At 49.7% G+C, this 60,948-nt stretch overlaps 2 protein-coding genes across 3 annotated transcripts; both read right to left on the bottom strand.

Annotated features, from left to right (window-relative positions):
• Positions 1 to 274: 274 nt before the first annotated feature.
• Positions 275 to 31,903, bottom strand: LEMD1 (LEM domain containing 1). Of its 2 annotated transcripts, none has more exons than XM_054690096.1 (6): positions 31,821 to 31,901; positions 30,312 to 30,427; positions 29,584 to 29,706; positions 26,147 to 26,217; positions 1,548 to 1,624; positions 275 to 696 (listed from the first exon to the last, which is right to left on the bottom strand). In XM_054690096.1, exons 2-6 carry the CDS (start codon positions 30,391 to 30,393, stop codon positions 489 to 491), a joined length of 561 nt encoding a protein of 186 aa, XP_054546071.1. In that variant the 5' UTR covers positions 30,394 to 30,427; positions 31,821 to 31,901; the 3' UTR covers positions 275 to 488. The 2 variants fall into 2 exon arrangements, with proteins under 2 accessions (XP_054546071.1, XP_054546072.1); XM_054690097.1 differs by lacking the exon at positions 275 to 696 and adding an exon at positions 703 to 827 and having other exon boundaries at positions 31,821 to 31,903.
• Positions 31,904 to 49,594: 17,691 nt separating this feature from the next.
• BLACAT1 (BLACAT1 overlapping LEMD1 locus) lies at positions 49,595 to 59,287 on the bottom strand. The gene is made up of 2 exons (XM_054690284.1): positions 59,266 to 59,287; positions 49,595 to 50,593 (listed from the first exon to the last, which is right to left on the bottom strand). The coding sequence occupies exon 2, from the start codon at positions 50,556 to 50,558 to the stop codon at positions 50,457 to 50,459; it is 102 nt and encodes a 33-aa protein (XP_054546259.1). The 5' UTR covers positions 50,559 to 50,593; positions 59,266 to 59,287; the 3' UTR covers positions 49,595 to 50,456.
• Positions 59,288 to 60,948: the final 1,661 nt, after the last annotated feature.

Raw genomic sequence — 60,948 nt, 5'->3', positions numbered from 1 at the left:
CAGCTCCCTGGCCGGGGATTGAACTCAGCCATGCCAGTGGATTTTGCAGTTGGAGAGCTGAGACTTAACAAGGCCACCAGGGAGGCCCCAGACAGATTTTTTCTTTCTTTTGTGAATTATCTATTATGGTCTTTCCCATGATTGATACGATAAATAAAATTTAAAAATGTAAAATATGTTTACGAATACAAAATGTCATATTCAAAAATAAAATGTGATCTATGGTGTATCACCATAGTTAATGAAAAGACAGCTTCCACTTTAGAAGCCCGCTTAGATGTGAAAGCACCTTTAATGATTATTGACACGACTCGGGGTGTCCCCTCCCATCAAGCGTGTGGCCACGGCGCCTGTCCCTCTGCCTGAGCTGGAGCATGACAACAGTACAGCCCGGGGGCCAGCTGGCGACGACAGGGACTCCCCTGCGGAGCAGCCGGGCCCTGAGCCGGCGCTTGGAGCAATCCTGAGGTACACACATCGCTCTGTTCCTAAAGCACCCAACCGAAGAGTGGCTTCCTTTCCACAGTTATGTAGACAAATATCACAATGATGAAGATCCCGAACACAGCGAGTCTGAAGCCCACTGGAAACAGCTCGAGCTTCGTGCTGTCGACACTCCTGGTTGGTGCGCAGTAGTCCTCGTCTGGGGTTATGCTTCTTCCTCTGCTTCCGGGGAGTGACGACCTTGCAGCACACCTGAGAAGACGTCAGCAGCGCTTAGGGATCTGTCCAGGTACTATCCGACCACCCGCTGAAAGTGGGTGGGCCTTGTGGCGGGAGGGGCGCCATGGCCCGGCTCTAGTGCCCGGCTCTGTATCAGCTGCAACCTATGTAGTGTCATCAGGGGACAGTAACAGATGTCAGGAGGTCTGGAGGTCTCTAAGACCCCGCTAGTGCAGTAGCTTTCAGTGATGGCAGGAGACTGATTCAGGAAGGGGAGGCATCAGTACTCGACCCCTCTCTCTCACCCCTCCAAAGGAATAATCATTGCCTTTCAGGGGGAGGTGGGAAGAGCTTTTGAAATCTGCTTATTTTTTGCTTAAAAGGGTGAGAGGGTACTTTCTGAAATCTTATAGTGAGAGCCTCATGTTCTTACCAGTCTCTTGCAAAATATGCCAAAGTTTCTTCAGAGATGATAAAAAGCTTTCCAGAAGCTGTTACTTTCTGCCCAATACAATGGCCCATGGAACTTTTATTTCACCTACCTACCTACCTACTTTCCTCACTATCTTTCCCTGTTTTTCAACACACAAATAGGAAAACACATGTCACATGACAGGGGATGAAGAAACATGGGCTCTGCGCTCAGTTCATGGTGAGTTGGGATCCCTCTCAAGCTCTCTGGCCTCTTCCCTTATCTCTAAACAAAAGCGGTGAACAGGAGCTTATGTGAGGCCCCTCAGCTTTGAAATGACAGGATACTATACATTTTTCTTCTTCTTAACAGATTCTTTGCAGACACAAAACCCTTCACAGGAATCTGAATGACAAATTTTCCCAGGAGTTACGGAAAATACTATTGCCTCATATGCTAGGAAGAGCATTACCTTACTCCCCAAGAATGCTTCTGAACCAGGCAGGAGATATCCAGAGAGTTTGGTTTAGTGGTGGAAGCCTGGAGGGTCTGATGAACAGAAAGGAAACATCAAGAGGAATTAATTGTCACCAATGTCTTGTACGTAAGGCCTATTTTTTATTCTAAAAATGGACTTATTTGAGGCCTCCCTGGTGGCGCAAGGGGTTAAGCACCACACTGTGAAGCAATCCGCAGCCTCTGCAACACGAGTTTGATCCCTGGCTGGCCAGGGAACAACCCACATGGCGAGGCAGACCTCTCCTGTCTCGCCCGCTGCTCCCCTCAGCAGTGTATTTCAGAGAGTCTGCCTGTTCTGTTCCCCACTCTGTCTCTGGTGGGTCCTCTCACCCCCCACATCTCTGGCCTGTACCTCAGCTCTTGTATGCATAAATAAATAAATCTTTTAAAAAAATAAAAAAGTCATATTCTCTGAGAACCAATAAAATGTTTTGGTACATGCGGTAGCTTAATACTTCAGAACACACATCCTTTGCCTTTATTCATTAATTAGCAAAAGCATCCAAGTCCCATGGGGAGACATTTCATGTCAGTGACTCACACATGAACGAGAGACATGGCCTTGCTGAGGGCCACACCAAAAGAGGGCAGCATCCTGTCCTTAAATATTAGCTCTTTGTTTTGCTTTTTTATCGATGCTCTTCAATTGCTTGCAGCTTTTTTTTTTTTTTATGAGCAAGCATCATTTATATGGGAAAAATAAAGTTAGTTTAAAAAACAAGTTCAGGGCCTCCCTAGTGGCACAAGGGATTAAGCACTGCACTATGAAGCAATCCGCAGCCTCTGCAGCACAAGTTTGATCCCTGGCCGGCCAGGGAGCAACCCACATGGTGAAGCAGACCTCTCTCCTGTCATCCCTGCTACTCCCCTCAGCAGTGTGTTTCAGTCAGTCTGCCTGTTCTGTTCCCCACTCTGTCTCTGGTGAATCCTCTCACCCCCCCTCCCCAGCACCTCTGGCCTACACCCCAGTTCTTTTTTTTTTTTTTAAAGATTTATTTATTTATACAAGAACCAGGGTAGAGGCCAGATGTGCGGGAGGGTGAGAGGATTCACCAGAGACAGAGCAGGGAACAAAACAGGCAGACAGACGAAGTACACTGCTGAGGGGAGCAGTGGGCGAGACAGGAGAGGTCTGCCGCACCATGTGGGATTCTCACCGGCCGGCAGGGATCGAACCGGCACTGCAGAGGCTGCACACAGCTTCACAGCACTGCGCTCAACCGCCTGCACGACCAGGGAGGCCCCACCCCAGTTCTTGTATGCATAAATAAAATAAATATTAAAAAAAAACCAAGTTCACCATGAACAAGGACTAGAAAATAATTTAGGAAAATGAAAATGTTATTCTGTAAAAAGGGTAGGAGGGATAATCATGACTTCTTTTTCTAAAAATTTGATTTTTGTAATAAAGTAAGAAGACTATGTCTCTGTCTCCTCCCTGTGAACTAGAGCAGCAAAGATTAAGTGACTTAATATATGCAAAGTGATTAAAACATCTGGAACATAGTAAGTATTCAGTAGATGTTAGTAATAATGATTATGAGGATAATTATTATTAATTTCATATTTGTTTTTCCTACTCTGTCTGGCTTTCCTTGATTGATATTTAATATTCAGGCCTTATCCTCTGATGTCTGATCATCCAGATTGAGGAGCCCGAGGAATGTAAAGATGCAGTGTCAGATGGCTTTGCTATCCACCCTTTACCGAGGGACAGGCCCCACAAAGACAGTAAGACTCACTGAGTTCCCCTAGGCCTCATCTAGTAGGCAACTGTGTGGCTCCATTTTGGAGGTGATGATCTGAGGTGCAGAAACTTTAAATAATTTGCCTGAGGCCACACAGTATTACAGTGGAGCTCTGTGCTAGAGCCCCCTGCCCCCCACTCCTCTCTGCTCCTCAGTTTCTAAAATAATTTCCCGGGCCTCCCCTGGTGGCACAGTGCTTGAGCGCTGGGTTGCGAGGCTGCCCGCCGCCTCTGCAGCGCCAGTCAATCCCCGGCCACCAGTGAGGGTCCCACAAAAAAATAAATAAATAAATAAAAATAATTTCCCTCTGGGCCTCCCTAGTGGTGCAAGAGGCTGGGTTAAGTCTCAGCACTATGAAGCTATCCGCAGCCACTGCAGCACGAGTTCGATCCTTGGCCAGGAAGGTGACACACATGGTGAAGCAGACCTTTCCTACCTTACCTGCTGCTCCCCTCAGCAGTGTATTTCAGTAGATCCGCCTGTTCTGTTCCCCACTCTGCCTCTGGTGAATCCTCTAACCTCTGGCCTACACCCCAGCTCTTGTATGCATAAATAAATAAAATAAATTTTTTAAAAAATTAAAGATAAAGATAATTTCCCTCTGGTAGGAAGTCAACTCTGATCTCTCGTCTTTATCTCTGGTCTATGTACATGTCCGTACATTCCTTTATGGACCTGAAGCTTGATTTATTCATTCAACATTTATTGTGCACTGCTGAGTGCCAGGTTCCACGCTGGCTGTGAGGATTTCTGCGTCTCCACTCAACCATTCCTGCCCTCAACAGCTCACTGCTGAGACTAGTTATTCTGTCAGTACTCTACGCTCATCAGACCACCCGCGTACCTCATGAAGCTGTGTTCCATTTCTTCATAATCAAGCCACAATACCCACCAGTTGGGTTCGCTGATAATTCAGTGTCTGCCCCCATCCCAGGAGCTCAGGACCCCTGAACTGAAGAGCCTCTGGTCCCTCTCATGCTGCAGCTGCTGAAGGGCTCACCCTGTAGCAGGCTGCAGGCCAGGGAGGCAGGAACTGGAGAATTCCCAAACCATAGTGGGGAGAGGGAATTACTGGACACCCTGCCAGCAGGACAGAGCAAGAGCCAGAGGAGGAAAGTCAGAAGACATCTGCCAGAGGAACTGGGCAGACTGGACTAGGGCAGGGTGGAGGGTGGGGCAGTGTAAAAGGGGGGCCCCCAGGGAAAGAGGAGGTTCCAGTTCCCTGCCCCACCCGAGGAAGGTTGGAGCTCAGCAGGGAGGAGGAGAAGCTGGAGAGGAGACTGGGAGGAGGAAAGAGGTAGGAAGGGGATCAAGAAGGAGACGTGGAGGAGGCACAAGGAGCAGAAGCTGCGCTTGCAATGGCAGCTTTATCTTGATTTTGATTTTGCTCTTTCCCTCTCTCCCTTCTGCCCCTTTCCTATGGGTCCCCACCAGGAGGTGCCTTAGATTTGTAACAAGCTTTGGGGCCTCAGTAACCCTGCTTTGGACCAACCCTGTTTGGCTAGGCATTTACCCACGAGGGGACGGGAGACTTTGGGTGTTTCCTGTGGAAACTATTTTATCTTTTTTTTCCTTCTCTTAATCACCCACTAACTATGTTAAAGTTCTTTTCCATTAAAGGTCTTATGAACTAGAGTACGTTTTGTCTTGATGTGGTGGGTGGCAGAACCCATTTAAATCAGGCAGGGTTTGGAGGTCCCAGGGTTACCCCTCACCCTGCCTGGTAACAGCAGAAGGGGGGCACATGGGCACTTGTGTGACTCACAGTTACCAGGGAAAAGGATAACCCTGGTTTTGGCAAGCGTGTTATTAAGACACCCCAACAGAGCATGTCACTATCCTCTTTCTGGCTCAACACACTCCAGGTGGGGAGGCCTGGCCTGCTGTAATCATTTGCTACTACCCATCCCCTACCCATACAATTGGTCTTGCAATTGTGTGTGGGGGTGAGAACCCACTACAGTGACCTGTTCCCCACTTTGGTCATTGCTCTTAGCACTGTTAGAGCACTCTTTAGAGTCTTTCACTGCCTCCTCCTCCTCAATTCCTTGTCCCATTGTTTTGTTTTGTTTTTTTAAAGATTTATTTTATTTATGCATCCAAGAACTGGAGTGTAGGCCACAGGTGTGTGTGTGGGAGGGGTGGTGGTGGTTAGAGGATTCACCAGAGACAGAGTGGGGAACAGAGCAGGCAGACTGACTGAAATACACTGCTGAGGGGAGCAGCGGGCGAGACAAGAGAGGTCTGCTGCGCCATGTGTGTAGCTCCCGGGGATCGAACTGTGCTGCAGTGGCTGCCAGTAGCTTCATAATGCTGAGACTTAACCCCTTGCGCCACCAGGGAGGCCCTGCCCCAATGTTTCACAGGTGATGTTTTCAGCAGGTTTAGTGGATACCCAGCAGGGCCTCTGGATGGCAGGAAGCTATGCTTTGCCCAGGAGCAGCCTGTCCCAAGGGCGCTGTTTGGAGATGTATAGACTGCCAGAGTTTCCTAAGAGGGAGTGTAGACACTTACCAATGTGCCACTGGGCTGGCAGTGGCCTGCTCACTGAGAGATTGCAAACTATTTCTAAGAATGTTGGGAAAAAATCTTTGACAAGCAAATTCTTTTTTAAAACCTTTTGAATTACAGAAAATTTTAAACACATACAAAAATAGACAACAGTATAATGAACCTCTACATCCCCATCATATGCAACTTCTTTTTAATTCTCTTAAACTTAAAAATAGAATTGTTAAATAAAGCATTTGGGGTACAGTCTGTTGCAAAATCAAATTATAGGATTTCACAGTTCTTAGGAATCAAATCCTCCCTCCCTTCTTTCCCCTACTGCCTTAGGAGGTTTAGATCTTTGATTTCCTTTTCTTTTATAACATATTTCCTTTGCTATCATTTATCTGTAGTCTCCTACCATATGTAAAAGGTGGACATTTTGATTTTCCAAAAAGGAGTAATTGTGGTCTGGCAATTGAACCGTGCAGGCATCAATAGTAATCATTATTACAAACACTGTATAACAGGGAAGGGTTACTGATTAATCTTCAACATAGTAAACAAAGTATAAAATTATATGCCCATGGCAATGGCAATGCAAATATAAACTGTATGTGCACATTCGCAAAATCTGAGGGAAATTAAATGAAATCAGTTTTTGGGTCAGGTGCTATGTTTGTAGTTGATTTATTTTTCGTCTTTAAAAAAGTCCTTTAATGCTATTATACTGTGGCTTTCACTTTAAACATCATTTACAATGGAACTAAAAAATATTGGTGTTCATTAAAGCAATGGCTTAGTAAGGGTAAATGGCACCCACAGGGAAATAAAATACTTTTGCTACTTTCTCCCTGTGCCCAGAGCTAGAATCTACAAAGAAAGCTGTTTCTGCAGTGTTCCCCGCTGAGGCCAGGGGCCTCCTCTGCTTCTCTAACCTTTTTACTCCACCCCAGCATAGGAGTCAGAAAATGACAGCCATCCATGTGATGCTGCTTACTGCTTTGCTTACAAATGTAGAAACTGAGGGCCTCCCTGGTGGTGCAAGGGGTTAAGAAGCAACTATGAAGCTATCCACAGCCACTGCAGCATGAGTTCGAGCCCTGGCCAGGGAGCTACCCACATGGCGCAGCAGACCTCTCCTGACTCACCCACTGCTCCCCTCAGCAGTGTACTTCAGTCAATCTGCCTGTTCTGTTCCCCACTCTGTCTCTGGTGAATCCTCTCACCCCCCCCCACCTCGGGCCTGTACCCCAGCTCTTGTATGCATAAATAAATAAATCTTTTTAAAAAAATGTAGAAACTGAGCCACAAAGACACGGTCAGCCATGACTGTCTCCTTATAATACCATCTGATGCAGAGGTGGCATCTCGCTAAGTATAACAGGGTGATCCCCAGGAGAGATGAGGTTCCAGGTTCTATTCCCCACCCTAAGGAAAGATGGAGCCAGATAGGGAAGAGAAGCCAGAGGAGACAAGGGGAAGGGAAGAAGGGGATCCAGAAGGAGGCCTGGAGGAGGCACATGGAGCAGGGACATGTGAAAAAGCTGTACTTGCTTCTCGGCCTTTGACATGTATCCAGGACTTGGGGGACATGGAAGGAGATACTTAAAAGGGACAGAGACCATGGGGGATGGTGACAATGGCAGTCTTTATCTTGACTTGGGTTTTGATTTTATTCTTTTCCTTCCAGACTTGCCTGCCCCCTTCTCCTCTTTCTTATGGCTCCCCCACCAGAAGGTGCCTGAGACATGTGACAAGCTTTCACGCCTCAGTGGTCCTGCTTTGGGCCAAGTCTGATTGGCTGGGCACTTACCCACAAGGGGATGGGTAACCTTGGGTGTTTGATTTGGAAACTTTATTCTTTCTCTTCTCTTCTCTCCATCACCCTCTAATTGTATTAAAATTCTTTTCTATTGAAGGTCTCATGCACTAGAATATGTTTTTTTTTTTTTTTTTTAAAGATTTATATATTTATTTATACAAGCACTGGGTACAGTCAGAAGCGCGGGAGCGTGAGAGAATTCACCAGAGCCAGAGCAGGGAGCAGAGCAGGCAGAAGGACCGAAGCACACTGCTGAGGGGAGCAGCGGGCGGCAGGAGAGGTCTGCGCGCCATGTGGGACCCTCCTCCAGTGGCCGGGGAGCAGCCGGGGATCGAGCCGGTGCTGCAGAGGCTGCGGGCAGCTTCGCAACCCAGCGCTCAACCACTGCGCCACCGCGGAGGCCCCACTAGAATATGTTTTGTCTTGATGCAGTGGGTGGCAGAATCCAAGTAGAGAGGGAAGGTTTGGGGGTCCTGGTGTGCCCCCCTTTCTGCCTGATAACATAAGTACTCCACATAAATAAAGTTTTAATATTCTCAGTAATACGCTATTAGGAAGGTACTTTTATTATATCCATTTTACAGATGAGAAAACTGAGGTGGAGAGCTTAAGTAGTGTGCCATGGTCATTCAGCTGGTAAGGAGGTGGCACCAGGAATTAACATAGACAACGTAGCCTGAGTCTCTGCTGCACCCACCACACTCACTGCAGGATGACAGCGCTGCTTTCCTAGAAGGGAATTAGAAATGTCATGTTCTGAACATCTATTATCTTGGGCATTCAACATGCCTCAAATCATTTAATCTTTCTAAAAATTCTAGGAGGTTATTATAGTCAGTGTTTTATAGATGAGAGAAGAGCGGCTTACAGAGTGGAACTATGTCCCTAGGTACATGTTTAGTAAAAAGCATAATGTAAACACAGATATTCTGGCTCCAACATCAATGTTTTTTTGTTTTGCCATATTCCTATTGAGAAAATTTATCACTAAAAAATATCAATACACATTTCTAAAATGGATTTGGTTTTCATTAATAAATTATCAGGGCCTCCCTGGTGGCGCAAGAGGTTAAGCACAGCAGTATGAAGCAATCCGCAGCTACTGCAGCACGAGTTCTATCCCCAGCCAGCCAGGGAGCTGACCCATGTGGCGCAGCAGACCTCTCCTGTTTCACCCGCTGCTCCCCTCAGCAGTGGATTTCAGTTAGTCTGCCTGTTCTGTTGCCCAATCTGTCTTTGGTGACTCCTCTGACTCCTTATACCTCTGGCCTGTACCCCAGTTCTTGTACACATAAATAAATCAATCTTTAAAAAAAAAGAAAGTTGCTCTACTTGGACTGAGACCATTAATGTTTGTCCATAAAGAAGTACTGGTGGTTTGCATTTCACAGGACATACACCTTGTAGTGTACACCCAAGCCTAGTCAGAATGTCATAGGCTGACACCTATAGTTACAGGCAATCAAAGAAGGGGTGCCAAGGGTTACACCTCTTACCCCTCCTTTATCTTATTCTCCCAGGATTTCCTACTGTTGGACTTTGGGGAGTTAGGAGGCAGCGACAGTCTTAAGATTCTCCCCTAACTGAAATATGTTACAGTTTCCAATCACTTCATTTCATTGATGCAATTTTTCTTTTAAAAAGTCCTATGTATAGATCCAGACATTTTTACAAATGACTTGGAGTAATTGTGACCTGCTTACAGGTAGATAAAAGTTTTTCGATTTAAGGTTTTCTAAAATCAAATTAATCCCAAATCCATTTGTTGACTAAAAATGATTAAGTTAATGAAAGATCTTAACAATAATCCAGACTTTTACTTCATTGTTTTCACCTCAATCTTAATTTAATAAAATTGTCATTTAAAAAACACTATGCTCTTTCAACTGAAGTATGTTACAGGGCAGGGGGAGGGGCACCCCAGAACACCCAAACCTGCCTGCTAAATGGGTTCTGCTATTTGCTGCATCAAGGCAGAGCATACTTTCGTACATGCAACGTTCAATGGAAAGGAACTTAAATATATCTCGTGGGCCTCCCTGGTGGCGCAAGGGGTTAAGCACCGCACTATGAAGCAATCCACAGCCTCTGCAGCACGAGTTCAATCCCCAGCCAGCCAGGGAAAAACCTATATGGCGAGGCAGACCTCTCCTGTCTCACCTACTTCTCCCCTCAGCAGTGTATTTCAGTCAGTCTGCCTGTTCTGTTCCCCGCCCTGTCTCTGGTGGATCCTCTCACCCCCACACCTCTGGCCTGTACCCCAGCTCTTGCATTCATAAATAAATAAATCTGAAAAAAATAAATAAATAAAAATAAAAATTAATACAACTCATGTGGGATAGGGAGAAGAGATGGGAAATATTATAGTTTCCAAAAGTAGGTAAATGCCAAGCCAAACAGGGTTGGCCCAAAACAGGACTGCTGGGGCCCAAAAGCCTGCTGCAAGTCTCAGGCACCTTCTGATGGGGACCCGTAACAAAGGGGCAGAAGGGGCCAGGTGAGAAGGAAAGGAGCAACATCAAAATACAAGTGAAGATAAAGGCTGCCATAGTCAGCCTCCCCACTGGTCTCTCGCTCACGTCTCTGTCTTTTTCAAGGGTCTCCTCCACATCCCCCAGGTCCCTGGTACAAGTCCAAGGCTGAGAAGCAAGCACAGCTTCTTCACATGTCTCTGTTCACAGACCTCCTCCAGGTCTCCCTGATCCTCTTCCTTCCCTCCCCTCCTGGGGCTTCTCTTCCCTGCCCAGCAACATCCTTCCTTAGGGTGGGGCAGGGAACCTGGCACCTCCTCTCCCTGGGGACTACCTTGTTACAAACAAATTAAGTGTTTTAAAAAAAATAATCTGCACCAGATTTACAAAGAAAAGCTGAAAACCTCCAGTATTAAAAAAAAATCTTCTAGCAAACCAGGAACAGAATATCTTTAATTTGATAAAAGGTATCTTCCAATACCTATATGAAAAATCATACTCAAAGGTCATGTTTTGGGCATAACCTTTAAAATTAGAACCTAGGAAAGAATTCCTACTATTATTATTATTTATTGTTGTCAGGAAGAGGTCTAGCCAGCAGAGGAAAACAAAAAAATAAAGGTACAGAAACTAGACTCGGAAGTATCTGCAAAAAATTTGATTGCAAGTCCTCCCTGGTGGTGCTTGGGGTTAAGCACAGCACTGTGAAGCTATCCACAGCCTCTGCAGCCAGGGAGCTACCCACATGGCACAGCAGACCTCTTCTATCTCGCATGCTGCTCCCCTCAGCAGTGTATTTCAATCAACCTGCCTGTTCTGCTCCCCACTGTGTCTCTGGTGAATCCTCTCACCCCCTCAACACACACACCTCTGGCCTGTACCCCAGTTCTTGTATGCATAAATAAATAAATCTTTAAAATTTTTTAAAAAATCAATTGCATTTCTGTTGGAGTAAGGAACAAACTCTGAGCCTGTGACTACACATGTGGGCTTGGCCTCTCTTGCTTTTCCAGTTCAGCTTGCACCGAAAGACCAGGAGGAGACATGTGGAGTGACAGTGGAGACTCTTGGAAGAGACACATGGGGAGAGCCATTGTCCTGACTTCATGGTGGACTGCTCGGTCCATTTCCAGTTCTGAATTTCTCCTTGGGTGACAGCTCTGAGACCTGCCTAGCCTTTTCTTGTTCCCCGCCAGAGGGTACCTTAGACTGTGGCAGAATTTTGGGCTCAGTGTCCCCGCTTTGGACAGACCCTGTTTAACTGGATATTTGTCCATTATGGGATGGATAATTTGAGGAGGTTTATTGGGAAACTGCAACAGGGTGGTCCCCAGAAAAAGGGGAGGTTCAGGTTCCCTGCCCCACCCAAGGGAGGGTGGAGCTCAGCCAGGTGGAGAAGAAGCTAGATAGGAGACTGGGGAAGGAAGGAAGCAGGATGGAGAGCCAGAAGGAGACCTGGAGGAGGCACATGGAGCAGAGATGTGTGAAGAAGCTGCATTTCCTTCTTGGTCCTGGACTAGTTGAAACAGATGTGGGAGTAGTTTGATTTGGAATCTGAAAGGAGGAGGTTCCAGGTTCCCCGCCACATCTAGTGGAGGGTGCAGCTGAGCGGGGAGGAGAAGCTGAAGGAGGCTTGAAGAAGACTGGGAAGAGACCTAGACAAGGGGCTTGGAAGAGACACATGGAGCAGAGAGACATGTGGAGCGTGTGATGGGGTTGGGGTTGGAGAAGATCAGATAAGACACCACGCAAGGTATAATAGGAAATCTGCACATACACACATCATTTATGGCCTGTCTGCTCTGAGTTAATTTTCCAGCCAGGACACGTCTGAAGGAGTGTGGGGAGCCAGCGCTATCTGAAGATCAGCCTCAGCCAGCAGGTCGCCCCTGAGCAGGTGTCAAGGAGGGTGATAAGGCGCTCAGGGCTGGAAGTCACAAGCTCCTGGCAGGCTGAAGGCCTGCTTCCTGCTGACCTGTCTTTGTTCAGCTCACTATAAAAAGCCAGTGGATGTGAAATGTTAAGCTGGTTTCTTTAGGGTGTTAACGCCCCGTCCCCTCCCATCTTCCAGATTGCTTGCTGTCTGATTAAGTTGCCTTTAAAGATTGAATTCCTGAGCCTCTCTGGTGGTGCAAGGGGTTAAGTCGCAGCACTATGAAGCTATCCACAGCCTCTGCAGCACTAGTTCCATCCCCGGCCAGGGAGGTGACCCACATGGCGCAGCAGACCTCTCCTGACTTGCCCACTGCTCCCCTCAGCAGTGTATTTCAGTCAGCCTGCCTGTTCTGCTCCCCACTCTGTCTCTGGTGAATCCTCTGACTCCCTATACCTCTGGCCTGTACCCCAGTTCTTGTATGCATAAATAAATCTTAAAAAAAAAAAAAGATTAAATTTCTGTGTCTACTCTATTGGCATTCCATAGAGAGCAGTGGCCCAAACTCCAGTCTTCCAGTTACAGTTGTACTTGCTTTTTGGCTCTAGACTTGTACCAGGGACTTGAGGGACAAGGAAGGAGGCAGGTGGGTTTGAGACAAGTAGAGACACTTGGAAGAGACATGGGTGAGAGACACTTGGGGACGCTGACAACGGCAGCCTTTACCTTAATTTATATTTTGATTTTGCTCTTTTCCTTCCAGACTGGCCTGGCGCCTTCTACCCCTTTCCTATGGTTCCCCATCAGAAGGTGCCTTAGATTTGCAGCAAGCTTTTGGGGCTCAGTGGCCCCACTTTGGGCCAACCCTGTTTGACTGGACATTTACCCATGAAGTGGTAAGTTTAGGTGTTTGATTGGAAAACTGTTATCCTTTCTTCTTTTCTCTCTCTATGCATACCATCCTGTTAAAGTTCTTTCACACTAAGAATATGCTTTGTCTTTATGCAGTGGGTGGCAGAACCCATTTAGAGTGTGCAGGTTTGGGGGCCTCGGGTATCCCCTCCAGTCTGCTTGCTAACAAATCTGTGGAAAGAACATAGTCTTGATTTCGGATTTTTAACTTTTGCTTTTTTTTTTAATTTTTGTGAGTTTTCTTTGTTTTTTGGTTTTTTGTTTATGGGCCTGTGATTTACTGTGCTATATACTGACAATAACACATTTAAAATATCATTTTTTAAAGATATGGTTCTCAAAAGCAACAAAACTTAAAAGTCTACCTACTACTAATAAAGCTAATAAATGATGAACATGACCTTTCTTGAGAAAATGATAAAGTCTTACTGAAGAACTTTAAAGAAAATTTCAATAAATATAAAGATGTAATAGTCTCATGAACATGGGCCTCCCTGGTGGCGCAGGGTTAAAGTCTCAGCGCTATCAAGCTATGCCAGCCACTGTGGCATGAATTCCGTCGTTGGCAAAGGAGCTGACCCACATGGCACAGTAGACTTCTCCTGAGTCACCCGCTGCTCCCCTCAGCAGTGTATTTCAGTCAGTCTGCCTGTTCTGTTCCCTACTCTGTCTCTGGTGGTTCCTCTCACCCCCCCATACCTCTGGCCTACACTCCAGTTCTTGTATGCATAAATAAATAAAATATATCTTTTTTTAAAAAAAGTCTTATGAACAGGAAAACTCAACAAAATATTCAGCTATTTCCAAATTAATTTATAAGGTCAATAAAAAATGTCAACCTATATTTTTACAGGAACATGATAGTTACTCTAAACTTTATGTGAAAGAACAAAGGGATGAGGGCCTCCCCAGTGGTGCAGCGGTTGAGCACTGGGCTGCAAAGCTGCCCACAGCCTCTGCAGTGCCGGTTCGATCCCTGGCCACCGGCGAGGGTCCCACATGGCGCGCAGACCTCTCCTGCCGCGCCTGCTGCTCCCCTCAGCAGTGTACTGCATCAGTCTGCCTGTTCTGCTCCCCGCTCTGGCTCTGGTGAATTCTCTCACCCTCCTGTGCTTCTGACTATACCCAGTGCTTGTATAAATAAATACATCTTTAAAAAAAAAAGAACAAAGGGATGAGCAAAATAAGGACACTATTTGAAAACAACCAGGTGCAGTAGGGCTTGCCATGGCAATCAAGATCTCATATCAGCACAGGTTAGACAAATCCATTAGAATAGAGACCCCATCACATTAATCACGGTTTTTATTTTCTCAGACTACCTCTCCCAGGCTGACTAATTTCTATACAGGAAACATGCTGTGAGCAGTCCTTTCGTACACAAACCAACCAGTCCAAAACCCATACTCCCCAAAGCCTCCTTTATCTAACTCTCATGTACCTTTCCAAGATTTCCTCCGCTCTGAGCCAACTCAGGTTCAGATATGAGACATCCAGGAACAGCCCCATCACCTAGAGCCTGCTGGAATTACTCAAACAGTTCATCCTAAAACCTTTACCTTGTTTGGTCCATTCCATCCTGCAAAAAACACAGTAAAGCTTGTGCCTACACTCCCTCCACTCCTGTGTCCTGACTGGTCCTGGCACACACTGCCCATGTGGCCCTGCAGTGCGCCCCTTGCTCCGGGATTGGAAATAAACTCTTCTACCAAAGCCAGTTCTTTCTGATCTGTCAATTTACTATTCCTGATTAAAACAAATCCTGGGGACTTTTTATTTTTTTAAAGATTTGTTTTTATTTATTTATGCATAGAAGAACTAGAGTGTAGGCCATTGGTGGGGGTGCTGGGGGAGGGGTAAGAGGATTCAACAGAGACAGAGTGGGGAGCAGAACAGGCAAATCTACTGAATTACACTGCTGAGGGGAGCAGCAGGCGAAGCAGGAGAGGTCTGCTGTGCCATATGGGTCAGTTCCCTGGCCGGGGATTGAACTCAGGCCACAGTGACTGGTAATAGCTTGATAGTGCTGAGACATAACCCCTGCACCACCAGGGAGGCCCCAGAGAAAAGAATTCTTGCATATGTCCACCATGGATCATGTACTGAAATATTCGTAGCAGCACAGCTTGTATTAGAAAAACCTGGAGATAATCCAAATGTCTGATAAGTAAGGAATAGATAAATATATCTTTACAATAGCTCTACAGAACAGTGGAGGTGAATAAACTGGAGCTATAAATACTATGTTGGGCAAAGCCCACAACAGAGTGCTGAAGGATAAAGAGAAGTTACAGAAGAATCCTTGCTGTTTATGATTTAAATAATCATAAGAAATTAGTGTTTGTGGGTATAAAGACAAGAAAGGGTGACGAGTAAGAACTTCAGGATAGAGGTTATTTGGGGAAAGGAAATGACAAGGGGGGTTGCATTGGGGTCTTCAGCTGAAGATTTACTTTTTAATCTCTGGACTCTTACTGTTGATTATATAATTCTTTATACCTTTTTTTTAATGGTCAAAAAAAAATTAGAATTAGCTCCACTTGGTTTCGATGCCGTCTTTGTTGGCAACGTCCAGAGCTTGGCGACGGGAGCCCATGAGGCGCGAGCTTCCTTCTCTCCATCAGGTCTGATGGGGCATCGACCTGTGTCACACAGTGTCACACAGTGCCACAGATCTTCACACCTGTCGGGTCTGGTGCTCTGGCCTTGGATTCTGCCACGAACACACGTTGTGTTCTTCTCCATGGCTGCCGAACGCCCAGGGGAGCTTGATGTTGTTTGGCTGCCTTTGGAGCAGCAGGACTTGGACCCTGGAAGCTCAGCGAGCGAGTGAGCAAGCGAGCGAGTGAGCAAGTGAGCGAGTGAGCAAGTGAGTGCGTGAGTGTCTGGGGCCACCATTCATCACCGCTTTCTTGACTTTCAACCCCTTAGTTTTGGCCTTGCTTTTTAGGACAGGCAGGGACTTCCTTCTTGCTTTTGATGCCATCTTTGTGAAAAGGTCTTTATACCTTTTTAGATACATACAATATGTTATTATAAAATGTCCCCAAAAAGGTTTTCAGGCTGGAATTATTTTTCTGTCCACTTGAGCAAATTCAGGCCCTCTCCCCACCCCTCGCCTCCCACCCCCGCACAAATGTCACCCGGTGACTGTCCTGACTTCGGTCCCGTGGATTTAATGTGTGACTGGAGTCACCAGAATGTGCCCCCTTTGGATTCTCATTACAAATCGGTGTCAGGAAGCATCTGCCTCCGGGTAACAGGTGTCCCGGGGACCTGCTGTGAACCATGGAGAGCGACACTGGGGGGAGCTATTTCACCACTCAGGTGTTGGCTGTTTTTCCTCCGTCTGGCACCTTCGTGCAAAGAAAAGGGCAACTGAATAGAAATTAGGAGACTGGAATCCCGTTTCCAAGTTTTCTGTTAACTCATGTGGTCTTGGGCAAGTCTTAGACCCTCACTGACTGTTTTCTCATCTATAAAATGGACCATTTAACCTCATTCCAAGAAGCCTTTCAGTAGAAGTTCCATGATCAATAATAAATAAATATATAATAAATCAGGCCTGGACTCATGAATTGTGATGAATAGTGCCTTGTACTCAGGAAACCCTAAAAAGTCCCAAGAGATTAAAATAATTCAGGGGTGTTCATGTGGAAAGTAAAACAGGAAACTCTGCTCCCTAAAATGGTTACAAATATTTATACTCCGGAAGCAAATTCTAAATTAGCTAAAGTCAATATGGTAATAATCTTAGGTGAAAGAGAGAAAAACTCAGTTTTCTAAACAAACTTATTTTTCCTAGAGAAAAAGAATATTACTGTCCATAATTCAGTTTTATGAAAATAAGTTAAGTGTACCTTATTACCATCTTACAATCACTGTCATCAGTTTAATTTAACTATCTCTTGCCACTGCTCTTGTATTTCAACACCAGGGTTCTAGTACACAGAATCAACATGTAATCAATAAGATAAAGAGATGCTGATAATTATGCACATTTAAGCATATCTACCAGGAGGTCAATATTTTTTTTTAAAGGAAACTTTTTATTTATTTATTTATTTTTAAGATTTATTTATTTATTTATGCAAGCACTGGGGTACAGTCAGAGGTGTGGGAGGGTGAGAGAATTCACCAGAGCCAGAGCAGAGAGTAGAGCAGGCAGAGTGATGAAGTACACTGCTGAGGGGAGCAGCAGGCTGCAGGAGAGGTCTGCACGCCATGTGAGACCCTCGCCCGGCGGCTGGGGATTGAACCAGCGCTGCAGAGGCTGCGGGCAGCTTCGCAACCCAACGCTCAACCGCTGTGCCACCGGGGAGGCCCAGGAGGTCAATATTTTAACAGGAAAAAATGTTCAATTACATTCCTTGTAAAGATGGCATTTAGCTCCCATTAACTCAAGTCAAAGGTAAGAAGAAAGAGCTTATTAAGTAGTTATAGAATATGTAATTTACTTTCGCTTTGCCCCAACTGAAATATACAACTACTATTGGGAATAGTGATGTTTTTCAATTAATTAAGAAACTACTAGAGGGCCTCCATGGTGGTGCAGGGGTTAAAGACACAGCCAGCCACTGCAGCATGAGTTCTATCCCAGATCCCCGATCCTAGCTGGCCAGGGAGCTGACCCATATGGCACAGCAGACCTCTCGTGTCTCACCCGCTGCTCCCCTCAGCAGCGTTATATTTCCATGGATCTGCCTGTTTCTGCTCCCCACTCTGTCTCCAGTGAATCATCTCACCTCCTTCCCTCCACCCTGTACAACCCCAGTTCTTGTATACATAAATAAATAAAAATAAATCTTAAAAAAAAAGAAACTATGGGGCCTCTCTGGTGGTGCAAGGGGTTAAGACGCAACCTATGAAGCTACCCACAGCCACTGCAGCATGAGTTCAAGTCCCAGCCAGGGAAGTAACCAAATGGCGCAGCAGACCTCTCCTGTCTTGCCCGCTGCTCCCCTCAGCAGTGTGTTTCAGTGGATCTGCCTGTTCTGTTCCTCACTCTGTCTCTGGTGAATCCTCTTACCTCCCATACCTCTGGCCTGTACCCCAGTTCTTATATGCAAAAATAAATAAATCTTTAAAAAAGAAAAAAATTAACTACTAGAGATGTTTCACATCACAACCCCTAGAACCTTGACATGAAATTCAAACCGCACAACCAACGGTGCTCATTTAGTACACATTCCCTTGGTATTGGACCTTCTGAGGGGCACATTTGGGATAGGCACCAAATGCTAACAGGGGCCTATAAAATATCTGATCAGCAACAATAACAACTGAGCACAGAGAGTAAAAATCCTATTAAAGTTTTGGCACAAAGACCTAAGAATTGGAAGCAGAGACTTGACATTTTTCTTCCTTCCTTCTTCCCTCCCTAGGATGCTAATGTGCCCTGAACTGGAAACATGGCACAGGGACTATGGGGGCAGTGTCCGCATGCCTGGAGGCCAAAGAAATGGACAGAGGAACCGTGTATATGAAGAGTAATATTGGGGTCCCTAGAGCTTGAAGAATGGGAGCACTTGGAGAGGAGAGCAAGAGTGTGCCCTGTGTCCAAGGAAGAGAAGCTGTGACCTGCTTTTTTCCAGTCTGCCTCAGTTAATGCTTACAGAGAACAATCTTTAATTAAATTGTATATTTAATTATACAAATATACTTAGAGGCACTCTGATAAATCACATTATGCAATATTTAGGAGTTCAATACTAAGGCCCCACTTTCCATTATATTATTTTCACTAAACATGTTGCTTTGTTTTGCAGATAATTAAATATTTTATATAATATTAATGATAATATTGTAATTATTTGTACTTATTTGCTTGCATTATATGTGATTATTACTATTTTACATACTTAACTCAACCCTCCCAACATTTATGAAGTTGAGACTATTATTAACGATGAGAAAACTAAGTCAGAGAGGGTCAAGGGTCTTCTTGAGTTGGTGGCAAATCTGGAATTTGAACCCAGGCAGTCTCATTTTAGAGTCCATGTTTTCAGGCATATGGTCTGTTTCCAGAGTTGGTTTTATTTCTTTTTTTTAAGATTTATTTATTTGTACATACAAGAACTGAGGTATGGGGGGTGACAGAGACAGAATGAGGAGCAGGCAGATCTACTGATATACACCACTGAGGGGAGCAGCAGGCGAGACTGAAGAGGTCTGCTGAGCCATGTGGGTAGCTCCCTGGCCAGGGATCGAACTCGTGCTGCAGTGGCTGCGGACAGCTTCTTAGGTTGCGTCTTAACCCCTTGCGCCACCAGGGAGGCCCAGAGTTGGTTTTAAAGTGTCTTCAGGACACTAAGAATTATGCCTCCTTCTGTACCTATTCTTCCTCAACAAGGTCTAGGACAATGCCCTGTAGATAATAAATAGTCCTTAGCTCACAGGCTGGGAACCAGGGTGGGCATCTGTTGCAAACATCCCCTGGACAGTCATCAATCCACTATTACCTAAGAATTCTTTCTCAAGAAAATGCATTAAAATGTCTAAGAGACAAAATAGATGGTGGGTGGGGAGTAGAAAGTGGACGAGAGCTGCAGCAGCACAGGACAAAGGCTTCTTTCAGTTCAGAAAACTGAACTGTCCCCCACCCCATCCCCCCAAATGCCTGGCGTTGAATGAAATACAGAGGATCCAAGACATAGTTCTTTGCCCTCAAAGTTTTACAACCTAGAGCAAAAGTTCTTTTGGGCCGAAGGTAGAAGTAGGGTTTAGTGGAAAAGGCATTTCCTAGGGCCAGCCCCACTGAATACATTTTTTTTTTTTTTTTTTAAGATTGGGCCTCCCTGGTGGCGCAAGGGGTTAAGACGCAGCACTATGAAGCTATCTCCAGCCACTGCAACATGAGTTAGATCCCTGGCCAGGGAGCTGACCCACATGGCTCAGCAGACCTCTCCTGTCTTGCCCGCTGCTCCCCTCAGCAGTGTATTTCAGTCAATCCACCTATTCTGTTCCCCACCCTGTTTCTGGTGAATCCTCTTACCCACCCCCACCCCCCACATCTCTGGCCTGAACCCCAGCTCTTGTATGCATACATAAATAAATCTTTTTATTTTTTTTATTTTTTTTTAAAGATTTATTTATTTGTTTGTTTGTTTATACAAGCACTGGGTACAGTCAGAAGCGCAGGAGGGTGAGAGAATTCACCAGAGCCAGAGCGGGGAGCAGAGCAGGCAGGAGGACCGATGTACACCGCTGAGGGGAGCAGAGGGCTGCAGGAAAGTTCTGCGCGCCATGTGGGACCCTCCTCCGGTGGCCGGGGAGCAGCTGGGGATCAAACCGCCGCTGCAGAGGCTGGGGCAGGTTCGCAACCCAGCACTCAACCGCTGCGCCACCGGGGAGGCCCCATAAATAAATCTTTTTAAAAAAAGATTAAAAAAAGGAAAAGATAAAGATTTATTTATGTATGCATACAAGAACTGGGGTGTGGGCCACAGGTGTGGGTGGGTGAGAGGATTCACCAGAGACAGAGTGGGGAGCAGAACAGGTAGATGGACCGAAAGCACTGCTGAGAGGAGCAGCGGGCGAGGAAGGAGAGGTCTGCAGCACCATGTAGGTATCTCCCTGGCGGACTAGGAATAGAACTTGTGCTGCAGTGGCTGGTGACAGCCTGACAGCGCTGTGCCTTTAACTCCTGTGTGAACACATTTGAGAAATGCTGGCAGAATGCATAGGGTAGGTGCAGGCGAGGAGGGAGAATTCCAGGCCAGGAGAAGGGACAGAACACACTGAGGTTCGAGCACAGGCCCCCTCCCCCAGGGCCAGGTGCTCAGCAGCCCTCGGTAGATGGGTTTGACCTTCAGAAGTGCCCCCAAACCTGGGGTGACCACATATCCGGGGTGACCACATACCCAGGGTACTCAGAACAGCGGTTTTACTCTCGTTATTCCTGCCTCCCTCTGGTCATTCTCAAAAGCATCCTATTGGGGATGATACATTATATGTCACCCTACTCAAACCCCACTTTATGCAGCTTGACATGGCAGATTATTCTGCCTCCCCCAATGCCCTTCCCATTTTCCCTTCTTTGGCAGAAGGGGAGTCAAGCCTGCCTTGCACCTGTTGGTGTAGCCCCACTCCAGCTGCAGAGGCGTGAGCTGCATGTAGAGTCGTGAGCTGCATGTAGAGTCTACCCGATGAGAAAACCCAATTAAAAAAATGATCCATCAGGTTTTCTGAGTGGTCGTAGGACGGAATCGAATGGACCACTTATGCAATTTGATAAAACACACGGTGTTAAAAAGTGTCTGGAAATAGACCTAGTTCAAATCTCAAAAAGGTTTGTAGTCCACTGGATGTAAAATATATATAAATAAAAAATAAATAAAATTAAAAAAAATAGAAACCTGGGCCTTCCCGGTGGCACAGCGGTTGAGCGCTGGGCTACAAAGCTGCCCGCAACCTCTGCAAAGCCAGTTTAATCCCCAGCCCCCGGTGAGGGTCCCACATGGCACGCAGACCTCTCCTGCTGTGCCCATTGCTCCCCTCAGCAGTGTACTTCGTCAGTCTGCCTGTTCTGCTCCCCGCTCTGGCTCTGGTGAATTCTCTCACCCTCCCATGCTTCTGACTGTACCCAGTGCTTGTATAAATAAATAAATAAATAAATCTTTATTAAAAAGATAGAAACCTATTAAATGGAGAAGAAAATATGTGTTCATCGGTGTTTCAAAGAAATACAAATACTGACTGGCCTGGTACCCAGAGAGGCAGACCACTGCCCTTAGGTAATCAGACCCACAGCATCTCGAGGAACATGTCCCACCACCTCTACGTGGAAATGTAAATGTCTATTTACATTTACTTGTGGATTTAAAATGAACATATGTGGGGCCTCCCTGGTGGCCTAGGGGCTAAGGCTCAGCGCTATCACCTCTATGGCCTGAGTTCAATCCCCCGCCAGGGAACTGACCCACATGTGCAGCATACCTCTCCTGTCTCGCCTGCTGCTCCCCTCAGCAGTGTATTTCAGTAGATCCACCTGTTCTGCTCCCCACTCTGTCTCTGGTGAATCCTCTCACCCACCCCCAACCCCCGCATCTCTGGCCTACACCCCAGTTCTTGTATGCATAAATAAATAGATAAAAAATAAATAAATAAAAATAAATCTTTAAAAAATAATAATAAAATAAAGTGAACAGATGTCTTTAAGACCCATCTGAGACTCAAAACAGCTTATATAAATCCTTCAGATCAAAACATTTTTACCATCACAAACTTTCTATTTAATTCTATGACCAATTCAAAATATTGATGTGGTTTCATTCCAGGTTTAAGTAAAGCAGACTGGAGGGCACTGGTCCCAGCTGATGCATCGTCAATACTTGAGTTGCTTTTTCTCCTGTAAATGCTTTTGCAGCAACTGTATGAAAGAGTTTTCTGTGGAGGGGTCTCCCTGGTGGCGCAAGGGATTAAGATGCAGTCCACAGCCACAGCAGCACAAGTTCGATCCCCAGCCAGGGAGCTACCCACATGGCACAGCAGACCCCTCCTGACTCACCTGCTGCTCCCCTCAGCAGTGTATTTCAGTAGATCTGCCTGTTCTGCTCCCCACTCTGTCTCTGGTGAACCCTCTCACTGTACCCCAGTTCTTGTATGCATAAATAAATAAATCTTAAAAAAATTTTTTTCTGTGGATGTGAGGTTTACTAAACGGAAAGGATTCCTTTAATTTGGCAGATTTTAAAAATCATCTTAGAACATTTGATATCAGAATTACTTCATCAAGTTTGAATTGTGTTTAAGTGGGAAGCTAAAGTGACATTATGGGGCCTCCCCGGTGGCACAGTGGTTGAGCGCTGGGTTGCGAAGCTGCCTGCAGCCTCTGCAGCACTGGTTCGATCCCCGGCTGCTCCCCGGCCACCAGAGGAGGGTCCCGCATGGCGCACAGACCTCTCCTGCCACCCGCTGCTCCCCTCAGCAGTGTACTTCGGTCCTTCTGCCTGCTCTGCTCCCCGCTCTGGCTCTGGTGAATTCTCTCACCCTCCCGCGCTTCTGACTGTACCCAGTGCTTGTATAAATAAATAAATAAACCTTAAAAAATAAATAAACAAATCTTTAAAAAAAATAAAGTGACATTATGCTGTAGGCACATTTACTTGGGATTTTCTTTTCATTTCTTTAAACTCAGCAAGTATTTTACATACTTGACTATATTTGCAAACTAACCTATTTGCCCCCAGAGCTGTTAGGTGGACTCAGTGACCTCTGCACCCCTGCCATGTGTCAGAGCCGGGGAAGGGACAAGAGGCAGTCTTAGAGGGATACCAGGAGTGGCCTCAGAGACAGACCTTCAACCACCACAGGATTTTAATAGGGAAAAAAATGGGATAGAGTAGGAAGGATGAAAAGAATTCCAGGCGTAAAGAACTGTTGAGGCAAAGGCAGATGGGAAAAGTGAGAGGAGTAGAAAGAAGGGAAGTATCGGTGGGCTGGAAGATGAGGGAGATAGAGTCACAAGAGACAGTGGATCAGCATGGGGTACAGTTAAGTTTGAATCTTTTTTTTTAAAGATTTATTTATTTATGCATACAAGAGCTGGGGTACAGGCCAGAGATGTGGGGTGAGGGGGGTCAGAGGATCCACCAGAGACAGAGCGGGGAACAGAACAGGCAGACTGACTGAAGTATACTGCTGAGGGGAGCAGTGGGCGAGACAGGAGAGGTCTGCTGCATCATGTGGGTAGCTCCCTGGCTGGCCTGGGATGGAACTCATGCTGCAGAGGCTGCGGATTGCTTCATAGTGCGTTGCTTAATCCCTTGCACTACCAGGGAGGCCCCAAATGAATATATTTATATGTACAGGTGCAAGTTAGGATGGAAGCAGTGGAACCAGGAAGAAGGGGTAGAGTTTTGAAGCTCATAATTCAAACTCATAAGACTTGTCAACCGCTTAATAAATGAGGAGCTTGGCGAGCAGGTGTTCTAAGACAACTCTGAGGCTTTGAGCCTGGACGGCAGGAAATAACAGAGGCCACAGATGCAAGGTGGGGTGAGTGAAAATGAGCTTAGTCCTGGCCATCCTGAGTGTGGGGCGCTGGAAAGGAACCCCAGGAGAGTACAGACACATCCATGTAACTCAGGACCCTCGTGTGCTTGTAAACAGCCATTTGTTGGGTGAATGCAGGAAGGGAGGGAAGGCAAGAGAGTGGAAGAAGGAAGAGAATGAGGAAAAAGGAAAAAGAAGGAAGCAGTTGGATATATAGGGTGAGGGCACTGAGCCCCGTTCTTGGCCCACGTGAGCGCAGACAGCAGTCCTGTGTGAAGGTTTGCAGGAGGAGTTAGGCCCTGGAGGAGGTGACTGAAGGGAACGGCCAGGAGAAATGACTCAGGGCAGGAGGAAATGGGGCCTGAGGGCAAGATCTCAGGCACCAGGCATATTTTTTTTAAGATTTATTTATTTATTTATACAAGCACTGGGTACAGTCAGAAGCGCGGGAGGGTAAGAGAATTCACCAGAGCCAGAGCTGAGAACAGAGTAGGCAGAGTGACGAAGTACACTGCTGAGGGGAGCAGCGGGCACAGCAGGAGAGGTCTGCGTGCCATTTGGGACACTCGCCGGTGGCCAGGGATCTAACCGGCGCTGTGGAGGCTGCGGGCAGCTTCGCAACCCAGCGCTCAACCACTGCGTCACCAGGGGAGGCCCAGGCACCAGGCATATTTAGGAGCAAAAGACAGAACAGAAAGAGTTGGAGGGACAGAACCAAGAACTGAGAGGGCAGAGCTGCTGAAACCCAAGGAGACGGTGTCTAAGTGAAATGGGACAGAGGTCAGGGAGGTGGCCTTGAGTTCTACCTGGGGGCTAAGTGGGGGTCTGATCTGTCCTGAGATCTGGGCCTGCCTTTCGCCTCACATGGGCCTCGGAGTAGGTGCAGCTCTTAAAGGGCACCAGGAGGGTCAGAACTGTTACTTGACTTTCCTAAGGTCGCACATCCAGCAAATGGAAGAATCGAGTGGATTCAAGTGGCAAGGCCTGGCCCCATACCCACCGCTCTCAGGCATGCATGTGGCTTGTGCTGGGGAGGGCAGTGCATGTGGAGGGCAGAACTCAGCATCAGAGAGATGGAAGGGAAGAGAACTCACATTCATTCGCTGCTCACTAGAACTAGCCACATGTGAATGCAGCCTGTGGCAGAGAGAGGGGGAGCCCAGCAGAGAGGGAAAGCAGGGTGGTAGCTATTTCCAGCAGGGGCAGGAGGACCTTCTGGGACTGTGCTAGAATTTGAAAATTGTTTCCCCATATTGCAGCACTATTTACAATAGGAAAGATATGGAAACAACCCAAATGTCCAAAAACAGATGAGCAGATCAAAAAGATGTGGTATATACACAATGGAATACTACTCAGCAATCAAAAAAGATAAACTCATGCCATTTGCAGCAACATGGATGGAGCTGGAAGGGATCATGCTCAGTGAAATAAGCCAGAAGGGAGAAAAAAATATCAGATGATTTCACTTATAGGAGGAATACAGGGGAACCAAATAAAGAATCAGGAAATAAATAAATAAATAAATATGTACATAAATAAATAAATAAAAAGTAAATAAATAAAACAAAATTAACAGGCAACTACAAACCAGAGACATTCTGCAGGGGAGGGGGAGAGAGAGGGGTCACACAGGGAAGTGGGGCCTCCCTTGTGGCGCAAAGGGTTAAGTTTCAGCACTATGAAGCTATCCTTAACCACTGCAGCAGGAGTTGGAGCCCCAGCCAGGGAGCTACCCACATGGTGCAGCAGACCTCTCCTGTCTCACCCGCTGCTCCCCTCAGCAGTGTAATTCAATCTGCCTGTTCTGCTCCTCACTCTGTCTCTGGTGAATCCTCTCACCCCTCATACATCTGGCCTGTACCCCAGCTCTTCTATGCATAAATTAATAAAATAAATCTTAAAAATAAAAAGCAGGGGCAGGAATTGCCCAAGGGACTATGGTAATGGTGCACGAGTGAATCGGTGATGGGAATTTTACGGGGACTACACCTGAAAGGAGAAAGCACACATTGTACAAAAATGAACAGTGATGCAAAATATATAAAAATTAATTAATTAAAAAAAAAAGAAAATTGTTTCCCCAAACAAACCTGCATCAAAATAGCTTATTTAAACCAGGACTTGTCCACTATAACCGAATGTGTTGACTATCTCCTTTCTTAATACATATGAAACACTCTATTTCCTATTTTTAATATTTGTGTAAAAGTATTCATGCATTAGAGTTGTACATACTTTTTTGAGTCCCTTGTTTTTTTCTGTTGAGAATATGATATTTCCTTTCAAACTGATAGTGGCATTAAGCTCTGGATCATGGGAAACAAAAGGAAAATAGGCCATGAGAACGAACAAGTTCGCAAAGGGAACAAACACCCATCACCGGGTGAATTTTCTCAATCACAGATTTCTGTGAGGAGAAGAAAATTCATTGGTCACTTCAGAGGGAAAGGAGCATTTCTGGGCTGCAGCAGCCTTGGAAACCACAGCTGGGCTTGCCCTGGGCCTCGGGGGGACCTCTGACCAGGCCTCTGAGAGAAACACAATGTGAGTCTGTGGGCTGCTCAGCTGGGCTGTTTTCACTCTAGCCATGGCCTACCCCCAGCAGCTGTAAGCCTCATGTCTTCCTGAATGTCAAGGAAGGGCAAAAGGACTTTTTCCTTCTGTATCCCAAAAGGCTCCCAGGAGAGGGAAAGCCAGATGTGTGCTAAAAGGCTTTAAAATCAGGGGAAGCACAGGGGCAGGAAAGATGGCTGTGAATGGCCCCTTGGCTTCCGCCTGAGGGGAGCCTTTTGATTAGCTTGGAACAATCGTGAGTTACACATTCTGCAGCAGAAGGAGCCAGAAACACTTGGGAAGTTTGAAAAGAGGATAGATCATTAAAGCTACGTTCACCTGGTGTCAAAACAGTGAGTGCAAATGTGAGCAGTCAGAGCCACCCACTCTTTGGGTGATGCTTAGTCCTGGAACTGCTCCCCTCCCGCTTCCCAGCACAGCTCCACCCCCTTGTGAGGAACACCCAAGGCTGAACCTCCACAGGACCCCATCATTTCCTTCTCACTGCTCCATTTTAAGGGCACCTGGGTCTACAAGGCTTCTCCCACAAACAAATTCAAATGTCTGATTCTGACTTGACCTGGACTGGGGGGTTCCGCTTGTCTCAGCCAAGGCCATCACATTACCAAAGTAGGACAGAACTGAGCTTCTGCTTTTGGCCTTGCTGCCTGTGGTTGGCTAACATCAGGTGCATGTCCAGTCTAAAGCAAAGACAACACTTAAGAGCTAAAAAACTGGGCTTCCCTGGTGGCATAGGGGTTAAGTCTCATCGCTATATCACTGCTAAGGCCTGAGTTCCTGAGTTCGATCCCCAGTCAGGAACTGACCCACATGGCGCAGCAGCCCTCTCCTGCCTTGCCCGCTGCTCCCCTCAGCAGTGTATTTCAGTCAATCCGCCTGTTCTGCTTCCCAATCTGTCTCTGGTGAATCCTCTTACCCCCGGCACCCCTGGCCTGTACCCCAGTTCGTCTATGTATAAATAAATAAATTAATTAAAAAAAAAAAAGAGCTAAAGACTGATTTCCTCCCAGCCCAGACAGCTTGACTTTGCAGATTTTTTTTTAGAGGATTTATTTTATTCATTTATGCATACAAACAAGAACTGGGGTGTAGGCCAGAAGTGGGAGGTGGGAGTGATAGGATTCACCAGAGACAGAGTGGGGAACAGAACAGGAAGATCTACTGGAATACACTGCTGAGGGGAGCAGTGGGGGGACAGGAGAGGTCTGCTGAACCATGTGGGTCAACTCCCTGCCCGGGGATCAAACTTGTGCTGCAGTGGCTTTATAGCACTGAGACTTTAACCCCTGCGCCGTCAGGGAGGCCCTGACTTTGCAGCTCCAACCTGCAGTCCTGGACAGTGGTGAGCAGTGAGTGCAAAGCCTTTCTCTTCCTCTCTGGAATCTTCCAGCCTGGAAATTTCATTAGAGGCTGGTCTAGTCCCTTCAGCTGCTTTCCAAGTCAGGAAACAGAGACAGCCCAGGCCCAGGGCAGGACTCTGAACATGCCCCTCATCCAGGAAAGGTCTGGGGGAGCCATATGCTCTCAGGTATCCCACTGCTAACTCTTCTTTCTGCCCAGGGACCAGTGGGGTCCATCCCTAAACCCTTTTGCCCTCTCCAAATGAGGCCAGCTGTGTCAGACCCTTGGGGAAAGTGCTCAGACCTGTACCACCTCCAAAACCAGGCACTATAGAGAAATTTCCATACATACCTACTTGTTGAACCATTAATTTGAACTCTAAGAAATTATAATTTTTTAATAGAATCAGTCACGGTAAAAAAAATGTAATATATTCATCTTCACAATAGAAATTGTGAGAAGAAAAGTATAAGGTATGAAAGGGTCTGAGAGCCAGGTTTGGGTTCAAATCTCATACCTTGTTGTTACTTTCCTTCAACAAACATATCCTAGAATTCCTGCCTTATGCCTGGTACTGTTCCAGAAGCTAAATAGATAGGTGGGCCCCATTTTCCTGTCACAACCCAGTGGGTGCTGCTCTTCTGCGGCCTCTTCCTAATTAGGTGGCATTGTGCCAATCACTGGACTCTCTGGATTTCAGCTGAACCCTGTGATGGTTAAATGAGACAATGGGGCCACCCTGGTGGAGCAAGGGGTTAAGCACTGCACCGTGAAGCTGCCCGCAGCCTCTGCAACACAAGTTCAATCCCTGGCTGGCCAGGGAGCTACCCGCATGGCACAGTGGACCTCTCCTGTCTCGCCCACTGCTCCCCACAGCAGTGTATTTTATTCAGTCTGCCTGTTCTATTCCCCACTCTGTCTCTGGTGAATCCTCTCACCCCTCACCCCCTGCACCTCTGGCCTACATTCCAGTTCTTATATGCATAAATAAATCTTAAAAAAAAAAACAAATGAGACAATGACCCCAAGGCCAGGAATGTGCCGGAGGCCTCTGGTAATGGTAGCTGCTGGTATTTTACTGTGGCTCGGAGGGTCCTCCTAACAAATACTGAGTGACTGAAGAGCTTGGCAGTGAGACCATTCAACCCACCCTCTCATAGTGCAACCCAGGTGCCTCCGTAGGACAGGGCGTGCTGGGCAGGACCGCCAAAAGCAAAGCTCATGCGTGCTAGAGACCACTGCTCCCCACCCACCCTGAGACCAGGAGAGATCAGCTGTGGCCAGGTCCCAGTGAGTCACGAGAACAGGGAGGGATGGAGGGGTCAGGGGTGCATAGGAGGAGGTGCAATGGGGTTCGACTTTTTTAATGGACAAGAAATCATTTAATCCAAAGAAAATAAGGGTCAAATGAATTGATTGAGGTAAAACAGGGACCTCAAAGGAAACCCAGAAAGGAACTGCAGGAGCTTCTAGTCTTAGCAATCAGAGATTTGGCTCTGGTGAGGAAGAGGTAGTGCAAGTGAATCCCTCCTTCTTGCACTTCCCACCCACTGGAGTCACTGGCGTGAAGTGGAGATTCCTCTTGCAGCCCAGGGACCTGATTTCCAGGCTCTTGAGTGCAAACAGGCCCAGTGGATATTTCACAGGCCACCCTGCACACCACTGTGACTGCCCACTCACGCACACTCAATCCCACTCAGGCCAGACAGGGTATCAGCAAGTGTGAGCCATTGTCTAGCAGCAGGCAGCTCAGGTACCTCCGCTGACGTTACAGTCCTCAGTTCTGTCCCGCTCTGGGGGTTCCTCCAGCACAGGAGATGCACAGGGAGTTGAGACCAACAATTGCACTAACTTTTTTTCATACAGTCTTCTGGTGGAAGCTGAGGAAGAAGGGAGAACGGGCGAAATTGCTTGTGGTTCAAGATATTTTACAACCCAGATGCCTTATTCATGTACCTCACATTATTGGTTATTATAGGTTTTAAAATGCATGGACCCCACAGTTATTGAACTAACTCCTTTTCTTCCACAAATACTCAAGGTGAATACAGGCCACACATCCATAGTGGGGTACTAGAGATGAAAAATTGGGGGTGATAGAACCAAGAGCAACTGGCTTTTTGCTGCTGGAAAAAACTAACCCTTTATCTCTGGCACCCTAATCTCTAGGTAGGATCTGGGTATATTTATCCCCACTTCCCTCTTCGCAGTTTTCTGGATTTTTGTTTTCTTCCTTATTTCTACTTGAATGGTTTTCATTACATAGACTCCTACTGTAGAATTAAAATTATTGGGGGTGGGCCTCCCCTGGTGGCGCAGCGGTTGAGCGCTGGGCTGCGAGGCTGCCTGCAGCCTCTGTGGCGCCGGTTTGTTCCCCGGCCATCAGCGAGGGTCCCACAAAAAAAAAAAAATAATAAAATAAGATAAAATTATTGGGGGTGCTTTATAATAAATGACTAGTCTTTAATATTGTCTGTATACATACGTAGTATTGGGCCTGGGGAAAATCCAAGCTTATCAAGTTCATACTGTAATTTGTAGTCACTCAGACACTTCACATCCACCATGGTGATAGTCTGGTCTCTTTTCTGGCAGTGGATTCTTTGAAACAGTAAAACAATAAATTCGTTAAGGTCATCTTACAAATTAGAACCAAAACTTAACTAGCCCACAAGAGTCTTCACCACCCCATCTCCCCAGTAGAGGCCCAGAGGCAATGAAGCAAGATCACCACTGCTGCTGTCTACTGCTGTATTTCTCTCCCAGGTTTAATGCCTCACTGCAAAACTTTGGGTGGGGATCGCTATCCCCAATGTTCTTGGGGTTCAATGATTTCTAACTTTTCTACTCAACTAATGTGAGAAAAACCTTCTGCACAAAATGAACAAATATTTCCATTACTGCTTAGGAGCTCTGAGTAAGACTCAAGCTCTGAGAAGATAAAATGTTAATTAAATATGAAAGAGCTGAGAGAGATTTTTTAGTGAGTTAAATAAAAGTTATTTATCCCTGCCCTCCTTTTGATGAGAGGACAGAGAATTTGGAGCATTCAGTTATTGCAAACAGTAGTAGTTTTCACACTTGTAATTTAACTCTGAACATCACAAGATGGTAGTTTTTAATTAACCACCAGCCGACTTCATAATCGCTGAATTGGCATTTGAAAAAAGTCAGCTATTCATTCCCGGGCACGCAAATTGATTTATATAGATTTACACAAGTCTTAATGTAGCTTTCCAAGCCCACACAGCCTCAAGTTCAACCAGTGTTCTTCATTTGACCCCTCTATCCCCTCAAACTGACCTGTCCATCTACTTAACAAAAACCTGAAAATGACAGACCCATTTGTCAAATCTTCTAGCAGAGCTTTTTAATTTAGGAGTTTATTGTACCTCATTTCTATCATGTTTCCAGACTTTTTTAATATCACAGAGAAAACAAATGCAAGACAATTACTCAGCATAGGAAGATCTGGCCCAATTTTAAGTAATGACTTTGCCTTTAGTGGTGATCAATCACTGTCCAATTAGCAAGAACATTGCATACAAGCTAAAAAGCTGTGAATTGTCAAGTATAGCAGGGTGGTTTGAGAGCACCTGGCCTAACAGTTCTCCACCTTGAAGCTCCATTTTGACCAGGTCATGTGTTGGCACATTGTAGGTGCTTCGTAAATGTAAGTTTCCTTCTTTCCTGTGTGTTTGGGAAGGTAAGTTAAAGCTTTCAGGCTTCTGCTAAACAACCCAACATTAGTAAGGAAAAGTACAATATACCTCAGAACTTTTTATTTTTTATTTTTTTACTGGAGGTTAGCTTAGGCAGATCCTGTGACATTTGTTCTGGGGAACAGCTGTCTGTTGTTTCACCACTGTCCCAAAAATAACCTCCAAAAGAGCCCTCATCCATTTCAAGTGACACTAGACAATTGCCTAGAGGGAAAACACATATGGAAGAAAAATATTCAAATGGAATCCAACCAGATGATTAATCCACTTACCCTTTACATGGTTGTCTATAGTCTATGCAGTTGGCTTAGTTACTAAAGCTGGATGAGTCTCACTCAGGGTTTCTACCAGCAACCCACCCTTTCTGCTTGTTGGCTATTAAGGCGATCATAATCCTGACATGTGTGACATCAGGAACCCTCATAGCAACAGACTGATGTGAGCAGCAGATGATTAATTTAACCTAAGTTCAAACAGAAGGAGATATTGGTCAACCCCGTCAGCAGACTGTCATGATAAAATATCAGGAGGTGCCAAGAGGGAATGGAGCCAAGCAAGAGAAGATAAAGGAGAAATCAAACTCAGTGTCCAGAATGTCATCGAAAGACCCACAGTAGTAAATGAGCAATCAGACCTTATACTCCAGGGAAACTGAGAAAGTGGAAGAAACCTAGACTGACTTGTTAAGCAATTGCTCATTTAAGAATAAGAATCACAATAGAGTACACTGAAGAATGATGATGGTTTGGGCCTTTTTACTTTCTACCTCTGCAAGAGCCTGTAAGGAGACAGATCTCATCCTGAAAGCTAGAGGTTGTTGGTCCTTAATTCCATTGAAGGAAAAATCCCTCAGGCCACTGAGTCTTTCAAGAAAGACTTCAGGGCCTCCCTGGTGGTGCAAGGGGTTAAGCACAGCACTTTGAAGCTATTGGGTCGGCCAGGGAGCTACCCACATGGCGCAGCAGACCTCTCCTGTCTCGCCCCCTGCCTCCCCAGCAGTGTATTTCAGTCAGTCTGCCTGTTCTGCTCCCCACTGTCTCTGGTGAATCCTCTCACCCCTCACACCTCCGGCCTGTACCCCAGTTCTTGTATGCATAAATAAATAAATCTTTAAAAAAAAAAAAAGACTTCAAAACAATTATGCTAAACAAAATGGAACTTTGGGAAAACACATTGCCTTAATTAAAGACCAGGAATGAGAGGGTCACCTGAAAGTGGGGGGGCCCTACCTGGAGTCACTCCGGCTCCCATCTCTTCCCAGCTGGGTGACATGAGGTTCTCATCTCACTGTGTCCCCTTTCCTCATCTGCAGTGGGGGTGACAGTGGATCCTGCACAGGGTGTTATGAGGACTCAGTGAGTTAGAACCCACAGAAAGCACTTGGCACGCGGCAAGCACACTGACAATCCTTCCGTGATTTGAATTATTCATTATTTCATCCTCAGAATGTTTCCACATCCAGCTTCTTCCTCAGGAGGAGGCTTCATTCCATTTGCACTTGCCCATCGGACCCTATAATTTCAACACTTTCTGAATTCACAGAAAAGATTGGGCATCTTTGGGTGGATGGTTGAGGGATCCTGGGCTGTGGTTCCAAGGATCATGGTTCCAGAGTTTGTGAACTGAGCGTGTTTCCAAACAAACGCCATGCAAACATTCCACAATATCCAAACACTGGATTAGCCAAACAAAGACTTGGGAAATTGACACATTTGTTTCAATCAAAGCAAATAAATGATAGGCTTGGCTTATCAAAATGCACAAGCATTATGTTTACATTTCCCAGAATTGCTTTCGACAAAAAAACAACCAGCAGGTGGAACTGCTTCCATTTAAACTGTGAGACTGTTGGGATAAAACAGCCATTTCTGGAATATTTTCTTGGTCAGACTTCCGGGGCTTAAAACACACTGGGAGACAAAGGATTCAATCAGATGAGCTCAACCAACATTTGTGGGTTGAAATCTGAAGTTACTCTCTGGAATTCTGATCTTGCCAACATCCATGATTCAGTTCTCACATTATTCTATTTAAAAATTTCTGTACTCCACCATGACCTGAAATATTTGGTTTTGATGTTTACAGCGATTATTTCCCTTGTTTTTTTTTTTTTCTGTGAAGTCCAGGGCATTAGCTTGTTTTTTTGTTTTTATTCCATCCATGGATACAGATATTTTATTCTATTTCTCAAGGGAAGCAAGTTTTAATTGCCAATCGACTAGGTATTCAACATGATAAGGTATCTAAACCCTGAGAGCTTCCTTCTTTCATTAAAATGTAGATCCAATTTCTTTTCCCTACTGCCACATGCTGTTATTAAACTGAAATAGCGGAAATAGTCAAAGCCAGATGTCACTTCAGTCTCAGGTTTGACGTGGGGCACAATTTCCTCTCCTCAAGTTTAATCTGCCGTTATTTACTAACCCTATCCTTTGGAAGAATGCACAATTTAAATGTAAATGCAATTTACATAGGGGAGCAGATAGTAGATTTGCAGTTTCAATTGCCAATAACCATTTGCAAAGGGGGAAATCAACTAAAGCAAAGATCAGCAGCTGTCAGGCTGAAGTCGGCATCCTTGCCTTTCTCAGATGACTTTGCTCCTGCTAGCACCTGCCTCCTCGAAGCCTCAGCCCCACAGGCAAGGAAAGTGGAAAACTGTGGCTTTTCCCCAGATCCTTTCCAACAGCACTTACTATGGGGGTGAGGATGGGGGCTTTGGGGTTTCAATGAGCTGACTGGCATCATTGTTGAAATCTTTGACTGATAGGGCCTCCCCGGTGGCGCAGCGGGTTGAGTGCAGCACTGTGAAGCTGTCTGCAGCCTCTGCAGCGTGGGTTCGATGCCCTGCTGGCCAGGGAGATTCCCCCATGGCGAGGCAGACCTCTCCTGTCTCACCCGCTGCTCCCCTCAGCAGTGTACTTCAGTCATTCTGCCTGTTCTGCTCCCTGCTCTGTCTCTGGTGAATTCTCTCACACTCCCACACCTCTGGCCTGTACCTCAGTGCTTGTATAAACAAATAAATCTTAAAAAAAACCCAAAAAACTGAAGGGGCAACTTAAAAAAAAAAAAAAGAAAGAAATTGTTGACTGATCAATTTCTTCCAACAAATATTTACCAATCATCTCCTATGGGACAGACATTCCACCTGCCCTAAATCAGGGAGACGTAGAATATAAAGATGCAAAAGCTACAGTCCTTTAAGGAGCTCACTGTCTCCTTAAAGAGAAAACAAATAATTATAAGAAAATAGCAAACTGCTAGCAGTGTGCTATAGGAGTCTAGGGTCAGGAGCCCTGTAGGGTAAGGAAAAATGTCAGGCTTTTCTGCCCTCCTGCCATCAGGATAGATGATGGATCCTTGCGGTTCTGAATGTATGCCTGATGGCGGGCACCTGGAGTAGGGTGTGGGCATAGGTAGATGGGATTCACCTGGGCTGAGACTGGGCTTTTAAGGGCGGCGTCATGGCGTCCCGCCAGCAGAAGCCGAAAGAGAAGCCGAGAGAGAAGCAGAGCCATGAGAAGAGCAGAGAGAATGTGAGAGAAGGCCAGAGAGCCCAGATAGAGTGAAGACTTGCTGGGGGCTGGGAGGTCTGCCAGCCTCCTGGCCCCCCAGCACCACTGCCTGCTGTGTACCAGGTAAATCCCAATAAAAAGACCTGCAAAAAGCCACTAAGGACTCTGACTCCTCCTTTACCCGGTCTGCATGGGATCCTAGAAAACCTGCACTGTGGCCTGTCCTGCCCTTACAAGCTCCCAAGGGTGGAACGTTTCACTGAGGCTAAGACCTGCAGAATGAGCAACAATCCTCTATAACATGGGGGTGGGGCAGACCTTCTAGGAGTGTGCGGAGAAGGGAAATGAGCGCTGGGAATAGGTTGGTGCCAATTTGTGAAGGATCTTGTGGGCGATGCTGAGGAGTCAACCCTTCACTTCTGGCACATTTGGAAATTTCTAAGTGGTACATGGCTGGCTGAGATCTCTGTTTGACCCTGGGCAAAGGATTATGTGTTTATGCATTTGACCTAAATTTGGTTAGATGCTGAAGAAGAATGAGTCTATAGAGAGTCTGAAGTTTACCTATAATAGTCCCGAAAAGATGCAGTTGGACCAGACTCTGTTAGCAGTTTGGGAATATGGAGGAAGGCCTGATAGGAAGATACATGATTTGTGAATGATTTAGGGGCTGGCAGAGCCCGGAAGGAGGTCTGATGGGATGTGTTCTCTTACTCACATAGGCACCACCTCAGTCTAAGTCTTTTGTCTCAGCCATGAGTCTGCCCACATAAGGAACCATATGGAGTTTGGTCTACACAGTTCTGACACTTAAAAAACTGTTCTGTGTTCATCTAGTCAACCAGTGATTATCCACACTACTTACAGGCAGCCTCAAAGCAGATAATCCATAACACTCTCCTATTTGGCTTTGGAATTAATTACACCTTTTAGAGCAAATTTGCCTTCCTAATTAATCTTTCTTAGGCTAATATTAAAATTAACTAATATTCTCAGAGCCCATAACACTTGGGCACGAGAAGCAGGGAATGGGAGTGGGTAGCAGGGTCGCTGCTCAGAGGCCGTCTAAGCAGCAGGAGAAAGACCTTTAGCATTCAAATTCAGCTCAGCTGGGCTCAGCCACCAAGGCCCTGGGCTGGCAGGAGCTCAGTGAGAAGTGGCTGGGTAATTACAGACTCAGAGCCTGTGGGATCCAGTCCTGAGCACCTACTAAGCACCTGGCATGCCGCTAAGAGTGAAGATGATAAAGCAGTCTCTGCTCTCATTATAGAGGAGTTTCCTCTTTAATGGGGAACATGGGGAGTAACTGGGTCATTTTGTCAAATGCAGTGAAGACTCTGGCAGAATCATCTCCTCAAGAGAAAAGGGCATGAACAAGGTTAATGGAGAAAAACAAAAACACATCTGTATGAGACGAAGAGGGGAGTCACCTAATTGCCATTTTATAAACACATCCGTCAATATGCTCCCCATAAAATGAGGGCATAGAATTTCTTCTTTCAGTATCCCAAATTAGTAATTCCTTATGAGAAATAGGATGTGATCTTCCCTGGTGGTTTTCAAGCTATGGCACTCCAGCCCCAAGGTTTCTCCCAGCTGCGTGGAAGGGTGGGGAGCACAGAGCAGCCCCATTGGAGTTGCCAGGACAACTCCACCCCCACCAACTTTACATATGGAGTGCCTCAGAAGACTGGCGTTGAAGGGAGACTTTCACTGCTACACGGTTAGGAAGCTACTGGCTGCCTATGCTATCATCTGTGCTGCTTAAAAGCAAGACACCTAGCCTCTTGTCCTGTCCTGAAGAGAAAGCGAACCTTGGATGCTGACGGATAAGGATCTTGAGGGCATCTTATCAGTCCTGCAAAGAGAGATTTATTGTGCATAAACCACATGCAAACTGTTTTGGTTAATCCACAGACAATAGACATATCTAAAATGCTGTTTTTGTTTTCAACGGAATTGCATATTTAAATTTTTAAAGATTTATTTTTATTTATTTATGGATACCAGAACTGGGGTACAGGCCAGAGGTGTGAGGGTGTGGGGGTAAGAGGATTCACCAGAAACAGAGTGGGGAACAGAACAGGTAGCTCTACTGAAATACACTGCTGAGGGGAGCCGCGGGTGACACAAGAGAGGTCTGCTGTGCCACGTGGGCCAGCTCCCTGACTGGAGATCGAACTCAGGCCGCAGTGGATGTCAACAGCTTGATAGTGCTGAGACTTAAACCCTGTGCCACCAGGGAGGCCCGAATTTACACATTTTGGATAACAACACACTAAAAACATACAAGGAAAAAGGTAAGAAGTCAAAGTTCATGATCAAATACCAACACAGTGAGACCCCTATGTGCTGCAGAGATACAAAAGCAAAGAGAAAAATCACCAATGGTTGTGGGTTACGGTGTTCAGGGAAGACTTCCTGGAGGAGGGGGAACTCAGAGTGGGACATAAAGAACAAGCAAGGCCTGTATAGGCAGGAAGGAGGATGGGCTTTCTGGGCAAGGACGCAGTATGAACAGAGGCTAGGAGCAAGAAAGGGGAGGAGAAAAAGGCTGGTTTCAGCAGAGGCTTTGCCTTAGAGAAGCAGATAGATGTGGCTGAACTAGAGAACACTAGGATTTCCTGTTAAGGTATAATCCCCGGCGTCTGCTCTGTCTCCAGGATCCTATCATTTTGAGGACCTCTGATGCTGAAAATAGGTCATCTCTGGAGGCCCCTGACAGGGTATCAATGTAATAGCAGGGGCTGTCGGGAAATATAAGCTGGCAGTGCAGGGCAAGGTGCATTTCGGAGAAGAGATGAGGGCAGGGAGGGAGACACAGGGGATCCTGTGCCCGTGTCTCCCCATGACATGATGACTAATGGCAGCCGAGGGAATACAAGAGGCATGGGACTGCCAGACTCTCAACCTGGACATCGGGACCCCCTGGAGGGCCCGAGCGGTACAGCAGGTAGGACACGGGCTCCGCGGCCAGGCGCCTTCCTCCGAGGGGGCATGGAGGGCACGTGCCACTCACTAGCTCTGCTACCGGGCCGGCCTTCCACATCTGTAAAATGGAAACATGGTGATTAACAGTCCAATTCTCTCAGGATTACTGAGGACTGAGTTCATGCATCTCAAGTGCTTCAAGCCCTTCTCAGTAAGTACCTGTGGACGGGCTCAATGTGAAGTCCACAGGAAGGAAAACCCATGACCGCCTCACACGAGGGTCCCACCTGGGCTTCTTGCAGGGGACACACTGAGAGGGGCCGCGCCCCACCTCATCTAGTACTGAGTCCCGCCTTTCCCCATGAATTCAGCAAGACTGAAAGCAGCTTGTCCCCCCACAAAGATCAGCCAGGGACCTGCTTTTCCCCTAAGGAAGCTTTGAGGCCAGGAGCACACACCAGAGAGAACAGCTTACGTTGCAGTGAGAAGAGCGTGTTGTTCAGCATAAGGAACAACTCGCTGAGGAGCAACAAAATTTAATGGCAAACCAAGTTGGAGGGGGCCATGGAGGGACATTTGCTCCTGGCCTTGAAACCCAGGAGACATGAATTCTCCAGGCTTCAAGGAGATGCTGTACCAGCAAAGGCTAGAAAACAGCCACAGAAGGATACTCAAGGAGAAGCCAAAGAAAAGTAAGTGGGCACATAAAAAGAGCCAAGAATGAGGCTAAGAGAGAGGGCGGCCCTGAGGCCTCACGCCAGTCCACTGTGCTCTCAGGAGGCTCTCCAGCTTGACCTGGTGCTCTAGTGGCTGACCAAAGCTCCCGGGTAATTCCGTACTCCTAAAATGAAAACAAAACAACCATTCTGGAGAATTCCAACTGTTACTAAGGAGGATGGATGCTTCTGAGTGTGCAGAGCAATAGGGTGACTAGCGAGGGGCGAGGCTGAAAGACGGGCAGGGCTCTGTCAGCGAAGGGCTTCCCAAGTGCTGGGGCATTGTCCTGAGGACAATGGGAGCCACTGAAGGTTTTGGGGTGCTTTTTGTTTGCATAATGTAAAACAATTTATTTTAAATAGTTTCAAGTAGAAGTAAATTATAAGCAAGCAAAGCAAAAATCTAATGAAATCAGCACAAATCCTTTGCTCTGCTCCAACAGGTCAACATTGCCTGTCACCAAAGTGCTTTGCGCAGGGAGGAAAGTGATGACACTTGTGTTTGAGAAAGATGCCTCTAGCTGCTATAGGGGGTGGGGAGTGAAAGGAGTGGCATGGGGTTCACTATCATTAGGTTGCAGCCAACCACTCATTCATTCATTCATTCAAAAATGATTCACTGCCCCACCCCCACCCCGCCACCCCATGCCTAGCACTGCTCTTGGCATTGAAGATTGATTCAAGGTCAATAAAACAGATGGGCTTCCTGCCTCCTAGAGCTTACGTCCTTGGAGGGGCAAGCAAACAAGCAAGTGAAGTGAACTGGAACATTTCAGATATGATAGGAAGATTTGGGAGGGCAGGGCCTCATTTGGAGTGGGTGGTCAAGGAGGTCATGCTTGTTCTGGAACAGTAAGGAAGTCAGAGTGGCCAGGGCATGTGTGAGTGTGGCCGGAGGTGAGACTGGAGCGGCAAGGTGAGAGATGGCTTGTACTGAGGTGGTGGCAGTGAGAGAAGGTGGAGAGAAGTCGACCTGAGGGGGAGCCTCCAGGATTCGGTGATGGGGCAAATCAAGCTATTGGAGTGTCCTGGGTGACTCTATGGCTTGAATTGGAGAATGATTTTGGGCTCGAATATCTCAGTGGACAAAGGTGCCCTTCCCTGAGGCAGGGCAGAGGGGGAATGGGAAAAGCCCCAGCCCCCAGGTAGCTCCCTCACAAAGCGAGGGGCTGGCAAAAAGAAGCCACTCCCACCAGCAGCACCATTCTAGAAGCCAGCTGTCCTGCAGTTTCAGGCAGTGGCCTTAGGCAATTCCAAGTGGCCATCATTGCCACCACTAGCCCCCCAAAGCTGGCACCAACCCACCTTCACCTTCAATCATAGCGAGAACACGAGAGGACACATCCAGTCCAGCTTGGCTTGCTCGGGCAGGGAGGAGATGAAGGAGATGCCATGACTATTTAACGTGGCCGGGGTGGAGGGGACCCTGAGTTGAGCAGAGGAATAGGGTAACCATGGCGATGTTTTTTCATGATAGCAGGGGTCTTCTGAAGCCATGTGAGTGTCTCGTGCCATTGGGGGGATGCCATCTTTTCTCAAGTGAGAGATTTAAAGGGAGCAGCCTTTGAGGAAGGCCACCCACAGGCCCGACTCTAGGGAAGTGTGGGATTTGAACACGGTCACGCCCTCATCCTGTGACGACTGCACAGTGTGCGGATTGATTGGAAGGGACATAAAAGGTGGCCTGTGAAGATGGCTGGAGGTGATTGATTGGAAGAGACCCCAAAATGCCATCTCAACAGGAGACCACACGGTCAGAGCAGATGTCTGTTTCTGGAAATGATTTCTCCACTCTCCTTTACCTGACTTTTAGCTACTATTTGTCCTTGCCCTAAAAGGGCCTTTTTTTTTTCTTTTTTTCTTTTTTAGCTGTCTGGGCATTTTTTGGGGGGTGGGGGGACAGTGGGGACAGGCATTCAGGGTCATTGTCTGGGAATGAATCCTGGACAGCAGGAGGCTGCTGCTCTCACTCCTCTGCCCGTCATCTGTCACCCAGCGAGGGCGGCCGGCAGCCAGGCTGCGACTGCCTAATGAAGACAGAGAGGTGGTTCCGGCTGTGCACAGGTGCCGCTTCCCCATTAACAGAGGTGACATTCCGAAGCACTGCTCATTACAGAGCAGACATTGGACAGGGCTAGGACACATATTGATGACAGCAGGGCCAGTCAGCGTCTGTCTCAAATCCCACTGCCCCTGAGAGCCAGGGAGAGAGCCAGAAAGAAGTGTGGAGAGTGTCAAGCCAGAAGGCTCCTCGCTTTGCAGAGAAAAATGAATTCTTGCCACTCATGACATTTAGAGCTAAGTCTCCTCACTGTTTGCAGACCCAACTGTCCTTAACTTCAGGTCACTCCAACCCGACTTCCAGGGAAGGGCTGATGGTGTGGGAGGCAGCCTGAGGGGCTGGGGGAGGTCCTGGGAAGAGCCCTGGATCTGGAGCCGGTGAAGACCTGCTTCACAGCTAGAATGGGCCCAAGCTGCAGTAGAGGTGGAGGGAGGCTGTGGAGAAGGTCCAGGCAGGGGGTGATCAGGGGCAGGGGGACAACTAAAATAAATCTCCTTTCCAGGGGGTAGTCAGGTCAGATCTCCACCTGGGGGTGGGGTGGGGTGGGGTGAGGCCAGGTGGGATGAATGGGGTGGGGTGGGGTGGGGTGGGAATGGGGTAAATGCGATGGGGTAGGGTGGGTGGAATGGATGGGGTGGGGTAGGGTAGGGTGGGGTGGGTGGATGGGGTGGGGTGGGGCGGGGCGTGGTGGGATGGATGGGGTGGGGCGGGGTGGGTTGGGATGAGAAGGCATGGGATATTTCCCTTGAGACAGGAGAAGCAGGAGTAATAAATCAGAGGGCACCAACGTTTTCTGCAGCTCGGAAGCCAGGCGCAAAGTGGCAAAGGCAGAGCCAACCTCCCAGCACGCGCGCGCCCGCAGCCCCAAGTCCACCCACTCAGCCATGCCCCCCCATGCCCCCCTCCCGTCTCCCTCCCAGGAGCCGCTCTGCGCGTGCGCACACCGGGGCGCCAGCCGCCCGCCCTCCGCAGCGGGTGCCCCCGCCCCCGTCCCGCTTGATTTTAAACCCGCAGCAGACGGAACTCTACTTAAAAATAACTATTTTGACAGTTCAGATGTAAATATGTGAGCGACGCGTGGGGCTGTTTTTCCTTCACACTTCCCCTCACCCCTCGCTCCTCACCCCAGCCCCAACTCTGAGGGGCTGAGATGATGGGAGAGCGCCGCCTGCAGGAAACTCCCCAAAATGTAGTAGAAGGACGTGAGCGGTTGAGGGGGGCAGAATCTGGAGCGAGAGGGACCCCAGCTCGCGCTCGCCACGCTGCGTTCGGGGGCGCGCCTATCTGGGCCCCATTCCTCGCCTGTTCTGTGAGGAAGAGGTCGTCTAGAGCACAGGGTCGCTGCTGCACAGGTCCTGGCGGCCCTGCACCCCTTCAGTTCTCCGGGTCCTGGTTGCCCGCGTCGCTGTCCTGTACCCAGCACCGGGCGGGAGGCAGTGGACTGCGGGAGACAGGCGACACGGCCCGCCATTTTCATTCTTTCAGCCGCCTCCAGGCCCTTGCTCGGTGCCCCGTCGAGCTCGCCAGCCACGAACAGGCTGGGCCAGGGCAGGGCCTGGACTGGAACAGGGGCTCGCCGAGGCGCCCGCCCCCATCGTCTGGGCCTGGCAGTGCGCTGGGACACCCTGGCTCATCGGGTGATGTCTTCGAGGTTTTCTGAAGTGTCTTTGGAAGAGGAAAGGGTAGTTGCTGAGGAAAAGAAGGGGAAGGAGGGAGGAAGGCTGCAGAGCTGTGGGGCAGGGCAAGTTCATTGTCACAGCTCCCAGCCACCCCCTTCTTTACCCCTGTGCCCCAGCAACAGGGGCTCCCCCAGCAACAGGGGCTCCCCCAGCAACAGGGGCTCCCCCAGCCCCCGCCAGATGTCCAGGGATGCCCTGGATGGTCTCTCCCTGCTGCGGGCAGGAATTGGATGTGGTTATTGATGCTGTGGACAAAAGCCTGGTAACCTCCCAGTGGCGCAGTGTCTGCCTTCCTCCTGGATCACAAGCAAAGCCTTAAGGCCTAGAGAGGAGGCACTAGTGAAATTTCAGGTACCGCTCCCAGAGAGGAGAGGAATTGGGAGCCATCAGAGTCAGGCCTTCTCTGACCCGTCCCTCTCTCCAGAGGTTGTGCTGGCTCAGGCTCCCCAAGCCTCAAAGCCCTTGCCTGTGCTCTGCCCAGGGCCTTGTGTACCCCCAGGCCTTGGCACGGTGCCTTTTATTATGTAAAACCAGGCCCTGTTCCTCAAGGGCCCAGCAATGCCTGATTTCCCTGTTTTTCCTGCAGCCTCTTCCCAGGCCCCTGCAGAATCGGGTTCAGTGTTGGTTGGAGGGATGGAGCTAACAGCAGCACACTTCCCCTCACCCGGGGTGGGAAGGGGGTAAGAGGCGCAGCAGGGCCGGGGGTGCCATCCCAGCCCACTCCTGAAGACTGAAAGGCATGCCCCCCCAGCCCTTGACTCTTTGCTTCTGCACAGGCATCTCATCCTGCCCGAATTCTGTGGTTAGATCTGATGCTCTCTCCCCCACCCCCCCAACCCCCCCACCCTGCCCATGTCCCTCTCAGAGCCCCCTGCTTCAGTGACAATTTGCCATTCCAGTCCATACAAATAAAGTGGAGTTCTTTAAAAAATGGTTTGGCACAGGGGTTAAAGACAGGGCTATCAAGCTATCACCAGCCACTACAGTAAGAGTTTGATCCCCGGCCAGCCAGGGAGCAACCCACATGGCGCAGCAGACCTCTCCTGACTCACCCACTGCTCTCCTCAGCAGTGTATTTCAGTCAGTCTGCCTGTTCTGTTCCCCACTCTGTCTCTGGTGAATCCTCTCACCCCTACCCCTGCACCTCTGGCCTACACCCCAGCTCCTATATGCATAAATAAATAAATCTTTTTAAAAAATGGTTTTATTGATGTACAATTCACATACATGCTTCTTGTTCTTAACGTTATGCCATCTTATAACATCCCTTTCTGCTTATGAGCCTGAAAATTCTCATTTGTTCTGTCACTACCCCAGACAAATATCACTAAAGATCTTTATATTTTCTGTAAAAATAAAATCACCTTTAAGTCCACATGATGACAGTGTGGTCCTAAACCACTTTCCATCCCCCACCCTATCTCCCCTTCAACTAGCTTTTTTCCATAATTTCTCTGGAAGCTATTTAATAGGAGGTCAGGGGCCTGTCCCTCACACTACAGGTAGCAGAGGCGAGGCGCACAGCTCCAGGAGCTGAGTGTCTCTGGACGCCCCCTTCTAGGCCCCATCACCTCACTTTACGTCCACACTCCAACTCCCCCCAGCCTCCACTCCTTCTCTCCCCAGCGCAGTTGGTGGCATAGATGCTCAGCTGCTGCTGTGGCAGCGTATCACAGTGCGAAAGCAACACCGATGCCCCATCCACCCTGACAACATAATTCATTCACTGCAAAGGGATATAATAAAGTCTGTTTATTACAGCAATTAACAGAACGGCATTTGCCGGCATGCTTTTCAGAGGCCACCAGAAAAGTGCTTACTCCAGGTGCATCGATTCAGGAAACCAAGCAACATGAGCCAAAATGAAACCAATTAGAGGTTTAGTAAATAGGTCTCAGCCACCCTACAAAAGCGAACGATCCAGAAGTCAGTTCCATAGAAGAAGTTCAATGCAGAAATCTAAAGCGATGTGATTGCTACTTGCTGGGTTAAGGACTGGACTTGTGTCCAGGTCATGGTCTCAAGGACATGCATGAAATCCACCCCCTCCAACTCAACCACCCCAGCTGCTGGGTTCCAATCTCCTAGGCCCACAGGGAACATGTATGGGGGAACTTTAGCACCACTGACTCTCAAGGGTACTTTGCAACTGGGGTAGAAATGCGGACACAGGCACGGGTCCAAAAGCTTGGCCAGGGAGAAGGGTAGAGGAAGAAGAGCGCTTAAGTAATCCTTTCATTAGGGCCTCCCTGGTGGCCTAGAGGTTAAGGCTCAGCGTTATCACTGCTGTGGGATGAGTTCAATCCCCAGCCAGGAAGCTGACCCACATATGGCACAGCAGACCTCTCCTGTCTTGCCCTCTGCTCCCCTCAGCAGTGTCTTTCAGTAGATCTGTGTGTTCTTTCTGCTCCTGACTGTGTCTGGTGAATCCTCTCACCCTCCCCCGCCACCTGTGGCCTACACTCCACTTCTATGCAAAATAAATAAATAGAAATCCTTTCATTAAACTCTGCCTTCAAGAACATCATTAAAATCCAAAACCTCGAGCCCTGGGCAGAGTCACGGCTATGTGGGGAGAGGGAGGTCTCCCCTGGAGAAGTGCACCTGTGCTATCTTACCTTTGGCATAAAGACTGGGCAGAGGGGCAGAGGAAAGGAAATAGGTACCGGCTTAGATTCCCCAGATGTTAATGCATCTGATTGCTAATTAACCAAACTTAGCTCTCCAAGACCTTTCAAGAGGCCAGAGGTTGGCTTGTGCCCTCAGGACCTTCTCCGGAGTGGGGTCTGGGTTTCCCCCAAGAAGGCAGCAGCCCCGGCATAGCTGGGCGGGAAAACCCATCTGGAGCAGCAACCTCCTTTTTCCTCTGGAGCAGCCTCTCAGGGAGACCATGGGGAGTGTTGTTCTCTTTGAAAGTACGGAACCCCGGACCCTCATTTCTTCATTGCAGCACCTAAACCAACTAGAAAACCAAAGACTCAAAAGTGCAGAGGCAAACCGTTGCCCAACAGACCCTGGGCTGAGGGTGACCCAGAGGGCCCCCTATCCTCCATCACTCTGCTTCCTCCTCAGGCCTCTGGGAGAAGGCGCTGCCCTGAAGGACGAGGGCAGAAGTCGGTCTGGCGTCCCTGGAACACAGAGTCAGAGCTTTGAGCATCAAGAACAACGGAATAAAAATAGCAGTGTTGTCATGGCAACAGAGGCTGGGAGAGTCCCGAGGATCTCATCTGGGTCCTGCCATCTCCCCCTCCAGACTTAGCCTCCCCCCAGATAGAACACAGGAATGAGCTGAGGGAGGCGGAACGGCCAACCAAAAAGGGAAGGGGACAGACCAGCAGCCTGAAGTTGCTTGGAGTCTGGGCTGCCCAGTTTGGGGGAGGCCGCTCCTGGCTTTTGGGATGTCTCCCTCGGTGTAATGAGTTCTCTGGGGATGCAGAGTAGCCCGGCACTTCACCCTCACTCTCCGGGAATGGTCCTGCCCTCCCAGGCTCCCCTGTGAACAGCCGAACTTTCTGGCTCCTCTTCTGATCCCACAGGAATTTAGAGAAGGGAGCCCAGGGGGACAAGGGGACTGGCCTGGGGTGGGCCTTGGGAACAAAGCAGACGCCCTATTCCTAGACGGTGAGGCAGCACAGCATCGGGGGCTGCGGCGAGCTCCCTCTTCTTCTTGCTGTGTCAGCGGACCGGACATTCATTCTTTGGGAGAAGATTCTGGTTCCTACTTCTTGTAGTGCCGTCAGCCCCCATCAGCTGCCGGGCACAGCAGTCCCTTCAGGGCAGACACTAGGCTCTCCAGGCCAGCTTGCCAGGTGTCCACAAGCAGCGCAGAGATTTCCTTCTCTGCTGTGGGTCCATCTTGGTGACTGTGAACCAAGTGTCCGTCTCCGAAAGTTCAAGTCATATCTGACACAAGACGCTGCCACAACTCGAGCCTTCCCGTCAGGTAGGGAGGGAAGGGGCTTATCACCACCTTTCACGGGAGGCTGGGAGAGAGGAGGCAAGTCGCCGAGGTGGGGCGTCAGCCACTGGGACACTGGTTCTCCATCCAGGCAGTCGTTGTGCCCACCGCTGGTGCAAACCACCGGGCAACGCACATTTAGAATGCAGGCAGGCAGGGCACATGGCAGCCTGAGGCACTTCCCCTTGCGGAAGGCAAGGTAATAAGGTGGGGTGTGTCCATCTGCCCAGAGTTGGGCTCACCAGAAACTTCAAGAAGGCAAACCCCTGGGTGATGTAACTGAAGCAGGGAGATTCCATCTGTAAGGGGTTGTGTGTGTGTAAATGTGTGTGCAAGAGAGTGTGTACAGAAGCGGCTGTCATGTCCTGTCATGGCCTAGGTGGTATGGAGCTGGAGTCGGGGCTAAGAGACTTTTGTCTTGGGTCTGGCTATGGGAAGAGGGAGGAGTCCGCACTGGAGGGAGTCCGGGCTCCCTGGGTAGGGAGTGCTGGGGGTGGGGAGGTCCTAGCAGAACCTCTGGGTGCCTGGGCTTTCCCTTACTACCCCATCAGGACTTAGGTCTGCTGGATCACTCCTCTCCACCTCCCCACATTTGCTCCGCATGCGCAGACACCAGCTAAGCTCAGGAAACCTGCAACCCCTCTGGTTCCATGCCCTGAGTCCTGCTGAGGCTCAAATTCACAGACCCACAGAGCCTGGACTCTGGAGGGGACTTTGAAGACATTAGCCAATCCCCTCTTTAGAGTTGAGGAAAGTCGCCAATATAGGACATGATCAGCCTAAGGCCACATGGTCATCAGCATATAAGCAGGGCTAGGATCCGGGGGAGCTGGCTCCTAGATCGATGCTTTTGCATCCCACTGGCTACCTAACGCATATTTCAGCTAGTTAAATTATTGCTTTTTTTTTTTTTTTTCTAAAAAATAACAATTTACTGACAGATTTCTATTGACCCATATGCTACATTCAAAAAGCCCTTCGTGGCCTCCCTGGTGGCGCAAGGGGTTAAGTCTCAGCACTATGAAGCTATCACCAACCTCTGCAGCATGAGTTCCATCCCCGGCCCACCAGGGAGCTACCCACATGGCACAGCAGACCTCTCCTGCCTCGCCCACTGCTCCCCTCAGCAGTGTATTTCAGTAGGTCTGCCTGTTCTGCTCCCCACTCTGTCTCTGGTGAATCCTCTCACCCCCCTGCACCTCTAGCCTACACCCCAGCTCTTCTATGCACTAATAAATAAATCTTTAAAACAAACAAACAGACAGACAAAAAAGCCCTTCCCAGGAAGTAGAGAAGGAAATTACATTCTAATAAGTCTTTAACGTGAGACAAGTCCCCAGACTCCTTCGGGCCAGGGTCCCAGACAATACCCAAGTCACAAGAACCTTGGTCACCCTTCACATTTTTTATGTTCCCCACACAATGGCCCACAGCATGAGGGCAGTGGGCACAGGGGTTCTCGTTTGTGGATAGAACTACTTACTGAGGCCTCCTAGGCTGCTACAAGCAGCACTCAGTGCCTCGCAGTAGGAGGCCCAGCCCCTCCTCAGAGTCACCGACCTCTGAGCCCCATCTCATCCCAGGAGCTCTGGGTCCCCTCCTGAAGATGGGGTCTGGGAGAAAACCACGGAGTGGAGGGTATTTGAATCGGGGGACGAGACTCAGAAAGCATACCAGCAAGTGACCGGGTCCTCCCTGAGGAGCCCAGCTGGAAGCCTGAGGTCTAGGACACGGAGGGGGGGGGGGCGGAGATGGACTGTCACTTCTGCCTTGTGGAGTGAAATCCCTTCCCTGGACTCAATGCCCCTGGCATAGAGATGGCAAAGGGTCTATGGTTACTCCCCAGGTGCTGAGAGGAGCAAAATCTCCATTTCACTGAGAAGGAACCTCAGGGACAACAGGATGAGGGAAGTCTGGCTCGAAGCTGCTACTGCCACCCCCTCTTCAGACTGCCCAGCTGCAGTGTGGACCCAACCCCCGCCTGGAGGGACAGGGCCACCAGTGTGGAGGCCAGGGTAGCATCTGCTGGGCCTCCACTCAGGGATGCCTTATCCTAGACCTCTCCCCAGTTCCCACAGCAGGGACTCAAGATGTCCAGTGTCCCTCTGGAGCCAAGGGAGTCCTCAAAGAGGGAGAGTGGCTTCTGAAGGGCTCAGGCCAACCCCCTGCAGCAGAACACCATAAGCGTCCAGCTGGGTGGGGGTGGAGCATTCCTGGCTAAGCAGCCCGCTGGGCGGGGGTGGAGCATTCTTATCTCCATTCTCCTGACCTTCCTCTGGGTGGGCCCGTGTGGTCAGGACATAACACCCAATACCTCTGAGTCTCCAGGGATACAATTTCATCCTCTACCACAGGAGTGACTTCTCTGGGGCTGTAGCCTCAAAGGCAGTCGCTGGGGATGCAGGTGCCCTGGGCGGGCGCTCCAGCTCTGCACCAAGGTACCCTTGAAAGCTTTCTGCCAATCTCTGCCTCAGCCTGGGCCTCTGCTGCCCAAGAGGCTTAAGAACCAGGGAGTCCTTCTTCTGTCCCTTATGACCCCACTGGCCTTTATTGCTGTTTCCTTCAGGGAAGGACTTCTGTTTATAATTCTTTGGATATAAAAGGAAGTAACAGATTGGAGAAGGCTGGGGCAAAAGATGGGGGGAGGATGGTAGCAGAGGAGTCTTAAACTGTGCCTCTCAAAGTTGGCCTGGATCTCACTAACTCTGTCAAAGACCCAGAACATGCCCCTGAGCATGGGCAGTGGAGCTGGCCCATGGGGATGTGCCCTGTGGCTCTCACTCTACAGAGGCGGCCTCCAAGGAACAGAGTGGGCAGCCCCTTCTCGGGTCCTTGGACCCTGACCTCTACCCAGGTTGCCTGTTATCTGCTGGAAAGCTTGTTCTGTCCCTGAATGCTGGAGGGGACTGGACCTGGCTCCTGTGCTGAAGTCCAGGGCAGACTTGGCCGTGAGTCTCTGCTGGTGTCACGTCTGTGTGACCTTCCCAGCACTGAGAGGCCCAGGCACCAAGACACAGGCCCAGCTGTATTAAATGGGGGCAGGGGGAGGAGCAAGGGAGGGGCAAAGGAAATGATTTTATATTTGCTTCCTACCTCCTGGAAGTAGGCTGGGGGGACCCTGGCTGATGGGGTTCAGGAGATTGGGGGGAAAGTCTAGGAAAGTCCTAGAGGGAACCCCCCAGAGTTTCCCCTAAAGGCACCACATGCAAGCACTTTTCCCTCTATGGTTTCTGAGAAGGAAGAGGCAGGTGTATGAGGCAAGGAGACAGGAGAACAGAGGGAAGGCAAGGCCTAAGCCAGGAAAATGTCCCTCAGTGGTTCTGGAAGACAGTCCCTGAGGAGGGGAGCTGGAGTCTGGGGAACTGGCCTCCCCATGTCTGTGCTGCTGGCATGGTGGACTGAATAGGCGAGAGCAGCTGGGAGCCATCAGGCGGGCTGCTGTCTGGTATCGGGGAGCAGGTTAGGAGACATGAGTCCGCCTCTTGCTAGGAACAGCGGCTAGCCTGTCTGCCTCCTCTGTGTCCTGACTCAACCAGCTTATTCACAGCCAGGCTGCCCCCTCAGGCCTGGCTTTACAGCAGGACACTATGGAGGCTCCTGCCTCAGGTCCTGGGGTCCCAAGGAGATGCCATCCTGTACACTTGCGTCTGCCTGGCCTGCCAGAGCCCTTGGCAGGGCTGGGAAATCCTCTGGTCGGGCAACAGCCTCCTATTTAGCAACAGCTCTCCTGGCCCAATGCAGGACATCCCTCAGGACAGGAGAGAAGCTTCATTCCCGGGGCCTCCCTGGGGCTTCTCAGTTTCTGGAAGGCAAAGAGCAGGTCCTGTGCTCCCCAGGTGTGGCTGGGGCCTCTCTCCTGGGAGGTCTCAGGATTGGAAGCTCTGGGGCCAGCTAGGAGCCTGAGGCACATAGGAGGCTGGTGCCCTCAGTCAGAAGGAGTCAGGCTGAGCTGAGAGCTGACTTGAGACCCTGCACCAAAGTTGAGCCAGAAGAGGGTCCCCATGGGCCTGGAGCCTGCTAGGGGCTGGAGGAGGACCCTGGATCTGCTCACACTGCTGTTTCCCGTTCTCTGTGAACTTCCTCCTTTTTCCTCTTCATCTTGCAGAAGCCGTGGAGGCCACAGAAGCAGGCGAAAGTGAACTGGGGCATGCCCTAGGCCAGGCTGGGGGCTGCTCACCAGAGATCTGCAGGGAAAGGCGGGGAGGCAGAGGGGGCAGGAGAGAGAAGCAAGCTGGGTTAGGGTTCGTCTGGAGCCCTCAGATCTGGCAGGAGTCACCGTCGCTCCCAGAAGCTGTCCAGACTCTGCTAGGCCTCTCCCACCACCAGGGAGGGCCCAGACCAGCAAAAAGTCTCTGAAACCTCCATGTTTCCTGATCTCTGGGGAGCTGAAGTCACTCCTCCAACTGGGCCCTGGTGAGCCCTGAGTAGGGCAGAGCAAGGCCCACCTGCCGCCTTCGCTCCCTCCCAGGCCCTCTGCCTCTCGGCAGACCACACACCTGTGGCTGGGAAATGGGGAGTAAAAAGCACAAATAAGCTCTGGCTTGTGCCACCTGCCACAGCTCCAGGTTTTCTGCTCAATCCTTTAGTTCACTTAGTCTGATGAGCGAAAGGCAGGACCTTGTGACCCTTGAAGACAGTCCTTTGGGGATCACAGCCTCTACCTGGAACTCAGCAGCGCTCTCTCCCCTTCCTAGCACTCCCCTTCTGCCCGGTGCCCTTGGCGAAGAGAATGCACTTTTCTTTGGTCACTTTAGAACATAAATACCAGTCCTCAGGCAAACAGACAGCAAAGAGTTCTTTCAACCAATAGACTATTTTATTGAGCACCTAAGCTGGCAAAGGGGACTGGGGTAGGTACACAGAGGTGAAGATTTGGTTCTTCCCTGGCACAAGTCTGAGATGGATTTATCCCTGCTGGGCCTGTGTCCCCCACCTCTGGTGGACAGAGCCCTCAGCACAGGAAGTAGGGCTCCTCTGGTACCTGGGCAGTCCAGCTGGGAACGGGAGGGGCTATGAGATCAGCTCTCAGACTGTGAGGATCTCTTTCCCCAGATACTTATTGGGGTCTCCCAGCCTCTGCCATCTACAGATTCCTCCTGCTCTTTCCTGCCCTTCCTTTGTCCCCAGGCCTACCCTGGAAGGGACAGAAGTGCCTCCAAACCAGCTCAAGTGGAGCAGCTGGGCACAAAGGAAGCACCCAGTGTGGGGGCCAGGCCTGCATCCTGGGCCAGGTTTGAATACTTCTCTCCTCAGGAAGAATCCTGGGAGCAGCGCAAACGCTATGGGAAGGAGGGAAGGCTATGTAGGAGGGTTTGGAATAAGGCAGCAGGAGGCACAGCCCTCCCCAGCCCCCTCTTGGCAACAGAAATTACATCGTAAGTCCCAGACCCTGGCCCAGTGCTTCCCCTGCCTGTGAGGAACCTGACATGACCCAGGTGGGGGCTCTCCAGACAGACCTACAGGTCTGGTCTACCCTGCTCCTTTGGACAAACTCCCTTCCTGGTCCTCCAGACGGAGCAGGGGGCAAGCCGCAGGCCCTTCCCAAGATTAGGGCCCACAGTAGAACCGGGTCTTGTCAGGCTCCTCCTTCCCTCACCCTCCCAGTGTCCTGCTAGCACAGCGAGTGACTGTAATTAATAGGTGCCCTGCATTCCCCATGGCCAGCTGGATGGGCAAGCCGCCCAGCCTGAGTCAGCATGGGTAGGTAGACTGGTTATTTAATCACCCGCCTTCCAGCACACCCACTCTCCTGAAGTATATATAGAGAACAGAGAGCAATCTCCAGGATATATATAGACAGAGCCGAGACACAACTACTATATTTCTAGATCTCTCTGTTGCAGCTATCTCTGGATCCCTCCCATGATAAACCTAGAGAGTCGGGGCTCTAAACTGGGGCTTAGGTGACCTGGGCCCTATTCCTGGCTCTGACGCCAGCAGGCTGTGTCGCCCTAAGCAAGTGGCCATCCCTGCCAAAGCCTTCACTTCAGTGTCCCGGGGGATTAACAAAGGTCTAATACTTGGGACCCAAAACTTAGATGGGGATTGGATGGGGATTGGGAATCCTCACATGATCAGGAAAAAGTGAGCAGGTATCCTTTCCAGCAATCAGCAATTGCTTTCCAGATACATTTTCTTTACCAGGGGTATAGGTGAAGGGCACCACCATCAAGGCATTCCCATGATTACAGGGAGCACATCTGGGGAGAAGTCAGGGGGTACCATAAAGCAGATGTGGGGAAGGAACTCATAGCTAAAACAAGTCAGGCAAGTAGTTTTGACTCCCCCACCCCACCCCAGGTCTAGGTACAACTTAGGGTGTCTGGTCCCCAGGGAGTATAGACCCCCCCTCCATCCTACCTCCCCTCCAATGCCTGCTCTTTCTTTATTTTTCTTTATTTATTTATTGTGGGACCCTTGCCGGCGGCCCGGGAACAAACCAGCGCTACAGAGGCTGCGGGCAGCCTCGCAGCCCAGCGCTCAACCGCTGCGCCACCAGGGGAGGCCCATGCCTGCTCTTTCTTTAAAACAGCAAAATGTACCCACTGGTGTGATGGTTCCTCCCCAGGGTCCTTTGGGAGAGATGAAAGCATGTCGACTTTTTGCTCACTGTAGGGAACTCCGGGATAGGATGGGAGGACTGAAGAGATGGATACACTTCAGAGGACAGATGACGTAAGCCCCTCAAGAGTTGGACTAGGGGCCCACATGAAAGCTGACTGCCTCACGGGGTTCCTGGGACCTATTTCTAAGGGCAGAGAAGGCCTGGCCCATCTTTGATGCAAGGTCTGCTAGGGGCGCCCCCAAGTATGTCTACTCTTTACTGCACAGGGCCACCTCAGGGGCCTGGAGATGAGCTGGGCACGGGCCTGGGAAAGCACCCCTTCCAGGTCAGTGGCCCTGCTATAACCCCTCTCTTCCTCCCTCTGCCCATTTGGGGTGCCCTTTCCCAGGGTGGTCTCTGTTCCTCTTTACGCTGCCCCAGCAGGAGTCTGTGGACTCTCTTCCCTACCTTTACCCCTTCACACTTGTCAGTGCTCCAGCACCAGCTGGGGGGCTCCCTGGAGAAGTCAGGTCCCGACGACGCTCCTCTAGCTATGCCCACTTGAACGGAAGGGAGCTGAATGCTGGAATGGACAGAGTCCAGGAGTCTTGATGACGCAAGTGAACCAGCACCTGCGTGCACGCCCCACCCATCTGTGCAGTCCCACCCTGCAGCTCCCCCTCCAACTTCAATTTTCATGCCTGAAGAACAGGAGGGGTCAAGGAATGGAAAAACAGACCCCAGAGACTCAGAACAGGAAGGACAGGGAGGTGGACATGGGACAAATCCCTGCCACCCCAGAGTTGGCTGTCTCTGACCGCAAGCTGTTGGCCCTAGTTTATTCCCCAGCCTCCTCTCCGGACATTCCCTAGCTCAGGTCCAAGAGGCCTGGGGCATGGGGGCAAAGCTGATTCCCTGCCCAGCCAGCTTCGTGGGAACCAGCAGAAGAGCTGCCAACCCACAGAGTTATCATCCTGAACCACCAGGAGACTCCCCAGCCTCCCTTCACTGGGCCCTCACCCCACTTCTCCCCTCCACGCAGACACCCTCCTAGGGTCCGCCAACAAATGGGGAGGTGGGTCTGAGATACGTGAAAGGACCACGCGGAAGAAGGCAGGCTCGAAACTAAGGTGAAGCAAGAGCCAGGGGATTCCAGAGTCCAAGCACCAGGTCCCAGTTTGAGCGCTATCCTCCACTAAAGTGGGCAGCGCATGGGGTGGGGGGGTGGGGAGGGTGCAGTTTGGAAGGTTTTTATAAGTGTTGGGACCTGCCAGGAATCCCCTGACCAACAAGGAAGGGATACTTTTCCTCCCATCCCATCTCCACACCTCTAAAACAGGAGCAGCTTCCATCAAGGCACCCCCATCTTTACTTTGCCCCACCCCCACCTCCAGGTAAAAGGCAAAAGTGACCCGGAGAGGAGGGGAGCCCCCTGCGTCGGGAACAAAGCTGAACCCTCCGCCCCCTCCCCAGCAGCCCTCAGCACCGCGCCTCAGTAATTAAAATATGAATTCACCTTCCCTCCCCGGGCCATTCATCACTGCGCAGGGAAGCAGCTGCGGCTTAGGAGACCGGATTTGGGGGATTAGCTCGGGCGGTGGAGCAGACACACCAGGAGAAAGAATTAAAAAGGAAGGGGTTGAATTGGGTTTTCTCTCCCCACCTCCTCCCTCTCCCTCTCGCTCCTGCTGCCACTGAGCCTCACACCCCACCCCTTCCCCCAAAGCCTGGCCTCTCTAGGTTTCTGGGAACTGTAGTCTGCAAGATGGTGTTGATAAACAGGCCGGCCAGGGGTGGGTGGTGGCACAAACTACAGATCCCAGGACTTCTTCCCAGAGTTGGCAGCAGCAAAGCTGGGCACAGGCCTCCAGTCTGGGAGAAGGCCGAGGTTCTCCTTGGAGATTAACTCCTTCCTGGCCTGCTTGAAACTGAGGCCTGGCCTCTACTTACTGGAATCTGCAGCCAAAGTCTTCTCTGCGTTTGAGGGCCTCAGAGGTCCTAGCCTGCCTGGGCCAGATGCCACCCCATACCCGCACCCCAGTTGCTGTTTCTTGCTTGTTTCCCTTATGAAGAAAGAGGGGAAGCTCCCCCCACTTTTCAAGACTACAAGGGCATTCAAGCAGAAATTCTGAGGGCATTATGGGAGTGAGAGGGGCCAGAACCTGCAGTCTTGAAATGTCCTTCTGCCCTGGCCTCCAGGGTCTTCCAGGCCTGCCAGGCAGAGGCTACCCCGCTTAGCCGTCACAAGCATGACCAGGGTGGCGTGCTCGGCGTGCGGAGCGGCTGGAAACCTGGTGGTCCATGCCGGGTATAATCGCTTTATTCAATTGTACCCGGACAGTCCAGACTTCAGTACCCAAAGGGCCACCAGACCAAATGTTAATGTTGTCCCCTTCTAGAGAGGGGACAGAGATTATGTTTGATAGACTTTGCATTTAGAAAGGAGCAAATTGTATTTCCAAAATATGGGACAAAAACAACCAAAAGATTCCCCTGAATCTCAGCCTTGTTAAACAGGCGCCCACTCTCCCAAGGGAGGCCTGGCTGCGTAGCTCTGTGCACAGTGGAAAGGGCTTAGGTTGCTCTGAATACTGAGGCCTCAGCTGTCTGCAGTAGGGCGCAGGGCAGCACAGCAAGCACTCTAATGTGCGCGTCCTCTGGGGAGAGAGGGCATGAGGCCAGCTTGCCTATTCAGTTCTGCTCAACAATTATGTGAAATATATAATTGCCTATCTTCACCATGCCTGCCCCGCTGGCAGCGGCCAAAAGACAAAGAATAGAAAGGAGCTATATCTTTGTAACCCCAGAAGCACCCCAGGCCAGTCCCAGCAAAGAGGAGATTGTCTAAGGCCAGCTGCTGAGTTGGGGGGTTTGCTGTGCCCCTACCTTTAGCTAGTCCAGCTTTCAGTCCACCCCCTTTTTCTCCCCGTTCACAATTCAATCAGCAACCCCGACGGAGTGCCTTACCCTGCTGGTGCTTCCCTGGCCCACTCTCTGGAGGGGTTCCTCTGTTCCAGTCCTCCCAGACCCAGCCTAGCACTGGGGACTTCCCCCAAAACTATGCAGCAGGATTCCTGAGAAAGACCCAGTTTGGGGGGCAAGAAGGGGACACTGCTCCAACCTGACTGTGCAACTAGGAGATTGGGAGCTGAGAGGAGTAACTCAGGTACCTGGATGCCCACAGAGCAGAGCAGAGGATGGAGAAGCTCATCCTGAGTCTGGGGCAGCAGGACAAGGGAGGTGTGGAAGGTGCTATGTCACCCCTGATCTCTGGCAGAGAAGCCAGAGGGGGTGAGAAACCCTGGCAAATTCTCATCCCTGTTTTTTCCACCATCTAAACTGGGGGGAGAGAAGTGGCCTGCATTAGCCTCAGGCAAAACCCAACTGACTTGGGCTTTCTCTTTGCTTCTACTATTGTTTTCATTCCCTCCCTTCTGCTCCAGCTGGAGAAGGAAAACTAGGAAAAGGAGTGATGGACAAAGAATGATTGGAATTGAGCCACAGGGCCACCTGTGGACACGCATCTTGGGAGAAGCACTTGGCGGTTTTCAGATCTCTTTCCCAACACTGCTGGCAGGCTCCGCTAGCACCGGCAGGCTGCAGGAGACCACAGGTCCATGGCCGGTGCTGCCCCCTACTAGCCATATGAACATGGACCTGTTTCCCAGCTCCCTTGTGCCTTAGATTACCCATAAGTAAAATGGGGTACCAACAGTATCTCTTTCATGCGAGTCAGATGGGTAAAATCGACCCTGATACACAGCAGGCACTGGGTAAATGCAGGACTCTAAGGCACTATAGGGAACTTGCCTTCTGACTCTCCATACCAAATACAGTCCTCTGATTCTTCAGTGGTCTATCCCAGACAGACAGGAGGCTGAAAAGGGAAGGAGGTGGGAGTGCTTCCTCGGCTGCTCCAGCCATACTGCTGCTTGATTTCCATCTGTTGGAGTCCTCCGGGATGGCTAGGATGAAGTTTGGCAGATTTAAATGGGAGGCTGGGTAGAAATAGGCCTGAGGATCCAAGCCAGATGAGTGATAGGCAGAAAGAACAGGGACAGCAGGTATCATCACAGACTCAGGAGGGCGTGCCTGGATAGGGCAGCAAACCAGGAGCTAGTGTTATAGGACAGGGAGAGGGGCAGCCCAAACCCCGCAAACCTGCCTATTCTAAATGGGTTCTGCCATCCGCCGCATCAACACAAAACATATGACACTTTAATGGGAAGGATCGCCTCCTCCAGGTCTCCTGGCTCCATCCTGCTTCCTTCCTCCGTCTCTTCCTGCAGCTTCTTCTCTTCCTGCTCAGCTCCACCCTCCCTTGGGTGGGGCAGGGAACCTCCCCCTTTCCTGGGGACCACCCTGTAGCACTAGGAGCCCTGGGTTCCAACTCACAGCCTTCCTGCTCTTATGCTGCTGAGGCTTCTCTCCTCAGTGGCTGGCCTAGAGCATGGAGCAAAGGCTAAAGTGCTACTGGCCCAGCATGTCTGAAAACTGGTGCATGCTGGGCCCCAATAACAAGGGGAAAGGGACTCATTCAGAGCCCTTATCCTACCTTAAATGTTTCCTTCCAGCCCCAGGGGGTAGCCCCCTCCAAGGTCACCAGTCCAGCCTTATTTCAGAGGGACAGGTTCAGACAGGGAAAGAGACTCTGCCAGGGCTACATGGCCTAGCCCCAGTCACTGGCTACCAGATCCCCTGCATGCCCCACCCTCAAGCAGAGTCCCCTTCTGTTGTAACCCCCAGCCTGGTCCTGTGTGTGTTGGGGGGAGGGTTGCAAGAGCTGCAGGAGCAGGAGCACGCCCCTCACTGTAGCCCATGGCTTTTAGCCCTACATGAATTTGGAACAGCAATCACATAGGAATGAAAAGCCATAGGCCACAGCAGAGCTGAGGGGGTCCAGCGGCGGGAATCTCAAAAGGAAGCAGGGAGGTGGGGGTACCTAAGTAGACCTTACTCCCTTCCCACCAGCCCCAGCCACCCACACTGCCTCCCTCAAGGTTTGAGGCCCCCCAGGTTACTTTCTCTCACCATACCCCACCACCTTCCCAGGCCCCAAAGCATTAAAGCCATCCCAGTAATGAGTTTCCAGTTCTGCTCCACAAAGGCCCCGCACAATGGGCCTCACTCCGGGGTATAGGAGAGGTGGCTTCCTGGCCATAAAGGACCTCCTCCAATTGCCTTAATTAGCCTCCAGCCCCCTGCCCGGGGTCCTTAACTACCCCCTCCCCAGGAGAATAAGGCCGGATCTTTCTTTGCTACTGCAGGCCCCCCATATTAGGCTCTCTCTTTACAAAGCTTAACCCTTTCTAGTCCAGGCACAGGAAGCAAAGCAGGCAAAGGAGGGTCTGGGTAAAGGAGAGCAGACAAAAGCCTGCCCTTTCTTTAGAAGGCTGAACAAGTTTCTTGGGCACCCTCGAGGCTGGGGGCTGGCCCACTTCCTAGACTAGCATGAGCAGCCACCAGCTACACCCAGTCCTGCATGGCCTGTGGGGAGTGGGGTCTCTGTCTTCAGGCCTAGACGGAGGCAGGAAAAGGGCCTGCGCTTGAAATCCCCACCAACCTAGGGCAACCGGCCCTGGAGCCAGCCCTGGGAGGTCCTGTGGGAGGGGGAACTTAGTGTCCTGCCTCTCGCTGGCAGGATACATCGTGGGCACAGGCATCTCCAGAACTAGGGTGAAGAGCTGAGTCGAGGGGGACCAAGGTTTCAAGACCCTGGAAAAATGTGTTCTAACCACATGTACTGTCCCCTTTCCCTCCCCCCATCATGGGTCAGTTATAGACAGCTCAGCCTTGGAGGACTGGGCCTCTGGGTGCTCCTGCTGCCCAAGGTCAAGGGATTCAGATCCTCAAGCCTGGCCTTGACCTTTCAGGGACCCCTAACAGGCTGGTAAGAGGCCATAGACCCTGATCAGGCCTAATCTCTGCCAAAGAGTGGCGGCAGCCCCTATCTCAGCCCTTCGTATAGCTTCGGGACAGGCTCACCGGCCAGAACAACCTCCTTTTACAGGGTTTCCCTTTCTCTCTCTCTCTCTCTCTCTCTCTCACACACACACACACACACACACACACACACACACACACACACACACTAGTCCTGCCCAACCTTAGGGCCAAACTGGACATCCTCCAACTTCCTAACTGAATTTTGGGTCATCAACCCCAACCCCTAAGGCCTCTGGTTCCCTTTTCCTTCTTCTCCCATGCACCCCCAGCATCCAGGTCGGGACCCATAGGACCTGCAGAGTGGTCCTCAAGTAGAATACCCTCAGTCCCCTCCTGGGCCAGCACTGGGGCCCAGGGGCTGCTCACCTGCTGGGCCGGGGGCCCCTGGCCCTCCATCTCCTGCAGAGCCACTTCCTGCCTCTCAGGCAACCTGGCTTTTTCTCCCTCACCCCCAGAAGCTCCACGCCTCAGGGAGGGCAGGCCTCCGCCCTCTTCCCGCCCACCACCAGCCAGGTCCAAGCTGAGCCCAACTCAACTTGACTCTAGTGAAGAGCTGGTGCCCCTCCCCCAGCCTGGTGGCCCTGGGTGTGGGGGCGGCGGCAGTCAGGTATTCCTTCAACCCTGACTTGGCCCTGGGTAACAAAGGTCTCATTGAGCCTCTGGCTGTCTGGTCGGTGAAGCACAAACCTCTAGTATCTACTTGCTTTTGATCTCGCTCCCGCTGAAGCAGCCATGTATTACTCACGTCCCCTGCCGGGCTATTGGTGTGAGGGGTTGTTTTGTCCCCTCCCCCTCCCCATCTCCTTTCTGTCCTTCCTTCCCCTGCCACTCCCCTCCAGCTCTTTCATGGTTTAATTTTTGGCAGGAGACCTGAGGTGACACCCCCCACCTCCGCAGCCCTACTTCTCCTCAACTGCCCCACACGCCTCCCCCCTCTGCATCGACTGCTCCCACATGTGTCTGTCCTTCTGCCTAGAAGCTCCTCAGTCCAGTTCAGGTCTGGTCATCTACTGACCTCATCTGGCGCTGGTCACAATAGCCCAGTCCACCCCAAGTCTAGCCACTAGGTGAATGGTTCAGCCCTGCCTGCCCCACCAGCCACCTGAGGAGCCCCAAGAAAGTGCCAAAAGGGTAGTCGCTGGGCAAGGTGTTTCTGAGTCCAGAAGGATTTGGGGGAGGGGAGGGTGACAGCCATCAGGTTCCAGGCAAAGGCCTGTCCTGGAGACCTCTTCTGCTCTCTCCAATACTGACTCTCTGACTCTCTGCTTTCCTGTGAGGGGCCAGAACTTAGTGCAAACCCCCAAAGACTCACCCTTTTCAAGCTGGGCCATCTCTACTATCCTTTCTCCTTTGGGGACACCCCCAAACTTTCTTCAGCTCTGTCAGGGGCTGCAGGGGTAGGACTGGGGCCTGGGTAGAAAGACACCTCACAGGGCCCCTGGGAGGGTCTCTCTGGCTTTCCCGCACGACGCCAGGACAGGCCACTCCAGGGAGACAGTCACCTTTGAGGGCTGAGCTTTCCCCAGAAATGCCAACAGATGCTGAGAATTCCCAGGGCCTGACTCCAGAGAGCCCTGCCAGTCCCCCATGTCTGCCACCTGTGGCCTCTCCACCTCCAGTTTCCACCCCTCCCTGCCCCTCAGGTACTCCATTCAGCCCAGCCCAGGGTTGGGGAGATTCTGCCAACAGAGGCCCCTTTCTTCCTCCTGGCACTCCCATTGTCCCTCATGACTCCACACATTCTCGGGCCTCTAATGAGAAGCTGAGAAGCCACTCAGCTGTCAGCACAGCCTGGGCCTGTCACCAGCCTGTGGCAGGAGGTGGGGTGGGAGGTGGGGGTCAACCAGGAGGGAGTGAAAGGAAATGGGGGACAAAACAGAAGGGGAGGAGATGGAACTGGGAGAGATAACACTGAGGACAGGAGGTGACAGCAGAGAAATTATAGAGGAGAAAAGGGGAGGGAGAAAGGGAAGGAACTATTTTACTGAGTGAAAACCAGGTGTCATGCTTGTGCTAGGCCCGGCTAAGGGTCATCATTCAGCAGCACAA

The sequence above is a fragment of the Talpa occidentalis genome, unplaced genomic scaffold (genome assembly GCF_014898055.3).
Source record: "Talpa occidentalis isolate TD23 unplaced genomic scaffold, MPIMG_talOcc4v2.1 talOcc4.8, whole genome shotgun sequence".
Classification (NCBI taxonomy): Eukaryota; Metazoa; Chordata; class Mammalia; order Eulipotyphla; family Talpidae; genus Talpa; species Talpa occidentalis.
Note: the sequence above shows the minus strand (reverse complement) of the source record. Positions and strands in the feature narration are given on the sequence as shown.

Bases quoted from the DNA above. Each gene is read 5' to 3' on its own strand.
- BLACAT1 (XM_054690284.1), bottom strand. From the start codon at position 50,558: ATGCCCCAGTTCACTTTCGCCTGCTTCTGTGGCCTCCACGGCTTCTGC.
- LEMD1 (XM_054690096.1), bottom strand. From the start codon at position 30,393: ATGGTGGATGTGAAGTGTCTGAGTGACTACAAATTACAGTATGAACTT. The intron at 29,707-30,311 runs GTATGTATACAG...CTTCTTCCTCAG, and splicing joins TTCCCCAGGCCCAATACTAC to CTTCCACCAGAAGACTGTAT. The intron at 26,218-29,583 runs GTACCTGAGCTG...CCCATGATCCAG, and splicing joins GGACTGTAACGTCAGCGGAG to AGCTTAATGCCACTATCAGT.